Below are 72089 nucleotides of genomic sequence, written 5' to 3'. Positions count from 1 at the left end.
TGACACCGATTTTGGCCCACCAACATTTTTTGGACTTTAGGGGGTCTAGGATGCCTGTAAACCCCTTTTTTGGTCCTCCAAAGTTTTCAACATTTTTACAGGCCTAAAACGCATTTTAAGGCATTTTTTGGGCTGCTAACATATTCTGAGCTTCAGGGATATAGGTTGCATTTTTCGTGCCAAAAATATTTTGGGGAATTCCAGTGATCTAGGATGCGGATTAATGCCCCTCAGGCTGTGCATGTTTTGGGACATTCAGAGCTCTCTGACACCGATTTTGGCCCACCAACATTTTGTGGACTTTAGGGGGTCTAGGATGCCTGTAAACCCCTTTTTTGGGCCGCCAAAGTTTTCAACATTTTTGCAGGCTTAAAATGCATTTAAGTCCTTTTTTGAGCTGCCACCATTTTCTGAACTTTTAGGGTTGTAGGATGCATTTTTTGTGGCAAAAATATTTTTGGAATTTCAGTGGTCTGGGATGTGGGTTAGTGCCCTTTTCAGGCTGCAAATGTTTTTGGACATTCAGAGCTCTCTAACACTGTTTTGGGCCACCAACATTTTCTGGACTTTAGGGGGTATAGGATGCCTGTAAACCCCTTTTTGGGCCTCCAAAGTTTTCTACATTTTTGCATGCCTACGATGCATTTTAATGCATTTTTGGGCTGCTAACATTTTCAGAACTTTCAGGGGTGTAGTATGCATTTTTCTGGCCAAAAATATTTTTGGACATTTCTGTGGTCTAGGATGTGGGTTAATGCCCCTTTCAGGCTGCAAATGTTTTTGGGACATTCAGAGCTCTCTGACACAGATTTTGGCGCACCAACATTTTCTGGACTTTAGGGGGTCTAGGATGCCTGTAAACCCCTTTTTTGGGCCTCCAAAGTTTTCAACATTTTCGCAGGCCTAAGATGCATTTTAAGTCCTTTTTTTGAGCTTCCAACATTTTCTGAACTTTCAGCGTTGTAGGATGGATTTTTCATGCCAAAAATATTTTGGGGAATTTCAGTGTTCTAGGATGCGGGTTAATGCCCTTTCACTCTGCAAATGTTTTTGGGACATTCAGAGCTCTTGGGACATTCAGAGCTCTCTGACCCTCTTTTTGGGCCACCAACATTTTCTGGACTTTAGGGTGTCTAGGATGCCTGTAAACCCCTTTTTTGGTCCTTCAAAGTTTTCAACATTTTTGCAGGCCTAAAATGCATTTTAAGGCCGTTTTTGGGCTGCTAACATATTCTGAGCTTCAGGGGTGTAGGATGCATTTTTCGTGCCAAAAATATTTTTGGGAATTTCAGTGGTCTAGGATGCGGGTTAATGCCCCTTTGAGGCTGCAAATGTTTTTGGGACATTCAGAGCTCTCTGACACCATTTTTTGGCCACCAACATTTTCTGGACTTTAGGGTGTCTAGGATGCCTGTAAACCCTTTTTTGGTCCTTCAAAGTTTTCAACATTTTTGCAGGCCTAAAATGCATTTTAAGGCCGTTTTTGGGCTGCTAACATATTCTGAGCTTCAGGGGTGTAGGATGAATTTTTCGTGCCAAATATTTTGGGGAATTTCAGTGGTTTAGGATGCGACTTAATGTCCCTTTCGGGCTACAAATCTTTTTGAGACATTCAGGGCTCTCTGACACCATTTTTTGGCCACCAACATTTTCTGGACTTTAGGGTGTCTAGGATGCCTGTAAACCCCTTTTTTGGTCCTTCAAAGTTTTCAACATTTTTGCAGGCCTAAAATGCATTTTAAGGCCGTTTTTGGGCTGCTAACATATTCTGAGCTTCAGGGGTGTAGGATGCATTTTTCGTGCCAAAAATATTTTTGGGAATTTCAGTGGTCTAGGATGCGGGTTAATGCCCCTTTGAGGCTGCAAATGTTTTTGGGACATTCAGAGCTCTCTGACACAGATTTTGGCCCACCAACAATTTCTGACTTTAGGGGGTCTAGGATGCCTGTAAACCCCTTTTTTGGGCCTCCAAAGTTTTCAACATTTTTGCAGGCCTAAAAAGCATTTTAAGTCCTTTTTTTGAGCTGCCAACATTTTCTGATCTTTCAGGGTTGTAGGATGCATTTTTCATGCCAAAAATATTTTTGGGAATTTCAGTGGTCTGGGATGTGGGTTAGTGCCACTTTCAGGCTGCAAATGTTTTTGGGACATTCAGAGCTCTCTGACACTGTTTTTGGGCCACCAACATTTTCTGGACTTTTAGGGGGTCCTAGGATGCCTGTAAACCCCTTTTTTGGCCTCCAAAGATTTCAACATTTTTTGCAGGCTTAAGATGCATTTTAAGTCCTTTTTTTGAGCTGCCAACATTTTCTGATCTTTCAGGGGTGTAGTATGCATTTTTTGTGCCAAAAATATTTTTGGGAATTTCAGTGGTCTGGGATGCGGGTTACTGCCCCTTTCAGGCTGCAAATATTTTTGGGACATTCAGGACTCTCTGACACCATTTTTGGGCCCCAACATTTTCTGGACTTTAGGGGTCTAGGATGCCTGTAAACCCCTTTTTTCCACATCCAAAGTTTTCAACATTTTTGCAGGCTTAAGATGCATTTTAAGTCCTTTTTTGAGCTGCCAACATTTTCTGATCTTTCAGGGGTGTAGTATGCATTTTTTGTGCCAAAAATATTTTTGGGAATTTCAGTGGTCTAGGATGCAGGTGAATGCCCCTTTCACTCTGCAAATGTTTTTGGGGTATTCAGAGCTCTCTGACACAGATTTTGGCCCACCAACATTTTCTGGACTTTAGGGGTCTAGGATGCCTGTAAACCCCTTTTTGGGCCTCCAAACTTTTCAACATTTTTGCAGGCCTGAAATGCATTTTAAGGCCTTTTTTGGGCTGCTAACATATTCGGAGCTTCAGGGGTATAGGTTGCATTTTTCGTGCCAAAAATATTTTGGGGAATTTCAGTGATATAGGATGCGGCTTAATGCCTGTTTCAGGCTGCACATGTTTTTGGGACATTCAGAGCTCTCTGACACCGATTTTGGCCCACCACCATTTTTGGACTTTAGGGGTCTAGGATGCCTGTAAACCCCTTTTTTGGGGCCGCCAAAGTTTTCAACATTTTTGCAGGCTTAAGATGCATTTTAGTCCTTTTTTTGAGCTGCCAACATTTTCTGAACTTTCAGGGTGTAGGATGCCTTTTTCATGCCAAAAATATTTTTGGGAATTTCAGTGGTCTGGGATGTGGGTTAGTGCCACTTTCAGGCTGCAAGTGTTTTTGGGACATTCAGAGCTCTCTGACACAGATTTTGGCCCCCAACATTTTCTGGACTTTAGGTGGTTAGGATGCCTGTAAACCCCTTTTTGGGCCGCCAAAGTTTTCTACATTTTTGCATGCCTGCGATGCATTTTAAGTCCTTTTTTTGAGCTTCCAACATTTTCTGAACTTTCAGGGTTGTAGGATGGATTTTTCGTGCCAAAAATATTTTGGGGAATTTCAGTGGTCTAGGATGCGGGTTAATGCCCCTTTGAGGCTGCAAATGTTTTTGGGACATTCAGAGCTCTCTGACACAGATTTTGGCCCACCAACATTTTCTGGACTTTAGGGGGTCTAGGATGCCTGTAAACCCCTTTTTTTTGGCCTCCGAAGTTTTCAACATTTGTGCAGGCCTAAGAAGCATTTTAAGTCCTTTTTTTGAGCTGCCAACATTTTCTGATCTTTCAGGGTTGTAGGATGCATTTTTTGTGCCAAAAATATTTTGTGGAATTTCAGTGGTCCAGGATGCGACTTAATGCCCCTTTCAGGCTGCAAATCGTTTTGGGACATTCACAGCTCTCTGACACTGTTCTTGGGCCACCAACATTTTCAGGACTTTAGGGGGTCTAGGATGCCTGTAAACCCCTTTTTTGGGCCTCCAAAGTTTTCAACATTTTTGCAGGCCTAAAAAGCATTTTAAGGCCTTTTTTGGGCTGCTAACATATTCTGAGCTTTCAGGGGTGTAAGATGCATTTTTCGTGCCAAAAATATTTTGGGGAATTTCAGTGATATAGGATGCGGCTTAATGCCCGTTTCAGGCTGCACATGTTTTTGGGACATTCAGAGCTCTCTGACACCGATTTTGGCCCACCACCATTTTTGGGACTTTAGGGGGTCTAGGATGCCTGTAAACCCCTTTTTTGGGCCGCCAAAGTTTTCAACATTTTTGCAGGCTTAAGATGCATTTTAAGTCCTTTTTTTGAGCTGCCAACATTTTCTGAAGTTTCAGGGTTGTAGGATGCATTTTTTGTGGCAAAAATATTTTTGGGAATTTCAGTGGTCTGGGATGTGGGTTAGTGCCCTTTTCAGGCTGCAAATGTTTTTGGGACATTCAGAGCTCTCTGACACCGATTTTGGCCCACCAACATTTTCTGGACTTTAGGGGGTCTAGGATGCCTGTAAACCCCTTTTTTTGCCCTCCAAAGATTTCTACATTTTTGCATGCTTAAGATGCATTTTAAGTCCTTTTTTTGAGCCGCCACCATTTTCTGAACTTTCAGGGGTGTAGGATGCATTTTTTGTGGCAAAAATATTTTTGAGAATTTCAGTGATCTAGGATGCGGGTTGATGACCCTTTCACTCTGCAAATGTTTTTGGGGCATTCAGAGCTCTCTGACACAGATTTTGGCCCACCAACATTTTCTGGACTTTAGGGGGTCTAGGATGCCTGTAAACCCCTTTTTTGGGCCTCCAAAGTTTTCTACAGTTTTGCATGCCTACGATGCATTTTAAGGCATTTTTGGGCTGCTAACATTTTAAGAACTTTCAGGGGTGTAGTATGAATTTTTCTGGCCAAAAGTATTTTTGGAAATTTCAGTGGTCTAGGATGTGGGTTAATGCCCCTTTCAGGCTGCAAATGTTTTTGGGACATTCAGAGCTCTCTGACACAGATTTTGGCCCACCAACATTTTCTGGACTTTAGGGGGTCTAGGATGCCTGTAAACCCCTTTTTTGGGCATCCAAAGTTTTCAACATATTTGCAGGCCTAACATGCATTTTAAGGCCTTTTTTGGGCTGCTAACATATTCTGAGCTTTCAGGGGTGTAGGATGAATTTTTCGTGCCAAAAATATTTTGGGGAATTTCAGTGGTCTAGGATGCGGGTTAATGCCCCTTTCAGGCTGCAAATGTTTTTGGGACATTCAGGACTCTCTGACACCATTTTTGGGCCACAACCATTTTCTGGACTTTAGGGGGTTTAGGATGCCTCTAAACCCCTTTTTTCCACCTCCAAAGTTTTCAACATATTTGCAGGCCTAACATGCATTTTAAGGCCTTTTTTGGGCTGCTAACATATTCAGAGCTTTCAGGGGTGTAGGATGAATTTTTTATGCCAAAAATATTTTTGGGAATTTCAGTGGTCTAGGATGCGGGTGAATGCCCCTTTCACTCTGCAAATGTTTTTGGGGCATTCAGAGCTCTCTGACACAGATTTTGGCCCACCAACATTTTCTGGACTTTAGGGGGTCTAGGATGCCTGTAGACCCCTTTTTTGGGCCTCCAAACTTTTCAACATTTTTGCAGGCCTGAAATGCATTTTAAGGCCTTTTTCGGGCTGCTAACATATTCTGAGCTTCAGGGGTATAGGTTGCATTTTTCGTGCCAAAAATATTTGGGGGAATTTCAGTGATCTAGGATGCGGCTTAATGCCCCTTTCAGGCTGCACATGTTTTTGGGACATTCAGAGCTCTCTGACACCGATTTTGGCCCACCAACATTTTCTGGACTTTAGGGGGTCTAGGATGCCTGTAAACCCCTTTTTTCGCCCTCCAAAGTTTTCTATATTTCTGCATGCTTAAGATGCATTTTAAGTCCTTTTTTTGAGCTGCCACCATTTTCTGAACTTTCAGGGTTGTAGGATGCATTTTTTGTGGCAAAAATATTTTTGAGAATTTCAGTGATCTAGGATGCGGCGTAATGCCCCTTTCAGGCTGCACATGTTTTTGGGACATTCAGAGCTCTCTGACACCGATTTTGGCCCACCAACATTTTCTGGACTTTAGGGGGTCTAGGATGCCTGTAAACCCCTTTTTTTGCCCTCCAAAGATTTCTACATTTTTGCATGCTTAAGATGCATTTTAAGTCCTTTTTTTGAGCCGCCACCATTTTCTGAACTTTCAGGGGTGTAGGATGCATTTTTTGTGGCAAAAATATTTTTGAGAATTTCAGTGATCTAGGATGCGGGTTGATGACCCTTTCACTCTGCAAATGTTTTTGGGGCATTCAGAGCTCTCTGACACAAATTTTGGCCCACCAACATTTTCTAGACTTTAGGGGGTCTAGGATGCCTGTAAACCCCTTTTTTGGGCCTCCAATGTTTTCAACATGTTTGCAGGCCTAACTTGCATAGTAAGTCCTTTTTTGAGCTTCCAACATTTTCTGAACTTTCAGGGTTGTAGGATGCATTTTTCATGCCAAAAATATTTTGGGGAATTTCAGTGGTCTAGGAACGCGGGTTAATGCCCCTTTCAGGCTGCAAATGTTTTTGGGACATTCAGAGCTCTCTGACACAGATTTTGGCCCACCAACATTTTCTGGACTTTAGGGGGTCTAGGATGCCTGTAAACCCCTTTTTTGGGCCTCCAAAGTTTTCTACATTTTTGCATGCCTACGATGCATTTTAAGGCATTTTTGGGCTGCTAACATTTTAAGAACTTTCAGGGGTGTAGTATGAATTTTTCTGGCCAAAAGTATTTTTGGAAATTTCAGTGGTCTAGGATGTGGGTTAATGCCCCTTTCAGGCTGCAAATGTTTTTGGGACATTCAGAGCTCTCTGACACAGATTTTGGCCCACCAACATTTTCTGGACTTTAGGGGGTCTAGGATGCCTGTAAACCCCTTTTTTGGGCATCCAAAGTTTTCAACATATTTGCAGGCCTAACATGCATTTTAAGGCCTTTTTTGGGCTGCTAACATATTCAGGGCTTTCAGGGGTGTAGGATGAATTTTTCGTGGCAAAAATATTTTGGGGAATTTCAGTGGTCTAGGATGCGGGTTAATGCCCCTTTCAGGCTGAAAATGTTTTTGGGACATTCAGGACTCTCTGACACCATTTTTGGGCCACAACCATTTTCTGGACTTTAGGGGGTCTAGGATGCCTCTAAACCCCTTTTTTCCACCTCCAAAGTTTTCAACATATTTGCAGGCCTAACATGCATTTTAAGGCCTTTTTTGGGCTGCTAACATATTCAGAGCTTTCAGGGGTGTAGGATGAATTTTTTATGCCAAAAATATTTTTGGGAATTTCAGTGGTCTAGGATGCGGGTGAATGCCCCTTTCACTCTGCAAATGTTTTTGGGGCATTCAGAGCTCTCTGACACAGATTTTGGCACACCAACATTTTCTGGACTTTAGGGGGTCTAGGATGCCTGTAGACCCCTTTTTTGGGCCTCCAAACTTTTCAACATTTTTGCAGACCTGAAATGCATTTTAAGGCATTTTTGGGCTGCTAACATTTTAAGAACTTTCAGGGGTGTAGTATGAATTTTTCTGGCCAAAAGTATTTTTGGAAATTTCAGTGGTCTAGGATGTGGGTTAATGCCCCTTTCAGGCTGCACATGTTTTTGGGACATTCAGAGCTCTCTGACACCGATTTTGGCCCACCAACATTTTCTGGACTTTAGGGGGTCTAGGATGCCTGTAAACCCCTTTTTGGGCATCCAAAGTTTTCAACATTTTTGCAGGCCTAACATGCATTTTAAGGCCTTTTTTGGGCTACTAAGATATTCTGAGCTTTCAGGGGTATAGGATGAATTTTTCATGCCAAAAATATTTTGGGGAATTTCAGTGGTCTAGGATGCGGGTTAATGCCCCTTTCAGGCTGCAAATGTTTTTGGGACATTCAGGACTCTCTGACACCATTTTTGGGCCACAACCATTTTCTGGACTTTAGGGGGTCTAGGTTGCCTCTAAACCCCTTTTTTCCACCTCCAAAGTTTTCAACATATTTGCAGGCCTAACATGCATTTTAAGGCCTTTTTTGGGCTGCTAACATATTCAGAGCTTTCAGGGGTGTAGGATGAATTTTTTATGCCAAAAATATTTTTGGGAATTTCAGTGGTCTAGGATGCGGCTGAATGCCCCTTTCACTCTGCAAATGTTTTTGGGGCATTCAGAGCTCTCTGACACAGATTTTGGCCCACCAACATTTTCTGGACTTTAGGGGGTCTAGGATGCCTGTAAACCCCTTTTTTGGGCCTCCAAAGTTTTTAACATTTTCGCAGGCCTAAAATGCATTTGAAGGCCTTTTTTGGGCTGCTAACATATTCTGAGCTTCAGGGGTATAGGTTGCATTTTTCGTGCTAAAAATATTTTGGGGAATTTCAGTGATCTCGGATGCGGCTTAATGCCCCTTTCAGGCTGCACATGTTTTTTTGACATTCAGAGCTCTCTGACACTGTTTTTGGGCCACCAACATTTTCTGGACTTTAGGGGGTCTAGGATGCCTGTAAACCCCTTTTTTGGGCCTTCAAAGTTTTCAACATTTTTGCAGGCCTAACATGCATTTTAAGGCCTTTTTGGGCTGCTAACATATTCTGAGCTTTCAGGGGTGTAGGATGAATTTTTCGTGCCAAAAATATTTTGGGGAATTTCAGTGGTCTAGGATGCAGGTGAATGCCCCTTTCACTCTGCAAATGTTTTTGGGGTATTCAGAGCTCTCTGACACAGATTTTGGCCCACCAACATTTTCTGGACTTTAGGGGGTCTAGGATGCCTGTAAACCCCTTTTTTGGGCCTCCAAAGTTTTCAACATTTTTGCAGGCCTAACATGCATTTTAAGGCCTTTTTTGGGCTGCTAACATATTCTGAGCTTCAGGGGTATAGGTTGCATTTTTCGTGCCAAAAATATTTTGGGGAATTTCAGTGATCTAGGATGCGGCTTAATGCCCCTGAGGCTGCACATGTTTTTGGGACATTCAGAGCTCTCTGACACCATTTTTGGGCCACAACCATTTTCTGGACTTTAGGGGGTCTAGATGCCTCTAAACCCCTTTTTTCCACCTCCAAAGTTTTCTACATTTTTGCAGGCCTAAGATGCATTTTAAGGCATTTTTGGGCTGCTAACATTTTCAGAACTTTCAGGGGTGTAGTATGCATTTTTTATGCCAAAAATATTTTTGGGAATTTCAGTGGTCTAGGATGCAGGTGATGCCCCTTTGACTCTGCAAATGTTTTTGGGGTATTCAGAGCTCTCTGACACAGATTTTGGGCCACCAACATTTTCTGGACTTTAGGGGGTCTAGGATGCCTGTAAACCCCTTTTTTGGGCCTCCAAACTTTTCAACATTTTTGCAGGCCTGAAATGCATTTTAAAGCCTTTTTTGGGCTGCTAACATATTCGGAGCTTCAGGGGTATAGGTTGCATTTTTCGTGCCAAAACTATTTTGGGGAATTTCAGTGATCTAGGATGCGGCTTAATGCCCCTTTCAGGCTGCACATGTTTTTGGGACATTCAGAGCTCTCTGACACCGATTTTGGCCCACCAACATTTTTTGGACTTTAGGGGGTCTAGGATGCCTGTAAACCCCTTTTTTGGTCCTCCAAAGTTTTCAACATTTTTACAGGCCTAAAACGCATTTTAAGGCATTTTTTGGGCTGCTAACATATTCTGAGCTTCAGGGATATAGGTTGCATTTTTCGTGCCAAAAATATTTTGGGGAATTCCAGTGATCTAGGATGCGGATTAATGCCCCTCAGGCTGTGCATGTTTTTGGGACATTCAGAGCTCTCTGACACCGATTTTGGCCCACCAACATTTTGTGGACTTTAGGGGGTCTAGGATGCCTGTAAACCCCTTTTTTGGGCCGCCAAAGTTTTCAACATTTTTGCAGGCTTAAAATGCATTTTAAGTCCTTTTTTGAGCTGCCACCATTTTCTGAACTTTTAGGGTTGTAGGATGCATTTTTTGTGGCAAAAATATTTTTGGGAATTTCAGTGGTCTGGGATGTGGGTTAGTGCCCTTTTCAGGCTGCAAATGTTTTTGGGACATTCAGAGCTCTCTAACACTGTTTTTGGGCCACCAACATTTTCTGGACTTTAGGGGGTATAGGATGCCTGTAAACCCCTTTTTGGGCCTCCAAAGTTTTCTACATTTTTGCATGCCTACGATGCATTTTAATGCATTTTTGGGCTGCTAACATTTTCAGAACTTTCAGGGGTGTAGTATGCATTTTTCTGGCCAAAAATATTTTTGGACATTTCTGTGGTCTAGGATGTGGGTTAATGCCCCTTTCAGGCTGCAAATGTTTTTGGGACATTCAGAGCTCTCTGACACAGATTTTGGCGCACCAACATTTTCTGGACTTTAGGGGGTCTAGGATGCCTGTAAACCCCTTTTTTGGGCCTCCAAAGTTTTCAACATTTTCGCAGGCCTAAGATGCATTTTAAGTCCTTTTTTTGAGCTTCCAACATTTTCTGAACTTTCAGCGTTGTAGGATGGATTTTTCATGCCAAAAATATTTTGGGGAATTTCAGTGTTCTAGGATGCGGGTTAATGCCCCTTTCACTCTGCAAATGTTTTTGGGACATTCAGAGCTCTTGGGACATTCAGAGCTCTCTGACCCTCTTTTTGGGCCACCAACATTTTCTGGACTTTAGGGTGTCTAGGATGCCTGTAAACCCCTTTTTTGGTCCTTCAAAGTTTTCAACATTTTTGCAGGCCTAAAATGCATTTTAAGGCCGTTTTTGGGCTGCTAACATATTCTGAGCTTCAGGGGTGTAGGATGCATTTTTCGTGCCAAAAATATTTTTGGGAATTTCAGTGGTCTAGGATGCGGGTTAATGCCCCTTTGAGGCTGCAAATGTTTTTGGGACATTCAGAGCTCTCTGACACCATTTTTTGGCCACCAACATTTTCTGGACTTTAGGGTGTCTAGGATGCCTGTAAACCCCTTTTTTGGTCCTTCAAAGTTTTCAACATTTTTGCAGGCCTAAAATGCATTTTAAGGCCGTTTTTGGGCTGCTAACATATTCTGAGCTTCAGGGGTGTAGGATGAATTTTTCGTGCCAAAATATTTTGGGGAATTTCAGTGGTTTAGGATGCGACTTAATGTCCCTTTCGGGCTACAAATCTTTTTGAGACATTCAGGGCTCTCTGACACCATTTTTTGGCCACCAACATTTTCTGGACTTTAGGGTGTCTAGGATGCCTGTAAACCCCTTTTTTGGTCCTTCAAAGTTTTCAACATTTTTGCAGGCCTAAAATGCATTTTAAGGCCGTTTTTGGGCTGCTAACATATTCTGAGCTTCAGGGGTGTAGGATGCATTTTTCGTGCCAAAAATATTTTTGGGATTTTCAGTGGTCTAGGATGCGGGTTAATGCCCCTTTGAGGCTGCAAATGTTTTTGGGACATTCAGAGCTCTCTGACACAGATTTTGGCCCACCAACAATTTCTGGACTTTAGGGGGTCTAGGATGCCTGTAAACCCCTTTTTTGGGCCTCCAAAGTTTTCAACATTTTTGCAGGCCTAAAAAGCATTTTAAGTCCTTTTTTTGAGCTGCCAACATTTTCTGATCTTTCAGGGTTGTAGGATGCATTTTTCATGCCAAAAATATTTTTGGGAATTTCAGTGGTCTGGGATGTGGGTTAGTGCCACTTTCAGGCTGCAAATGTTTTTGGGACATTCAGAGCTCTCTGACACTGTTTTTGGGCCACCAACATTTTCTGGACTTTAGGGGGTCTAGGATGCCTGTAAACCCCTTTTTTGGGCCTCCAAAGATTTCAACATTTTTTGCAGGCTTAAGATGCATTTTAAGTCCTTTTTTTGAGCTGCCAACATTTTCTGATCTTTCAGGGGTGTAGTATGCATTTTTTGTGCCAAAAATATTTTTGGGAATTTCAGTGGTCTGGGATGCGGGTTACTGCCCCTTTCAGGCTGCAAATATTTTTGGGACATTCAGGACTCTCTGACACCATTTTTGGGCCACCAACATTTTCTGGACTTTAGGGGGTCTAGGATGCCTGTAAACCCCTTTTTTCCACATCCAAAGTTTTCAACATTTTTGCAGGCTTAAGATGCATTTTAAGTCCTTTTTTGAGCTGCCAACATTTTCTGATCTTTCAGGGGTGTAGTATGCATTTTTTGTGCCAAAAATATTTTTGGGAATTTCAGTGGTCTAGGATGCAGGTGAATGCCCCTTTCACTCTGCAAATGTTTTTGGGGTATTCAGAGCTCTCTGACACAGATTTTGGCCCACCAACATTTTCTGGACTTTAGGGGGTCTAGGATGCCTGTAAACCCCTTTTTTGGGCCTCCAAACTTTTCAACATTTTTGCAGGCCTGAAATGCATTTTAAGGCCTTTTTTGGGCTGCTAACATATTCGGAGCTTCAGGGGTATAGGTTGCATTTTTCGTGCCAAAAATATTTTGGGGAATTTCAGTGATATAGGATGCGGCTTAATGCCTGTTTCAGGCTGCACATGTTTTTGGGACATTCAGAGCTCTCTGACACCGATTTTGGCCCACCACCATTTTTTGGACTTTAGGGGGTCTAGGATGCCTGTAAACCCCTTTTTTGGGCCGCCAAAGTTTTCAACATTTTTGCAGGCTTAAGATGCATTTTAAGTCCTTTTTTTGAGCTGCCAACATTTTCTGAACTTTCAGGGGTGTAGGATGCCTTTTTCATGCCAAAAATATTTTTGGGAATTTCAGTGGTCTGGGATGTGGGTTAGTGCCACTTTCAGGCTGCAAGTGTTTTTGGGACATTCAGAGCTCTCTGACACAGATTTTGGCCCCCCAACATTTTCTGGACTTTAGGTGGTTAGGATGCCTGTAAACCCCTTTTTGGGCCGCCAAAGTTTTCTACATTTTTGCATGCCTGCGATGCATTTTAAGTCCTTTTTTTGAGCTTCCAACATTTTCTGAACTTTCAGGGTTGTAGGATGGATTTTTCGTGCCAAAAATATTTTGGGGAATTTCAGTGGTCTAGGATGCGGGTTAATGCCCCTTTGAGGCTGCAAATGTTTTTGGGACATTCAGAGCTCTCTGACACAGATTTTGGCCCACCAACATTTTCTGGACTTTAGGGGGTCTAGGATGCCTGTAAACCCCTTTTTTTGGCCTCCGAAGTTTTCAACATTTGTGCAGGCCTAAGAAGCATTTTAAGTCCTTTTTTTGAGCTGCCAACATTTTCTGATCTTTCAGGGTTGTAGGATGCATTTTTTGTGCCAAAAATATTTTGTGGAATTTCAGTGGTCCAGGATGCGACTTAATGCCCCTTTCAGGCTGCAAATCGTTTTGGGACATTCACAGCTCTCTGACACTGTTCTTGGGCCACCAACATTTTCAGGACTTTAGGGGGTCTAGGATGCCTGTAAACCCCTTTTTTGGGCCTCCAAAGTTTTCAACATTTTTGCAGGCCTAAAAAGCATTTTAAGGCCTTTTTTGGGCTGCTAACATATTCTGAGCTTTCAGGGGTGTAAGATGCATTTTTCGTGCCAAAAATATTTTGGGGAATTTCAGTGATATAGGATGCGGCTTAATGCCCGTTTCAGGCTGCACATGTTTTTGGGACATTCAGAGCTCTCTGACACCGATTTTGGCCCACCACCATTTTTGGGACTTTAGGGGGTCTAGGATGCCTGTAAACCCCTTTTTTGGGCCGCCAAAGTTTTCAACATTTTTGCAGGCTTAAGATGCATTTTAAGTCCTTTTTTTGAGCTGCCAACATTTTCTGAAGTTTCAGGGTTGTAGGATGCATTTTTTGTGGCAAAAATATTTTTGGGAATTTCAGTGGTCTGGGATGTGGGTTAGTGCCCTTTTCAGGCTGCAAATGTTTTTGGGACATTCAGAGCTCTCTGACACCGATTTTGGCCCACCAACATTTTCTGGACTTTAGGGGGTCTAGGATGCCTGTAAACCCCTTTTTTTGCCCTCCAAAGATTTCTACATTTTTGCATGCTTAAGATGCATTTTAAGTCCTTTTTTTGAGCCGCCACCATTTTCTGAACTTTCAGGGGTGTAGGATGCATTTTTTGTGGCAAAAATATTTTTGAGAATTTCAGTGATCTAGGATGCGGGTTGATGACCCTTTCACTCTGCAAATGTTTTTGGGGCATTCAGAGCTCTCTGACACAGATTTTGGCCCACCAACATTTTCTGGACTTTAGGGGGTCTAGGATGCCTGTAAACCCCTTTTTTGGGCCTCCAAAGTTTTCTACAGTTTTGCATGCCTACGATGCATTTTAAGGCATTTTTGGGCTGCTAACATTTTAAGAACTTTCAGGGGTGTAGTATGAATTTTTCTGGCCAAAAGTATTTTTGGAAATTTCAGTGGTCTAGGATGTGGGTTAATGCCCCTTTCAGGCTGCAAATGTTTTTGGGACATTCAGAGCTCTCTGACACAGATTTTGGCCCACCAACATTTTCTGGACTTTAGGGGGTCTAGGATGCCTGTAAACCCCTTTTTTGGGCATCCAAAGTTTTCAACATATTTGCAGGCCTAACATGCATTTTAAGGCCTTTTTTGGGCTGCTAACATATTCTGAGCTTTCAGGGGTGTAGGATGAATTTTTCGTGCCAAAAATATTTTGGGGAATTTCAGTGGTCTAGGATGCGGGTTAATGCCCCTTTCAGGCTGCAAATGTTTTTGGGACATTCAGGACTCTCTGACACCATTTTTGGGCCACAACCATTTTCTGGACTTTAGGGGGTTTAGGATGCCTCTAAACCCCTTTTTTCCACCTCCAAAGTTTTCAACATATTTGCAGGCCTAACATGCATTTTAAGGCCTTTTTTGGGCTGCTAACATATTCAGAGCTTTCAGGGGTGTAGGATGAATTTTTTATGCCAAAAATATTTTTGGGAATTTCAGTGGTCTAGGATGCGGGTGAATGCCCCTTTCACTCTGCAAATGTTTTTGGGGCATTCAGAGCTCTCTGACACAGATTTTGGCCCACCAACATTTTCTGGACTTTAGGGGGTCTAGGATGCCTGTAGACCCCTTTTTTGGGCCTCCAAACTTTTCAACATTTTTGCAGGCCTGAAATGCATTTTAAGGCCTTTTTCGGGCTGCTAACATATTCTGAGCTTCAGGGGTATAGGTTGCATTTTTCGTGCCAAAAATATTTGGGGGAATTTCAGTGATCTAGGATGCGGGTGAATGCCCCTTTCACTCTGCAAATGTTTTTGGGGCATTCAGAGCTCTCTGACACAGATTTTGGCCCACCAACATTTTCTGGACTTTAGGGGGTCTAGGATGCCTGTAAACCCCTTTTTTTGCCCTCCAAAGATTTCTACATTTTTGCATGCCTACGGTGCATTTTAAGGCATTTTTGGGCTGCTAACATTTTAAGAACGTTCAGGGGTGTAGTATGAATTTTTCTGGCCAAAAGTATTTTTGGAAATTTCAGTGGTCTAGGATGTGGGTTAATGCCCCTTTCAGGCTGCACATGTTTTTGGGACATTCAGAGCTCTCGGACACCGATTTTGGCCCACCAACATTTTCTGGACTTTAGGGGGTCTAGGATGCCTGTAAACCCCTTTTTTGGGCATCCAAAGTTTTCAACATTTTTGCAGGCCTAACATGCATTTTAAGGCCTTTTTTGGGCTGCTAACATATTCTGAGTTTTCAGGGGTATAGGATGAATTTTTCATGCCAAAAATATTTTGGGGAATTTCAGTGGTCTAGGATGCGGGTGAATGCCCCTTTCACTCTGCAAATGTTTTTGGGGCATTCAGAGCTCTCTGACACAGATTTTGGCCCACCAACATTTTCTGGACTTTAGGGGGTCTAGGATGCCTGTAGACCCCTTTTTTGGGCCTCCAAACTTTTCAACATTTTTGCAGGCCTGAAATGCATTTTAAGGCCTTTTTCGGGCTGCTAACATATTCTGAGCTTCAGGGGTATAGGTTGCATTTTTCGTGCCAAAAATATTTTGGGGAATTTCAGTGATCTAGGATGCGGCTTAATGCCCCTTTCAGGCTGCACATGTTTTTGGGACATTCAGAGCTCTCTGACACCGATTTTGGCCCACCAACATTTTCTGGACTTTAGGGGGTCTAGGATGCCTGTAAACCCCTTTTTTCGCCCTCCAAAGTTTTCTATATTTCTGCATGCTTAAGATGCATTTTAAGTCCTTTTTTTGAGCTGCCACCATTTTCTGAACTTTCAGGGTTGTAGGATGCATTTTTTGTGGCAAAAATATTTTTGAGAATTTCAGTGATCTAGGATGCGGCGTAATGCCCCTTTCAGGCTGCACATGTTTTTGGGACATTCAGAGCTCTCTGACACCGATTTTGGCCCACCAACATTTTCTGGACTTTAGGGGGTCTAGGATGCCTGTAAACCCCTTTTTTTGCCCTCCAAAGATTTCTACATTTTTGCATGCTTAAGATGCATTTTAAGTCCTTTTTTTGAGCCGCCACCATTTTCTGAACTTTCAGGGGTGTAGGATGCATTTTTTGTGGCAAAAATATTTTTGAGAATTTCAGTGATCTAGGATGCGGGTTGATGACCCTTTCACTCTGCAAATGTTTTTGGGGCATTCAGAGCTCTCTGACACAAATTTTGGCCCACCAACATTTTCTAGACTTTAGGGGGTCTAGGATGCCTGTAAACCCCTTTTTTGGGCCTCCAATGTTTTCAACATGTTTGCAGGCCTAACTTGCATAGTAAGTCCTTTTTTGAGCTTCCAACATTTTCTGAACTTTCAGGGTTGTAGGATGCATTTTTCATGCCAAAAATATTTTGGGGAATTTCAGTGGTCTAGGAACGCGGGTTAATGCCCCTTTCAGGCTGCAAATGTTTTTGGGACATTCAGAGCTCTCTGACACAGATTTTGGCCCACCAACATTTTCTGGACTTTAGGGGGTCTAGGATGCCTGTAAACCCCTTTTTTGGGCCTCCAAAGTTTTCTACATTTTTGCATGCCTACGATGCATTTTAAGGCATTTTTGGGCTGCTAACATTTTAAGAACTTTCAGGGGTGTAGTATGAATTTTTCTGGCCAAAAGTATTTTTGGAAATTTCAGTGGTCTAGGATGTGGGTTAATGCCCCTTTCAGGCTGCAAATGTTTTTGGGACATTCAGAGCTCTCTGACACAGATTTTGGCCCACCAACATTTTCTGGACTTTAGGGGGTCTAGGATGCCTGTAAACCCCTTTTTTGGGCATCCAAAGTTTTCAACATATTTGCAGGCCTAACATGCATTTTAAGGCCTTTTTTGGGCTGCTAACATATTCAGGGCTTTCAGGGGTGTAGGATGAATTTTTCGTGGCAAAAATATTTTGGGGAATTTCAGTGGTCTAGGATGCGGGTTAATGCCCCTTTCAGGCTGAAAATGTTTTTGGGACATTCAGGACTCTCTGACACCATTTTTGGGCCACAACCATTTTCTGGACTTTAGGGGGTCTAGGATGCCTCTAAACCCCTTTTTTCCACCTCCAAAGTTTTCAACATATTTGCAGGCCTAACATGCATTTTAAGGCCTTTTTTGGGCTGCTAACATATTCAGAGCTTTCAGGGGTGTAGGATGAATTTTTTATGCCAAAAATATTTTTGGGAATTTCAGTGGTCTAGGATGCGGGTGAATGCCCCTTTCACTCTGCAAATGTTTTTGGGGCATTCAGAGCTCTCTGACACAGATTTTGGCACACCAACATTTTCTGGACTTTAGGGGGTCTAGGATGCCTGTAGACCCCTTTTTTGGGCCTCCAAACTTTTCAACATTTTTGCAGACCTGAAATGCATTTTAAGGCATTTTTGGGCTGCTAACATTTTAAGAACTTTCAGGGGTGTAGTATGAATTTTTCTGGCCAAAAGTATTTTTGGAAATTTCAGTGGTCTAGGATGTGGGTTAATGCCCCTTTCAGGCTGCACATGTTTTTGGGACATTCAGAGCTCTCTGACACCGATTTTGGCCCACCAACATTTTCTGGACTTTAGGGGGTCTAGGATGCCTGTAAACCCCTTTTTGGGCATCCAAAGTTTTCAACATTTTTGCAGGCCTAACATGCATTTTAAGGCCTTTTTTGGGCTACTAAGATATTCTGAGCTTTCAGGGGTATAGGATGAATTTTTCATGCCAAAAATATTTTGGGGAATTTCAGTGGTCTAGGATGCGGGTTAATGCCCCTTTCAGGCTGCAAATGTTTTTGGGACATTCAGGACTCTCTGACACCATTTTTGGGCCACAACCATTTTCTGGACTTTAGGGGGTCTAGGTTGCCTCTAAACCCCTTTTTTCCACCTCCAAAGTTTTCAACATATTTGCAGGCCTAACATGCATTTTAAGGCCTTTTTTGGGCTGCTAACATATTCAGAGCTTTCAGGGGTGTAGGATGAATTTTTTATGCCAAAAATATTTTTGGGAATTTCAGTGGTCTAGGATGCGGCTGAATGCCCCTTTCACTCTGCAAATGTTTTTGGGGCATTCAGAGCTCTCTGACACAGATTTTGGCCCACCAACATTTTCTGGACTTTAGGGGGTCTAGGATGCCTGTAAACCCCTTTTTTGGGCCTCCAAAGTTTTTAACATTTTCGCAGGCCTAAAATGCATTTGAAGGCCTTTTTTGGGCTGCTAACATATTCTGAGCTTCAGGGGTATAGGTTGCATTTTTCGTGCTAAAAATATTTTGGGGAATTTCAGTGATCTCGGATGCGGCTTAATGCCCCTTTCAGGCTGCACATGTTTTTTTGACATTCAGAGCTCTCTGACACTGTTTTTGGGCCACCAACATTTTCTGGACTTTAGGGGGTCTAGGATGCCTGTAAACCCCTTTTTTGGGCCTTCAAAGTTTTCAACATTTTTGCAGGCCTAACATGCATTTTAAGGCCTTTTTGGGCTGCTAACATATTCTGAGCTTTCAGGGGTGTAGGATGAATTTTTCGTGCCAAAAATATTTTGGGGAATTTCAGTGGTCTAGGATGCAGGTGAATGCCCCTTTCACTCTGCAAATGTTTTTGGGGTATTCAGAGCTCTCTGACACAGATTTTGGCCCACCAACATTTTCTGGACTTTAGGGGGTCTAGGATGCCTGTAAACCCCTTTTTTGGGCCTCCAAAGTTTTCAACATTTTTGCAGGCCTAACATGCATTTTAAGGCCTTTTTTGGGCTGCTAACATATTCTGAGCTTCAGGGGTATAGGTTGCATTTTTCGTGCCAAAAATATTTTGGGGAATTTCAGTGATCTAGGATGCGGCTTAATGCCCCTGAGGCTGCACATGTTTTTGGGACATTCAGAGCTCTCTGACACCATTTTTGGGCCACAACCATTTTCTGGACTTTAGGGGGTCTAGATGCCTCTAAACCCCTTTTTTCCACCTCCAAAGTTTTCTACATTTTTGCAGGCCTAAGATGCATTTTAAGGCATTTTTGGGCTGCTAACATTTTCAGAACTTTCAGGGGTGTAGTATGCATTTTTTATGCCAAAAATATTTTTGGGAATTTCAGTGGTCTAGGATGCAGGTGATGCCCCTTTGACTCTGCAAATGTTTTTGGGGTATTCAGAGCTCTCTGACACAGATTTTGGGCCACCAACATTTTCTGGACTTTAGGGGGTCTAGGATGCCTGTAAACCCCTTTTTTGGGCCTCCAAACTTTTCAACATTTTTGCAGGCCTGAAATGCATTTTAAAGCCTTTTTTGGGCTGCTAACATATTCGGAGCTTCAGGGGTATAGGTTGCATTTTTCGTGCCAAAACTATTTTGGGGAATTTCAGTGATCTAGGATGCGGCTTAATGCCCCTTTCAGGCTGCACATGTTTTTGGGACATTCAGAGCTCTCTGACACCGATTTTGGCCCACCAACATTTTTTGGACTTTAGGGGGTCTAGGATGCCTGTAAACCCCTTTTTTGGTCCTCCAAAGTTTTCAACATTTTTACAGGCCTAAAACGCATTTTAAGGCATTTTTTGGGCTGCTAACATATTCTGAGCTTCAGGGATATAGGTTGCATTTTTCGTGCCAAAAATATTTTGGGGAATTCCAGTGATCTAGGATGCGGATTAATGCCCCTCAGGCTGTGCATGTTTTTGGGACATTCAGAGCTCTCTGACACCGATTTTGGCCCACCAACATTTTGTGGACTTTAGGGGGTCTAGGATGCCTGTAAACCCCTTTTTTGGGCCGCCAAAGTTTTCAACATTTTTGCAGGCTTAAAATGCATTTTAAGTCCTTTTTTGAGCTGCCACCATTTTCTGAACTTTTTGGGTTGTAGGATGCATTTTTTGTGGCAAAAATATTTTTGGGAATTTCAGTGGTCTGGGATGTGGGTTAGTGCCCTTTTCAGGCTGCAAATGTTTTTGGGACATTCAGAGCTCTCTAACACTGTTTTTGGGCCACCAACATTTTCTGGACTTTAGGGGGTATAGGATGCCTGTAAACCCCTTTTTGGGCCTCCAAAGTTTTCTACATTTTTGCATGCCTACGATGCATTTTAATGCATTTTTGGGCTGCTAACATTTTCAGAACTTTCAGGGGTGTAGTATGCATTTTTCTGGCCAAAAATATTTTTGGACATTTCTGTGGTCTAGGATGTGGGTTAATGCCCCTTTCAGGCTGCAAATGTTTTTGGGACATTCAGAGCTCTCTGACACAGATTTTGGCGCACCAACATTTTCTGGACTTTAGGGGGTCTAGGATGCCTGTAAACCCCTTTTTTGGGCCTCCAAAGTTTTCAACATTTTCGCAGGCCTAAGATGCATTTTAAGTCCTTTTTTTGAGCTTCCAACATTTTCTGAACTTTCAGCGTTGTAGGATGGATTTTTCATGCCAAAAATATTTTGGGGAATTTCAGTGTTCTAGGATGCGGGTTAATGCCCCTTTCACTCTGCAAATGTTTTTGGGACATTCAGAGCTCTTGGGACATTCAGAGCTCTCTGACCCTCTTTTTGGGCCACCAACATTTTCTGGACTTTAGGGTGTCTAGGATGCCTGTAAACCCCTTTTTTGGTCCTTCAAAGTTTTCAACATTTTTGCAGGCCTAAAATGCATTTTAAGGCCGTTTTTGGGCTGCTAACATATTCTGAGCTTCAGGGGTGTAGGATGAATTTTTCGTGCCAAAATATTTTGGGGAATTTCAGTGGTTTAGGATGCGACTTAATGTCCCTTTCGGGCTACAAATCTTTTTGAGACATTCAGGGCTCTCTGACACCATTTTTTGGCCACCAACATTTTCTGGACTTTAGGGTGTCTAGGATGCCTGTAAACCCCTTTTTTGGTCCTTCAAAGTTTTCAACATTTTTGCAGGCCTAAAATGCATTTTAAGGCCGTTTTTGGGCTGCTAACATATTCTGAGCTTCAGGGGTGTAGGATGCATTTTTCGTGCCAAAAATATTTTTGGGAATTTCAGTGGTCTAGGATGCGGGTTAATGCCCCTTTGAGGCTGCAAATGTTTTTGGGACATTCAGAGCTCTCTGACACAGATTTTGGCCCACCAACAATTTCTGGACTTTAGGGGGTCTAGGATGCCTGTAAACCCCTTTTTTGGGCCTCCAAAGTTTTCAACATTTTTGCAGGCCTAAAAAGCATTTTAAGTCCTTTTTTTGAGCTGCCAACATTTTCTGATCTTTCAGGGTTGTAGGATGCATTTTTCATGCCAAAAATATTTTTGGGAATTTCAGTGGTCTGGGATGTGGGTTAGTGCCACTTTCAGGCTGCAAATGTTTTTGGGACATTCAGAGCTCTCTGACACTGTTTTTGGGCCACCAACATTTTCTGGACTTTAGGGGGTCTAGGATGCCTGTAAACCCCTTTTTTGGGCCTCCAAAGATTTCAACATTTTTTGCAGGCTTAAGATGCATTTTAAGTCCTTTTTTTGAGCTGCCAACATTTTCTGATCTTTCAGGGGTGTAGTATGCATTTTTTGTGCCAAAAATATTTTTGGGAATTTCAGTGGTCTGGGATGCGGGTTACTGCCCCTTTCAGGCTGCAAATATTTTTGGGACATTCAGGACTCTCTGACACCATTTTTGGGCCACCAACATTTTCTGGACTTTAGGGGGTCTAGGATGCCTGTAAACCCCTTTTTTCCACATCCAAAGTTTTCAACATTTTTGCAGGCTTAAGATGCATTTTAAGTCCTTTTTTGAGCTGCCAACATTTTCTGATCTTTCAGGGGTGTAGTATGCATTTTTTGTGCCAAAAATATTTTTGGGAATTTCAGTGGTCTAGGATGCAGGTGAATGCCCCTTTCACTCTGCAAATGTTTTTGGGGTATTCAGAGCTCTCTGACACAGATTTTGGCCCACCAACATTTTCTGGACTTTAGGGGGTCTAGGATGCCTGTAAACCCCTTTTTTGGGCCTCCAAACTTTTCAACATTTTTGCAGGCCTGAAATGCATTTTAAGGCCTTTTTTGGGCTGCTAACATATTCGGAGCTTCAGTGGTATAGGTTGCATTTTTCGTGCCAAAAATATTTTGGGGAATTTCAGTGATATAGGATGCGGCTTAATGCCTGTTTCAGGCTGCACATGTTTTTGGGACATTCAGAGCTCTCTGACACCGATTTTGGCCCACCACCATTTTTTGGACTTTAGGGGGTCTAGGATGCCTGTAAACCCCTTTTTTGGGCCGCCAAAGTTTTCAACATTTTTGCAGGCTTAAGATGCATTTTAAGTCCTTTTTTTGAGCTGCCAACATTTTCTGAACTTTCAGGGGTGTAGGATGCCTTTTTCATGCCAAAAATATTTTTGGGAATTTCAGTGGTCTGGGATGTGGGTTAGTGCCACTTTCAGGCTGCAAGTGTTTTTGGGACATTCAGAGCTCTCTGACACAGATTTTGGCCCCCCAACATTTTCTGGACTTTAGGTGGTTAGGATGCCTGTAAACCCCTTTTTGGGCCGCCAAAGTTTTCTACATTTTTGCATGCCTGCGATGCATTTTAAGTCCTTTTTTTGAGCTTCCAACATTTTCTGAACTTTCAGGGTTGTAGGATGGATTTTTCGTGCCAAAAATATTTTGGGGAATTTCAGTGGTCTAGGATGCGGGTTAATGCCCCTTTGAGGCTGCAAATGTTTTTGGGACATTCAGAGCTCTCTGACACAGATTTTGGCCCACCAACATTTTCTGGACTTTAGGGGGTCTAGGATGCCTGTAAACCCCTTTTTTTGGCCTCCGAAGTTTTCAACATTTGTGCAGGCCTAAGAAGCATTTTAAGTCCTTTTTTTGAGCTGCCAACATTTTCTGATCTTTCAGGGTTGTAGGATGCATTTTTTGTGCCAAAAATATTTTGTGGAATTTCAGTGGTCCAGGATGCGACTTAATGCCCCTTTCAGGCTGCAAATCGTTTTGGGACATTCACAGCTCTCTGACACTGTTCTTGGGCCACCAACATTTTCAGGACTTTAGGGGGTCTAGGATGCCTGTAAACCCCTTTTTTGGGCCTCCAAAGTTTTCAACATTTTTGCAGGCCTAAAAAGCATTTTAAGGCCTTTTTTGGGCTGCTAACATATTCTGAGCTTTCAGGGGTGTAAGATGCATTTTTCGTGCCAAAAATATTTTGGGGAATTTCAGTGATATAGGATGCGGCTTAATGCCCGTTTCAGGCTGCACATGTTTTTGGGACATTCAGAGCTCTCTGACACCGATTTTGGCCCACCACCATTTTTGGGACTTTAGGGGGTCTAGGATGCCTGTAAACCCCTTTTTTGGGCCGCCAAAGTTTTCAACATTTTTGCAGGCTTAAGATGCATTTTAAGTCCTTTTTTTGAGCTGCCAACATTTTCTGAAGTTTCAGGGTTGTAGGATGCATTTTTTGTGGCAAAAATATTTTTGGGAATTTCAGTGGTCTGGGATGTGGGTTAGTGCCCTTTTCAGGCTGCAAATGTTTTTGGGACATTCAGAGCTCTCTGACACCGATTTTGGCCCACCAACATTTTCTGGACTTTAGGGGGTCTAGGATGCCTGTAAACCCCTTTTTTTGCCCTCCAAAGATTTCTACATTTTTGCATGCTTAAGATGCATTTTAAGTCCTTTTTTTGAGCCGCCACCATTTTCTGAACTTTCAGGGGTGTAGGATGCATTTTTTGTGGCAAAAATATTTTTGAGAATTTCAGTGATCTAGGATGCGGGTTGATGACCCTTTCACTCTGCAAATGTTTTTGGGGCATTCAGAGCTCTCTGACACAGATTTTGGCCCACCAACATTTTCTGGACTTTAGGGGGTCTAGGATGCCTGTAAACCCCTTTTTTGGGCCTCCAAAGTTTTCTACAGTTTTGCATGCCTACGATGCATTTTAAGGCATTTTTGGGCTGCTAACATTTTAAGAACTTTCAGGGGTGTAGTATGAATTTTTCTGGCCAAAAGTATTTTTGGAAATTTCAGTGGTCTAGGATGTGGGTTAATGCCCCTTTCAGGCTGCAAATGTTTTTGGGACATTCAGAGCTCTCTGACACAGATTTTGGCCCACCAACATTTTCTGGACTTTAGGGGGTCTAGGATGCCTGTAAACCCCTTTTTTGGGCATCCAAAGTTTTCAACATATTTGCAGGCCTAACATGCATTTTAAGGCCTTTTTTGGGCTGCTAACATATTCTGAGCTTTCAGGGGTGTAGGATGAATTTTTCGTGCCAAAAATATTTTGGGGAATTTCAGTGGTCTAGGATGCGGGTTAATGCCCCTTTCAGGCTGCAAATGTTTTTGGGACATTCAGGACTCTCTGACACCATTTTTGGGCCACAACCATTTTCTGGACTTTAGGGGGTTTAGGATGCCTCTAAACCCCTTTTTTCCACCTCCAAAGTTTTCAACATATTTGCAGGCCTAACATGCATTTTAAGGCCTTTTTTGGGCTGCTAACATATTCAGAGCTTTCAGGGGTGTAGGATGAATTTTTTATGCCAAAAATATTTTTGGGAATTTCAGTGGTCTAGGATGCGGGTGAATGCCCCTTTCACTCTGCAAATGTTTTTGGGGCATTCAGAGCTCTCTGACACAGATTTTGGCCCACCAACATTTTCTGGACTTTAGGGGGTCTAGGATGCCTGTAGACCCCTTTTTTGGGCCTCCAAACTTTTCAACATTTTTGCAGGCCTGAAATGCATTTTAAGGCCTTTTTCGGGCTGCTAACATATTCTGAGCTTCAGGGGTATAGGTTGCATTTTTCGTGCCAAAAATATTTGGGGGAATTTCAGTGATCTAGGATGCGGGTGAATGCCCCTTTCACTCTGCAAATGTTTTTGGGGCATTCAGAGCTCTCTGACACAGATTTTGGCCCACCAACATTTTCTGGACTTTAGGGGGTCTAGGATGCCTGTAACCCCCTTTTTTTGCCCTCCAAAGATTTCTACATTTTTGCATGCCTACGGTGCATTTTAAGGCATTTTTGGGCTGCTAACATTTTAAGAACGTTCAGGGGTGTAGTATGAATTTTTCTGGCCAAAAGTATTTTTGGAAATTTCAGTGGTCTAGGATGTGGGTTAATGCCCCTTTCAGGCTGCACATGTTTTTGGGACATTCAGAGCTCTCGGACACCGATTTTGGCCCACCAACATTTTCTGGACTTTAGGGGGTCTAGGATGCCTGTAAACCCCTTTTTTGGGCATCCAAAGTTTTCAACATTTTTGCAGGCCTAACATGCATTTTAAGGCCTTTTTTGGGCTGCTAACATATTCTGAGTTTTCAGGGGTATAGGATGAATTTTTCATGCCAAAAATATTTTGGGGAATTTCAGTGGTCTAGGATGCGGGTGAATGCCCCTTTCACTCTGCAAATGTTTTTGGGGCATTCAGAGCTCTCTGACACAGATTTTGGCCCACCAACATTTTCTGGACTTTAGGGGGTCTAGGATGCCTGTAGACCCCTTTTTTGGGCCTCCAAACTTTTCAACATTTTTGCAGGCCTGAAATGCATTTTAAGGCCTTTTTCGGGCTGCTAACATATTCTGAGCTTCAGGGGTATAGGTTGCATTTTTCGTGCCAAAAATATTTTGGGGAATTTCAGTGATCTAGGATGCGGCTTAATGCCCCTTTCAGGCTGCACATGTTTTTGGGACATTCAGAGCTCTCTGACACCGATTTTGGCCCACCAACATTTTCTGGACTTTAGGGGGTCTAGGATGCCTGTAAACCCCTTTTTTCGCCCTCCAAAGTTTTCTATATTTCTGCATGCTTAAGATGCATTTTAAGTCCTTTTTTTGAGCTGCCACCATTTTCTGAACTTTCAGGGTGTTAGGATGCATTTTTTGTGGCAAAAATATTTTTGAGAATTTCAGTGATCTAGGATGCGGCGTAATGCCCCTTTCAGGCTGCACATGTTTTTGGGACATTCAGAGCTCTCTGACACCGATTTTGGCCCACCAACATTTTCTGGACTTTAGGGGGTCTAGGATGCCTGTAAACCCCTTTTTTTGCCCTCCAAAGATTTCTACATTTTTGCATGCTTAAGATGCATTTTAAGTCCTTTTTTTGAGCCGCCACCATTTTCTGAACTTTCAGGGGTGTAGGATGCATTTTTTGTGGCAAAAATATTTTTGAGAATTTCAGTGATCTAGGATGCGGGTTGATGACCCTTTCACTCTGCAAATGTTTTTGGGGCATTCAGAGCTCTCTGACACAAATTTTGGCCCACCAACATTTTCTAGACTTTAGGGGGTCTAGGATGCCTGTAAACCCCTTTTTTGGGCCTCCAATGTTTTCAACATGTTTGCAGGCCTAACTTGCATAGTAAGTCCTTTTTTGAGCTTCCAACATTTTCTGAACTTTCAGGGTTGTAGGATGCATTTTTCATGCCAAAAATATTTTGGGGAATTTCAGTGGTCTAGGAACGTGGGTTAATGCCCCTTTCAGGCTGCAAATGTTTTTGGGACATTCAGAGCTCTCTGACACAGATTTTGGCCCACCAACATTTTCTGGACTTTAGGGGGTCTAGGATGCCTGTAAACCCCTTTTTTGGGCCTCCAAAGTTTTCTACATTTTTGCATGCCTACGATGCATTTTAAGGCATTTTTGGGCTGCTAACATTTTAAGAACTTTCAGGGGTGTAGTATGAATTTTTCTGGCCAAAAGTATTTTTGGAAATTTCAGTGGTCTAGGATGTGGGTTAATGCCCCTTTCAGGCTGCAAATGTTTTTGGGACATTCAGAGCTCTCTGACACAGATTTTGGCCCACCAACATTTTCTGGACTTTAGGGGGTCTAGGATGCCTGTAAACCCCTTTTTTGGGCATCCAAAGTTTTCAACATATTTGCAGGCCTAACATGCATTTTAAGGCCTTTTTTGGGCTGCTAACATATTCAGGGCTTTCAGGGGTGTAGGATGAATTTTTCGTGGCAAAAATATTTTGGGGAATTTCAGTGGTCTAGGATGCGGGTTAATGCCCCTTTCAGGCTGAAAATGTTTTTGGGACATTCAGGACTCTCTGACACCATTTTTGGGCCACAACCATTTTCTGGACTTTAGGGGGTCTAGGATGCCTCTAAACCCCTTTTTTCCACCTCCAAAGTTTTCAACATATTTGCAGGCCTAACATGCATTTTAAGGCCTTTTTTGGGCTGCTAACATATTCAGAGCTTTCAGGGGTGTAGGATGAATTTTTTATGCCAAAAATATTTTTGGGAATTTCAGTGGTCTAGGATGCGGGTGAATGCCCCTTTCACTCTGCAAATGTTTTTGGGGCATTCAGAGCTCTCTGACACAGATTTTGGCACACCAACATTTTCTGGACTTTAGGGGGTCTAGGATGCCTGTAGACCCCTTTTTTGGGCCTCCAAACTTTTCAACATTTTTGCAGACCTGAAATGCATTTTAAGGCATTTTTGGGCTGCTAACATTTTAAGAACTTTCAGGGGTGTAGTATGAATTTTTCTGGCCAAAAGTATTTTTGGAAATTTCAGTGGTCTAGGATGTGGGTTAATGCCCCTTTCAGGCTGCACATGTTTTTGGGACATTCAGAGCTCTCTGACACCGATTTTGGCCCACCAACATTTTCTGGACTTTAGGGGGTCTAGGATGCCTGTAAACCCCTTTTTGGGCATCCAAAGTTTTCAACATTTTTGCAGGCCTAACATGCATTTTAAGGCCTTTTTTGGGCTACTAAGATATTCTGAGCTTTCAGGGGTATAGGATGAATTTTTCATGCCAAAAATATTTTGGGGAATTTCAGTGGTCTAGGATGCGGGTTAATGCCCCTTTCAGGCTGCAAATGTTTTTGGGACATTCAGGACTCTCTGACACCATTTTTGGGCCACAACCATTTTCTGGACTTTAGGGGGTCTAGGTTGCCTCTAAACCCCTTTTTTCCACCTCCAAAGTTTTCAACATATTTGCAGGCCTAACATGCATTTTAAGGCCTTTTTTGGGCTGCTAACATATTCAGAGCTTTCAGGGGTGTAGGATGAATTTTTTATGCCAAAAATATTTTTGGGAATTTCAGTGGTCTAGGATGCGGCTGAATGCCCCTTTCACTCTGCAAATGTTTTTGGGGCATTCAGAGCTCTCTGACACAGATTTTGGCCCACCAACATTTTCTGGACTTTAGGGGGTCTAGGATGCCTGTAAACCCCTTTTTTGGGCCTCCAAAGTTTTTAACATTTTCGCAGGCCTAAAATGCATTTGAAGGCCTTTTTTGGGCTGCTAACATATTCTGAGCTTCAGGGGTATAGGTTGCATTTTTCGTGCTAAAAATATTTTGGGGAATTTCAGTGATCTCGGATGCGGCTTAATGCCCCTTTCAGGCTGCACATGTTTTTTTGACATTCAGAGCTCTCTGACACTGTTTTTGGGCCACCAACATTTTCTGGACTTTAGGGGGTCTAGGATGCCTGTAAACCCCTTTTTTGGGCCTTCAAAGTTTTCAACATTTTTGCAGGCCTAACATGCATTTTAAGGCCTTTTTGGGCTGCTAACATATTCTGAGCTTTCAGGGGTGTAGGATGAATTTTTCGTGCCAAAAATATTTTGGGGAATTTCAGTGGTCTAGGATGCAGGTGAATGCCCCTTTCACTCTGCAAATGTTTTTGGGGTATTCAGAGCTCTCTGACACAGATTTTGGCCCACCAACATTTTCTGGACTTTAGGGGGTCTAGGATGCCTGTAAACCCCTTTTTTGGGCCTCCAAAGTTTTCAACATTTTTGCAGGCCTAACATGCATTTTAAGGCCTTTTTTGGGCTGCTAACATATTCTGAGCTTCAGGGGTATAGGTTGCATTTTTCGTGCCAAAAATATTTTGGGGAATTTCAGTGATCTAGGATGCGGCTTAATGCCCCTGAGGCTGCACATGTTTTTGGGACATTCAGAGCTCTCTGACACCATTTTTGGGCCACAACCATTTTCTGGACTTTAGGGGGTCTAGATGCCTCTAAACCCCTTTTTTCCACCTCCAAAGTTTTCTACATTTTTGCAGGCCTAAGATGCATTTTAAGGCATTTTTGGGCTGCTAACATTTTCAGAACTTTCAGGGGTGTAGTATGCATTTTTTATGCCAAAAATATTTTTGGGAATTTCAGTGGTCTAGGATGCAGGTGATGCCCCTTTGACTCTGCAAATGTTTTTGGGGTATTCAGAGCTCTCTGACACAGATTTTGGGCCACCAACATTTTCTGGACTTTAGGGGGTCTAGGATGCCTGTAAACCCCTTTTTTGGGCCTCCAAACTTTTCAACATTTTTGCAGGCCTGAAATGCATTTTAAAGCCTTTTTTGGGCTGCTAACATATTCGGAGCTTCAGGGGTATAGGTTGCATTTTTCGTGCCAAAACTATTTTGGGGAATTTCAGTGATCTAGGATGCGGCTTAATGCCCCTTTCAGGCTGCACATGTTTTTGGGACATTCAGAGCTCTCTGACACCGATTTTGGCCCACCAACATTTTTTGGACTTTAGGGGGTCTAGGATGCCTGTAAACCCCTTTTTTGGTCCTCCAAAGTTTTCAACATTTTTACAGGCCTAAAACGCATTTTAAGGCATTTTTTGGGCTGCTAACATATTCTGAGCTTCAGGGATATAGGTTGCATTTTTCGTGCCAAAAATATTTTGGGGAATTCCAGTGATCTAGGATGCGGATTAATGCCCCTCAGGCTGTGCATGTTTTTGGGACATTCAGAGCTCTCTGACACCGATTTTGGCCCACCAACATTTTGTGGACTTTAGGGGGTCTAGGATGCCTGTAAACCCCTTTTTTGGGCCGCCAAAGTTTTCAACATTTTTGCAGGCTTAAAATGCATTTTAAGTCCTTTTTTGAGCTGCCACCATTTTCTGAACTTTTAGGGTTGTAGGATGCATTTTTTGTGGCAAAAATATTTTTGGGAATTTCAGTGGTCTGGGATGTGGGTTAGTGCCCTTTTCAGGCTGCAAATGTTTTTGGGACATTCAGAGCTCTCTAACACTGTTTTTGGGCCACCAACATTTTCTGGACTTTAGGGGGTATAGGATGCCTGTAAACCCCTTTTTGGGCCTCCAAAGTTTTCTACATTTTTGCATGCCTACGATGCATTTTAATGCATTTTTGGGCTGCTAACATTTTCAGAACTTTCAGGGGTGTAGTATGCATTTTTCTGGCCAAAAATATTTTTGGACATTTCTGTGGTCTAGGATGTGGGTTAATGCCCCTTTCAGGCTGCAAATGTTTTTGGGACATTCAGAGCTCTCTGACACAGATTTTGGCGCACCAACATTTTCTGGACTTTAGGGGGTCTAGGATGCCTGTAAACCCCTTTTTTGGGCCTCCAAAGTTTTCAACATTTTCGCAGGCCTAAGATGCATTTTAAGTCCTTTTTTTGAGCTTCCAACATTTTCTGAACTTTCAGCGTTGTAGGATGGATTTTTCATGCCAAAAATATTTTGGGGAATTTCAGTGTTCTAGGATGCGGGTTAATGCCCCTTTCACTCTGCAAATGTTTTTGGGACATTCAGAGCTCTTGGGACATTCAGAGCTCTCTGACCCTCTTTTTGGGCCACCAACATTTTCTGGACTTTAGGGTGTCTAGGATGCCTGTAAACCCCTTTTTTGGTCCTTCAAAGTTTTCAACATTTTTGCAGGCCTAAAATGCATTTTAAGGCCGTTTTTGGGCTGCTAACATATTCTGAGCTTCAGGGGTGTAGGATGCATTTTTCGTGCCAAAAATATTTTTGGGAATTTCAGTGGTCTAGGATGCGGGTTAATGCCCCTTTGAGGCTGCAAATGTTTTTGGGACATTCAGAGCTCTCTGACACCATTTTTTGGCCACCAACATTTTCTGGACTTTAGGGTGTCTAGGATGCCTGTAAACCCCTTTTTTGGTCCTTCAAAGTTTTCAACATTTTTGCAGGCCTAAAATGCATTTTAAGGCCGTTTTTGGGCTGCTAACATATTCTGAGCTTCAGGGGTGTAGGATGAATTTTTCGTGCCAAAATATTTTGGGGAATTTCAGTGGTTTAGGATGCGACTTAATGTCCCTTTCGGGCTACAAATCTTTTTGAGACATTCAGGGCTCTCTGACACCATTTTTTGGCCACCAACATTTTCTGGACTTTAGGGTGTCTAGGATGCCTGTAAACCCCTTTTTTGGTCTTTCAAAGTTTTCAACATTTTTGCAGGCCTAAAATGCATTTTAAGGCCGTTTTTGGGCTGCTAACATATTCTGAGCTTCAGGGGTGTAGGATGCATTTTTCGTGCCAAAAATATTTTTGGGAATTTCAGTGGTCTAGGATGCGGGTTAATGCCCCTTTGAGGCTGCAAATGTTTTTGGGACATTCAGAGCTCTCTGACACAGATTTTGGCCCACCAACAATTTCTGGACTTTAGGGGGTCTAGGATGCCTGTAAACCCCTTTTTTGGGCCTCCAAAGTTTTCAACATTTTTGCAGGCCTAAAAAGCATTTTAAGTCCTTTTTTTGAGCTGCCAACATTTTCTGATCTTTCAGGGTTGTAGGATGCATTTTTCATGCCAAAAATATTTTTGGGAATTTCAGTGGTCTGGGATGTGGGTTAGTGCCACTTTCAGGCTGCAAATGTTTTTGGGACATTCAGAGCTCTCTGACACTGTTTTTGGGCCACCAACATTTTCTGGACTTTAGGGGGTCTAGGATGCCTGTAAACCCCTTTTTTGGGCCTCCAAAGATTTCAACATTTTTTGCAGGCTTAAGATGCATTTTAAGTCCTTTTTTTGAGCTGCCAACATTTTCTGATCTTTCAGGGGTGTAGTATGCATTTTTTGTGCCAAAAATATTTTTGGGAATTTCAGTGGTCTGGGATGCGGGTTACTGCCCCTTTCAGGCTGCAAATATTTTTGGGACATTCAGGACTCTCTGACACCATTTTTGGGCCACCAACATTTTCTGGACTTTAGGGGGTCTAGGATGCCTGTAAACCCCTTTTTTCCACATCCAAAGTTTTCAACATTTTTGCAGGCTTAAGATGCATTTTAAGTCCTTTTTTGAGCTGCCAACATTTTCTGATCTTTCAGGGGTGTAGTATGCATTTTTTGTGCCAAAAATATTTTTGGGAATTTCAGTGGTCTAGGATGCAGGTGAATGCCCCTTTCACTCTGCAAATGTTTTTGGGGTATTCAGAGCTCTCTGACACAGATTTTGGCCCACCAACATTTTCTGGACTTTAGGGGGTCTAGGATGCCTGTAAACCCCTTTTTTGGGCCTCCAAACTTTTCAACATTTTTGCAGGCCTGAAATGCATTTTAAGGCCTTTTTTGGGCTGCTAACATATTCGGAGCTTCAGGGGTATAGGTTGCATTTTTCGTGCCAAAAATATTTTGGGGAATTTCAGTGATATAGGATGCGGCTTAATGCCTGTTTCAGGCTGCACATGTTTTTGGGACATTCAGAGCTCTCTGACACCGATTTTGGCCCACCACCATTTTTTGGACTTTAGGGGGTCTAGGATGCCTGTAAACCCCTTTTTTGGGCCGCCAAAGTTTTCAACATTTTTGCAGGCTTAAGATGCATTTTAAGTCCTTTTTTTGAGCTGCCAACATTTTCTGAACTTTCAGGGGTGTAGGATGCCTTTTTCATGCCAAAAATATTTTTGGGAATTTCAGTGGTCTGGGATGTGGGTTAGTGCCACTTTCAGGCTGCAAGTGTTTTTGGGACATTCAGAGCTCTCTGACACAGATTTTGGCCCCCCAACATTTTCTGGACTTTAGGTGGTTAGGATGCCTGTAAACCCCTTTTTGGGCCGCCAAAGTTTTCTACATTTTTGCATGCCTGCGATGCATTTTAAGTCCTTTTTTTGAGCTTCCAACATTTTCTGAACTTTCAGGGTTGTAGGATGGATTTTTCGTGCCAAAAATATTTTGGGGAATTTCAGTGGTCTAGGATGCGGGTTAATGCCCCTTTGAGGCTGCAAATGTTTTTGGGACATTCAGAGCTCTCTGACACAGATTTTGGCCCACCAACATTTTCTGGACTTTAGGGGGTCTAGGATGCCTGTAAACCCCTTTTTTTGGCCTCCGAAGTTTTCAACATTTGTGCAGGCCTAAGAAGCATTTTAAGTCCTTTTTTTGAGCTGCCAACATTTTCTGATCTTTCAGGGTTGTAGGATGCATTTTTTGTGCCAAAAATATTTTGTGGAATTTCAGTGGTCCAGGATGCGACTTAATGCCCCTTTCAGGCTGCAAATCGTTTTGGGACATTCACAGCTCTCTGACACTGTTCTTGGGCCACCAACATTTTCAGGACTTTAGGGGGTCTAGGATGCCTGTAAACCCCTTTTTTGGGCCTCCAAAGTTTTCAACATTTTTGCAGGCCTAAAAAGCATTTTAAGGCCTTTTTTGGGCTGCTAACATATTCTGAGCTTTCAGGGGTGTAAGATGCATTTTTCGTGCCAAAAATATTTTGGGGAATTTCAGTGATATAGGATGCGGCTTAATGCCCGTTTCAGGCTGCACATGTTTTTGGGACATTCAGAGCTCTCTGACACCGATTTTGGCCCACCACCATTTTTGGGACTTTAGGGGGTCTAGGATGCCTGTAAACCCCTTTTTTGGGCCGCCAAAGTTTTCAACATTTTTGCAGGCTTAAGATGCATTTTAAGTCCTTTTTTTGAGCTGCCAACATTTTCTGAAGTTTCAGGGTTGTAGGATGCATTTTTTGTGGCAAAAATATTTTTGGGAATTTCAGTGGTCTGGGATGTGGGTTAGTGCCCTTTTCAGGCTGCAAATGTTTTTGGGACATTCAGAGCTCTCTGACACCGATTTTGGCCCACCAACATTTTCTGGACTTTAGGGGGTCTAGGATGCCTGTAAACCCCTTTTTTTGCCCTCCAAAGATTTCTACATTTTTGCATGCTTAAGATGCATTTTAAGTCCTTTTTTTGAGCCGCCACCATTTTCTGAACTTTCAGGGGTGTAGGATGCATTTTTTGTGGCAAAAATATTTTTGAGAATTTCAGTGATCTAGGATGCGGGTTGATGACCCTTTCACTCTGCAAATGTTTTTGGGGCATTCAGAGCTCTCTGACACAGATTTTGGCCCACCAACATTTTCTGGACTTTAGGGGGTCTAGGATGCCTGTAAACCCCTTTTTTGGGCCTCCAAAGTTTTCTACAGTTTTGCATGCCTACGATGCATTTTAAGGCATTTTTGGGCTGCTAACATTTTAAGAACTTTCAGGGGTGTAGTATGAATTTTTCTGGCCAAAAGTATTTTTGGAAATTTCAGTGGTCTAGGATGTGGGTTAATGCCCCTTTCAGGCTGCAAATGTTTTTGGGACATTCAGAGCTCTCTGACACAGATTTTGGCCCACCAACATTTTCTGGACTTTAGGGGGTCTAGGATGCCTGTAAACCCCTTTTTTGGGCATCCAAAGTTTTCAACATATTTGCAGGCCTAACATGCATTTTAAGGCCTTTTTTGGGCTGCTAACATATTCTGAGCTTTCAGGGGTGTAGGATGAATTTTTCGTGCCAAAAATATTTTGGGGAATTTCAGTGGTCTAGGATGCGGGTTAATGCCCCTTTCAGGCTGCAAATGTTTTTGGGACATTCAGGACTCTCTGACACCATTTTTGGGCCACAACCATTTTCTGGACTTTAGGGGGTTTAGGATGCCTCTAAACCCCTTTTTTCCACCTCCAAAGTTTTCAACATATTTGCAGGCCTAACATGCATTTTAAGGCCTTTTTTGGGCTGCTAACATATTCAGAGCTTTCAGGGGTGTAGGATGAATTTTTTATGCCAAAAATATTTTTGGGAATTTCAGTGGTCTAGGATGCGGGTGAATGCCCCTTTCACTCTGCAAATGTTTTTGGGGCATTCAGAGCTCTCTGACACAGATTTTGGCCCACCAACATTTTCTGGACTTTAGGGGGTCTAGGATGCCTGTAGACCCCTTTTTTGGGCCTCCAAACTTTTCAACATTTTTGCAGGCCTGAAATGCATTTTAAGGCCTTTTTCGGGCTGCTAACATATTCTGAGCTTCAGGGGTATAGGTTGCATTTTTCGTGCCAAAAATATTTGGGGGAATTTCAGTGATCTAGGATGCGGGTGAATGCCCCTTTCACTCTGCAAATGTTTTTGGGGCATTCAGAGCTCTCTGACACAGATTTTGGCCCACCAACATTTTCTGGACTTTAGGGGGTCTAGGATGCCTGTAAACCCCTTTTTTTGCCCTCCAAAGATTTCTACATTTTTGCATGCCTACGGTGCATTTTAAGGCATTTTTGGGCTGCTAACATTTTAAGAACGTTCAGGGGTGTAGTATGAATTTTTCTGGCCAAAAGTATTTTTGGAAATTTCAGTGGTCTAGGATGTGGGTTAATGCCCCTTTCAGGCTGCACATGTTTTTGGGACATTCAGAGCTCTCGGACACCGATTTTGGCCCACCAACATTTTCTGGACTTTAGGGGGTCTAGGATGCCTGTAAACCCCTTTTTTGGGCATCCAAAGTTTTCAACATTTTTGCAGGCCTAACATGCATTTTAAGGCCTTTTTTGGGCTGCTAACATATTCTGAGTTTTCAGGGGTATAGGATGAATTTTTCATGCCAAAAATATTTTGGGGAATTTCAGTGGTCTAGGATGCGGGTGAATGCCCCTTTCACTCTGCAAATGTTTTTGGGGCATTCAGAGCTCTCTGACACAGATTTTGGCCCACCAACATTTTCTGGACTTTAGGGGGTCTAGGATGCCTGTAGACCCCTTTTTTGGGCCTCCAAACTTTTCAACATTTTTGCAGGCCTGAAATGCATTTTAAGGCCTTTTTCGGGCTGCTAACATATTCTGAGCTTCAGGGGTATAGGTTGCATTTTTCGTGCCAAAAATATTTTGGGGAATTTCAGTGATCTAGGATGCGGCTTAATGCCCCTTTCAGGCTGCACATGTTTTTGGGACATTCAGAGCTCTCTGACACCGATTTTGGCCCACCAACATTTTCTGGACTTTAGGGGGTCTAGGATGCCTGTAAACCCCTTTTTTCGCCCTCCAAAGTTTTCTATATTTCTGCATGCTTAAGATGCATTTTAAGTCCTTTTTTTGAGCTGCCACCATTTTCTGAACTTTCAGGGTTGTAGGATGCATTTTTTGTGGCAAAAATATTTTTGAGAATTTCAGTGATCTAGGATGCGGCGTAATGCCCCTTTCAGGCTGCACATGTTTTTGGGACATTCAGAGCTCTCTGACACCGATTTTGGCCCACCAACATTTTCTGGACTTTAGGGGGTCTAGGATGCCTGTAAACCCCTTTTTTTGCCCTCCAAAGATTTCTACATTTTTGCATGCTTAAGATGCATTTTAAGTCCTTTTTTTGAGCCGCCACCATTTTCTGAACTTTCAGGGGTGTAGGATGCATTTTTTGTGGCAAAAATATTTTTGAGAATTTCAGTGATCTAGGATGCGGGTTGATGACCCTTTCACTCTGCAAATGTTTTTGGGGCATTCAGAGCTCTCTGACACAAATTTTGGCCCACCAACATTTTCTAGACTTTAGGGGGTCTAGGATGCCTGTAAACCCCTTTTTTGGGCCTCCAATGTTTTCAACATGTTTGCAGGCCTAACTTGCATAGTAAGTCCTTTTTTGAGCTTCCAACATTTTCTGAACTTTCAGGGTTGTAGGATGCATTTTTCATGCCAAAAATATTTTGGGGAATTTCAGTGGTCTAGGAACGCGGGTTAATGCCCCTTTCAGGCTGCAAATGTTTTTGGGACATTCAGAGCTCTCTGACACAGATTTTGGCCCACCAACATTTTCTGGACTTTAGGGGGTCTAGGATGCCTGTAAACCCCTTTTTTGGGCCTCCAAAGTTTTCTACATTTTTGCATGCCTACGATGCATTTTAAGGCATTTTTGGGCTGCTAACATTTTAAGAACTTTCAGGGGTGTAGTATGAATTTTTCTGGCCAAAAGTATTTTTGGAAATTTCAGTGGTCTAGGATGTGGGTTAATGCCCCTTTCAGGCTGCAAATGTTTTTGGGACATTCAGAGCTCTCTGACACAGATTTTGGCCCACCAACATTTTCTGGACTTTAGGGGGTCTAGGATGCCTGTAAACCCCTTTTTTGGGCATCCAAAGTTTTCAACATATTTGCAGGCCTAACATGCATTTTAAGGCCTTTTTTGGGCTGCTAACATATTCAGGGCTTTCAGGGGTGTAGGATGAATTTTTCGTGGCAAAAATATTTTGGGGAATTTCAGTGGTCTAGGATGCGGGTTAATGCCCCTTTCAGGCTGAAAATGTTTTTGGGACATTCAGGACTCTCTGACACCATTTTTGGGCCACAACCATTTTCTGGACTTTAGGGGGTCTAGGATGCCTCTAAACCCCTTTTTTCCACCTCCAAAGTTTTCAACATATTTGCAGGCCTAACATGCATTTTAAGGCCTTTTTTGGGCTGCTAACATATTCAGAGCTTTCAGGGGTGTAGGATGAATTTTTTATGCCAAAAATATTTTTGGGAATTTCAGTGGTCTAGGATGCGGGTGAATGCCCCTTTCACTCTGCAAATGTTTTTGGGGCATTCAGAGCTCTCTGACACAGATTTTGGCACACCAACATTTTCTGGACTTTAGGGGGTCTAGGATGCCTGTAGACCCCTTTTTTGGGCCTCCAAACTTTTCAACATTTTTGCAGACCTGAAATGCATTTTAAGGCATTTTTGGGCTGCTAACATTTTAAGAACTTTCAGGGGTGTAGTATGAATTTTTCTGGCCAAAAGTATTTTTGGAAATTTCAGTGGTCTAGGATGTGGGTTAATGCCCCTTTCAGGCTGCACATGTTTTTGGGACATTCAGAGCTCTCTGACACCGATTTTGGCCCACCAACATTTTCTGGACTTTAGGGGGTCTAGGATGCCTGTAAACCCCTTTTTGGGCATCCAAAGTTTTCAACATTTTTGCAGGCCTAACATGCATTTTAAGGCCTTTTTTGGGCTACTAAGATATTCTGAGCTTTCAGGGGTATAGGATGAATTTTTCATGCCAAAAATATTTTGGGGAATTTCAGTGGTCTAGGATGCGGGTTAATGCCCCTTTCAGGCTGCAAATGTTTTTGGGACATTCAGGACTCTCTGACACCATTTTTGGGCCACAACCATTTTCTGGACTTTAGGGGGTCTAGGTTGCCTCTAAACCCCTTTTTTCCACCTCCAAAGTTTTCAACATATTTGCAGGCCTAACATGCATTTTAAGGCCTTTTTTGGGCTGCTAACATATTCAGAGCTTTCAGGGGTGTAGGATGAATTTTTTATGCCAAAAATATTTTTGGGAATTTCAGTGGTCTAGGATGCGGCTGAATGCCCCTTTCACTCTGCAAATGTTTTTGGGGCATTCAGAGCTCTCTGACACAGATTTTGGCCCACCAACATTTTCTGGACTTTAGGGGGTCTAGGATGCCTGTAAACCCCTTTTTTGGGCCTCCAAAGTTTTTAACATTTTCGCAGGCCTAAAATGCATTTGAAGGCCTTTTTTGGGCTGCTAACATATTCTGAGCTTCAGGGGTATAGGTTGCATTTTTCGTGCTAAAAATATTTTGGGGAATTTCAGTGATCTCGGATGCGGCTTAATGCCCCTTTCAGGCTGCACATGTTTTTTTGACATTCAGAGCTCTCTGACACTGTTTTTGGGCCACCAACATTTTCTGGACTTTAGGGGGTCTAGGATGCCTGTAAACCCCTTTTTTGGGCCTTCAAAGTTTTCAACATTTTTGCAGGCCTAACATGCATTTTAAGGCCTTTTTGGGCTGCTAACATATTCTGAGCTTTCAGGGGTGTAGGATGAATTTTTCGTGCCAAAAATATTTTGGGGAATTTCAGTGGTCTAGGATGCAGGTGAATGCCCCTTTCACTCTGCAAATGTTTTTGGGGTATTCAGAGCTCTCTGACACAGATTTTGGCCCACCAACATTTTCTGGACTTTAGGGGGTCTAGGATGCCTGTAAACCCCTTTTTTGGGCCTCCAAAGTTTTCAACATTTTTGCAGGCCTAACATGCATTTTAAGGCCTTTTTTGGGCTGCTAACATATTCTGAGCTTCAGGGGTATAGGTTGCATTTTTCGTGCCAAAAATATTTTGGGGAATTTCAGTGATCTAGGATGCGGCTTAATGCCCCTGAGGCTGCACATGTTTTTGGGACATTCAGAGCTCTCTGACACCATTTTTGGGCCACAACCATTTTCTGGACTTTAGGGGGTCTAGATGCCTCTAAACCCCTTTTTTCCACCTCCAAAGTTTTCTACATTTTTGCAGGCCTAAGATGCATTTTAAGGCATTTTTGGGCTGCTAACATTTTCAGAACTTTCAGGGGTGTAGTATGCATTTTTTATGCCAAAAATATTTTTGGGAATTTCAGTGGTCTAGGATGCAGGTGATGCCCCTTTGACTCTGCAAATGTTTTTGGGGTATTCAGAGCTCTCTGACACAGATTTTGGGCCACCAACATTTTCTGGACTTTAGGGGGTCTAGGATGCCTGTAAACCCCTTTTTTGGGCCTCCAAACTTTTCAACATTTTTGCAGGCCTGAAATGCATTTTAAAGCCTTTTTTGGGCTGCTAACATATTCGGAGCTTCAGGGGTATAGGTTGCATTTTTCGTGCCAAAACTATTTTGGGGAATTTCAGTGATCTAGGATGCGGCTTAATGCCCCTTTCAGGCTGCACATGTTTTTGGGACATTCAGAGCTCTCTGACACCGATTTTGGCCCACCAACATTTTTTGGACTTTAGGGGGTCTAGGATGCCTGTAAACCCCTTTTTTGGTCCTCCAAAGTTTTCAACATTTTTACAGGCCTAAAACGCATTTTAAGGCATTTTTTGGGCTGCTAACATATTCTGAGCTTCAGGGATATAGGTTGCATTTTTCGTGCCAAAAATATTTTGGGGAATTCCAGTGATCTAGGATGCGGATTAATGCCCCTCAGGCTGTGCATGTTTTTGGGACATTCAGAGCTCTCTGACACCGATTTTGGCCCACCAACATTTTGTGGACTTTAGGGGGTCTAGGATGCCTGTAAACCCCTTTTTTGGGCCGCCAAAGTTTTCAACATTTTTGCAGGCTTAAAATGCATTTTAAGTCCTTTTTTGAGCTGCCACCATTTTCTGAACTTTTAGGGTTGTAGGATGCATTTTTTGTGGCAAAAATATTTTTGGGAATTTCAGTGGTCTGGGATGTGGGTTAGTGCCCTTTTCAGGCTGCAAATGTTTTTGGGACATTCAGAGCTCTCTAACACTGTTTTTGGGCCACCAACATTTTCTGGACTTTAGGGGGTATAGGATGCCTGTAAACCCCTTTTTGGGCCTCCAAAGTTTTCTACATTTTTGCATGCCTACGATGCATTTTAATGCATTTTTGGGCTGCTAACATTTTCAGAACTTTCAGGGGTGTAGTATGCATTTTTCTGGCCAAAAATATTTTTGGACATTTCTGTGGTCTAGGATGTGGGTTAATGCCCCTTTCAGGCTGCAAATGTTTTTGGGACATTCAGAGCTCTCTGACACAGATTTTGGCGCACCAACATTTTCTGGACTTTAGGGGGTCTAGGATGCCTGTAAACCCCTTTTTTGGGCCTCCAAAGTTTTCAACATTTTCGCAGGCCTAAGATGCATTTTAAGTCCTTTTTTTGAGCTTCCAACATTTTCTGAACTTTCAGCGTTGTAGGATGGATTTTTCATGCCAAAAATATTTTGGGGAATTTCAGTGTTCTAGGATGCGGGTTAATGCCCCTTTCACTCTGCAAATGTTTTTGGGACATTCAGAGCTCTTGGGACATTCAGAGCTCTCTGACCCTCTTTTTGGGCCACCAACATTTTCTGGACTTTAGGGTGTCTAGGATGCCTGTAAACCCCTTTTTTGGTCCTTCAAAGTTTTCAACATTTTTGCAGGCCTAAAATGCATTTTAAGGCCGTTTTTGGGCTGCTAACATATTCTGAGCTTCAGGGGTGTAGGATGCATTTTTCGTGCCAAAAATATTTTTGGGAATTTCAGTGGTCTAGGATGCGGGTTAATGCCCCTTTGAGGCTGCAAATGTTTTTGGGACATTCAGAGCTCTCTGACACCATTTTTTGGCCACCAACATTTTCTGGACTTTAGGGTGTCTAGGATGCCTGTAAACCCCTTTTTTGGTCCTTCAAAGTTTTCAACATTTCTGCAGGCCTAAAATGCATTTTAAGGCCGTTTTTGGGCTGCTAACATATTCTGAGCTTCAGGGGTGTAGGATGAATTTTTCGTGCCAAAATATTTTGGGGAATTTCAGTGGTTTAGGATGCGACTTAATGTCCCTTTCGGGCTACAAATCTTTTTGAGACATTCAGGGCTCTCTGACACCATTTTTTGGCCACCAACATTTTCTGGACTTTAGGGTGTCTAGGATGCCTGTAAACCCCTTTTTTGGTCCTTCAAAGTTTTCAACATTTTTGCAGGCCTAAAATGCATTTTAAGGCCGTTTTTGGGCTGCTAACATATTCTGAGCTTCAGGGGTGTAGGATGCATTTTTCGTGCCAAAAATATTTTTGGGAATTTCAGTGGTCTAGGATGCGGGTTAATGCCCCTTTGAGGCTGCAAATGTTTTTGGGACATTCAGAGCTCTCTGACACAGATTTTGGCCCACCAACAATTTCTGGACTTTAGGGGGTCTAGGATGCCTGTAAACCCCTTTTTTGGGCCTCCAAAGTTTTCAACATTTTTGCAGGCCTAAAAAGCATTTTAAGTCCTTTTTTTGAGCTGCCAACATTTTCTGATCTTTCAGGGTTGTAGGATGCATTTTTCATGCCAAAAATATTTTTGGGAATTTCAGTGGTCTGGGATGTGGGTTAGTGCCACTTTCAGGCTGCAAATGTTTTTGGGACATTCAGAGCTCTCTGACACTGTTTTTGGACCACCAACATTTTCTGGACTTTAGGGGGTCTAGGATGCCTGTAAACCCCTTTTTTGGGCCTCCAAAGATTTCAACATTTTTTGCAGGCTTAAGATGCATTTTAAGTCCTTTTTTTGAGCTGCCAACATTTTCTGATCTTTCAGGGGTGTAGTATGCATTTTTTGTGCCAAAAATATTTTTGGGAATTTCAGTGGTCTGGGATGCGGGTTACTGCCCCTTTCAGGCTGCAAATATTTTTGGGACATTCAGGACTCTCTGACACCATTTTTGGGCCACCAACATTTTCTGGACTTTAGGGGGTCTAGGATGCCTGTAAACCCCTTTTTTCCACATCCAAAGTTTTCAACATTTTTGCAGGCTTAAGATGCATTTTAAGTCCTTTTTTGAGCTGCCAACATTTTCTGATCTTTCAGGGGTGTAGTATGCATTTTTTGTGCCAAAAATATTTTTGGGAATTTCAGTGGTCTAGGATGCAGGTGAATGCCCCTTTCACTCTGCAAATGTTTTTGGGGTATTCAGAGCTCTCTGACACAGATTTTGGCCCACCAACATTTTCTGGACTTTAGGGGGTCTAGGATGCCTGTAAACCCCTTTTTTGGGCCTCCAAACTTTTCAACATTTTTGCAGGCCTGAAATGCATTTTAAGGCCTTTTTTGGGCTGCTAACATATTCGGAGCTTCAGGGGTATAGGTTGCATTTTTCGTGCCAAAAATATTTTGGGGAATTTCAGTGATATAGGATGCGGCTTAATGCCTGTTTCAGGCTGCACATGTTTTTGGGACATTCAGAGCTCTCTGACACCAATTTTGGCCCACCACCATTTTTTGGACTTTAGGGGGTCTAGGATGCCTGTAAACCCCTTTTTTGGGCCGCCAAAGTTTTCAACATTTTTGCAGGCTTAAGATGCATTTTAAGTCCTTTTTTTGAGCTGCCAACATTTTCTGAACTTTCAGGGGTGTAGGATGCCTTTTTCATGCCAAAAATATTTTTGGGAATTTCAGTGGTCTGGGATGTGGGTTAGTGCCACTTTCAGGCTGCAAGTGTTTTTGGGACATTCAGAGCTCTCTGACACAGATTTTGGCCCCCCAACATTTTCTGGACTTTAGGTGGTTAGGATGCCTGTAAACCCCTTTTTGGGCCGCCAAAGTTTTCTACATTTTTGCATGCCTGCGATGCATTTTAAGTCCTTTTTTTGAGCTTCCAACATTTTCTGAACTTTCAGGGTTGTAGGATGGATTTTTCGTGCCAAAAATATTTTGGGGAATTTCAGTGGTCTAGGATGCGGGTTAATGCCCCTTTGAGGCTGCAAATGTTTTTGGGACATTCAGAGCTCTCTGACACAGATTTTGGCCCACCAACATTTTCTGGACTTTAGGGGGTCTAGGATGCCTGTAAACCCCTTTTTTTGGCCTCCGAAGTTTTCAACATTTGTGCAGGCCTAAGAAGCATTTTAAGTCCTTTTTTTGAGCTGCCAACATTTTCTGATCTTTCAGGGTTGTAGGATGCATTTTTTGTGCCAAAAATATTTTGTGGAATTTCAGTGGTCCAGGATGCGACTTAATGCCCCTTTCAGGCTGCAAATCGTTTTGGGACATTCACAGCTCTCTGACACTGTTCTTGGGCCACCAACATTTTCAGGACTTTAGGGGGTCTAGGATGCCTGTAAACCCCTTTTTTGGGCCTCCAAAGTTTTCAACATTTTTGCAGGCCTAAAAAGCATTTTAAGGCCTTTTTTGGGCTGCTAACATATTCTGAGCTTTCAGGGGTGTAAGATGCATTTTTCGTGCCAAAAATATTTTGGGGAATTTCAGTGATATAGGATGCGGCTTAATGCCCGTTTCAGGCTGCACATGTTTTTGGGACATTCAGAGCTCTCTGACACCGATTTTGGCCCACCACCATTTTTGGGACTTTAGGGGGTCTAGGATGCCTGTAAACCCCTTTTTTGGGCCGCCAAAGTTTTCAACATTTTTGCAGGCTTAAGATGCATTTTAAGTCCTTTTTTTGAGCTGCCAACATTTTCTGAAGTTTCAGGGTTGTAGGATGCATTTTTTGTGGCAAAAATATTTTTGGGAATTTCAGTGGTCTGGGATGTGGGTTAGTGCCCTTTTCAGGCTGCAAATGTTTTTGGGACATTCAGAGCTCTCTGACACCGATTTTGGCCCACCAACATTTTCTGGACTTTAGGGGGTCTAGGATGCCTGTAAACCCCTTTTTTTGCCCTCCAAAGATTTCTACATTTTTGCATGCTTAAGATGCATTTTAAGTCCTTTTTTTGAGCCGCCACCATTTTCTGAACTTTCAGGGGTGTAGGATGCATTTTTTGTGGCAAAAATATTTTTGAGAATTTCAGTGATCTAGGATGCGGGTTGATGACCCTTTCACTCTGCAAATGTTTTTGGGGCATTCAGAGCTCTCTGACACAGATTTTGGCCCACCAACATTTTCTGGACTTTAGGGGGTCTAGGATGCCTGTAAACCCCTTTTTTGGGCCTCCAAAGTTTTCTACAGTTTTGCATGCCTACGATGCATTTTAAGGCATTTTTGGGCTGCTAACATTTTAAGAACTTTCAGGGGTGTAGTATGAATTTTTCTGGCCAAAAGTATTTTTGGAAATTTCAGTGGTCTAGGATGTGGGTTAATGCCCCTTTCAGGCTGCAAATGTTTTTGGGACATTCAGAGCTCTCTGACACAGATTTTGGCCCACCAACATTTTCTGGACTTTAGGGGGTCTAGGATGCCTGTAAACCCCTTTTTTGGGCATCCAAAGTTTTCAACATATTTGCAGGCCTAACATGCATTTTAAGGCCTTTTTTGGGCTGCTAACATATTCTGAGCTTTCAGGGGTGTAGGATGAATTTTTCGTGCCAAAAATATTTTGGGGAATTTCAGTGGTCTAGGATGCGGGTTAATGCCCCTTTCAGGCTGCAAATGTTTTTGGGACATTCAGGACTCTCTGACACCATTTTTGGGCCACAACCATTTTCTGGACTTTAGGGGGTTTAGGATGCCTCTAAACCCCTTTTTTCCACCTCCAAAGTTTTCAACATATTTGCAGGCCTAACATGCATTTTAAGGCCTTTTTTGGGCTGCTAACATATTCAGAGCTTTCAGGGGTGTAGGATGAATTTTTTATGCCAAAAATATTTTTGGGAATTTCAGTGGTCTAGGATGCGGGTGAATGCCCCTTTCACTCTGCAAATGTTTTTGGGGCATTCAGAGCTCTCTGACACAGATTTTGGCCCACCAACATTTTCTGGACTTTAGGGGGTCTAGGATGCCTGTAGACCCCTTTTTTGGGCCTCCAAACTTTTCAACATTTTTGCAGGCCTGAAATGCATTTTAAGGCCTTTTTCGGGCTGCTAACATATTCTGAGCTTCAGGGGTATAGGTTGCATTTTTCGTGCCAAAAATATTTGGGGGAATTTCAGTGATCTAGGATGCGGGTGAATGCCCCTTTCACTCTGCAAATGTTTTTGGGGCATTCAGAGCTCTCTGACACAGATTTTGGCCCACCAACATTTTCTGGACTTTAGGGGGTCTAGGATGCCTGTAAACCCCTTTTTTTGCCCTCCAAAGATTTCTACATTTTTGCATGCCTACGGTGCATTTTAAGGCATTTTTGGGCTGCTAACATTTTAAGAACGTTCAGGGGTGTAGTATGAATTTTTCTGGCCAAAAGTATTTTTGGAAATTTCAGTGGTCTAGGATGTGGGTTAATGCCCCTTTCAGGCTGCACATGTTTTTGGGACATTCAGAGCTCTCGGACACCGATTTTGGCCCACCAACATTTTCTGGACTTTAGGGGGTCTAGGATGCCTGTAAACCCCTTTTTTGGGCATCCAAAGTTTTCAACATTTTTGCAGGCCTAACATGCATTTTAAGGCCTTTTTTGGGCTGCTAACATATTCTGAGTTTTCAGGGGTATAGGATGAATTTTTCATGCCAAAAATATTTTGGGGAATTTCAGTGGTCTAGGATGCGGGTGAATGCCCCTTTCACTCTGCAAATGTTTTTGGGGCATTCAGAGCTCTCTGACACAGATTTTGGCCCACCAACATTTTCTGGACTTTAGGGGGTCTAGGATGCCTGTAGACCCCTTTTTTGGGCCTCCAAACTTTTCAACATTTTTGCAGGCCTGAAATGCATTTTAAGGCCTTTTTCGGGCTGCTAACATATTCTGAGCTTCAGGGGTATAGGTTGCATTTTTCGTGCCAAAAATATTTTGGGGAATTTCAGTGATCTAGGATGCGGCTTAATGCCCCTTTCAGGCTGCACATGTTTTTGGGACATTCAGAGCTCTCTGACACCGATTTTGGCCCACCAACATTTTCTGGACTTTAGGGGGTCTAGGATGCCTGTAAACCCCTTTTTTCGCCCTCCAAAGTTTTCTATATTTCTGCATGCTTAAGATGCATTTTAAGTCCTTTTTTTGAGCTGCCACCATTTTCTGAACTTTCAGGGTTGTAGGATGCATTTTTTGTGGCAAAAATATTTTTGAGAATTTCAGTGATCTAGGATGCGGCGTAATGCCCCTTTCAGGCTGCACATGTTTTTGGGACATTCAGAGCTCTCTGACACCGATTTTGGCCCACCAACATTTTCTGGACTTTAGGGGGTCTAGGATGCCTGTAAACCCCTTTTTTTGCCCTCCAAAGATTTCTACATTTTTGCATGCTTAAGATGCATTTTAAGTCCTTTTTTTGAGCCGCCACCATTTTCTGAACTTTCAGGGGTGTAGGATGCATTTTTTGTGGCAAAAATATTTTTGAGAATTTCAGTGATCTAGGATGCGGGTTGATGACCCTTTCACTCTGCAAATGTTTTTGGGGCATTCAGAGCTCTCTGACACAAATTTTGGCCCACCAACATTTTCTAGACTTTAGGGGGTCTAGGATGCCTGTAAACCCCTTTTTTGGGCCTCCAATGTTTTCAACATGTTTGCAGGCCTAACTTGCATAGTAAGTCCTTTTTTGAGCTTCCAACATTTTCTGAACTTTCAAGGTTGTAGGATGCATTTTTCATGCCAAAAATATTTTGGGGAATTTCAGTGGTCTAGGAACGCGGGTTAATGCCCCTTTCAGGCTGCAAATGTTTTTGGGACATTCAGAGCTCTCTGACACAGATTTTGGCCCACCAACATTTTCTGGACTTTAGGGGGTCTAGGATGCCTGTAAACCCCTTTTTTGGGCCTCCAAAGTTTTCTACATTTTTGCATGCCTACGATGCATTTTAAGGCATTTTTGGGCTGCTAACATTTTAAGAACTTTCAGGGGTGTAGTATGAATTTTTCTGGCCAAAAGTATTTTTGGAAATTTCAGTGGTCTAGGATGTGGGTTAATGCCCCTTTCAGGCTGCAAATGTTTTTGGGACATTCAGAGCTCTCTGACACAGATTTTGGCCCACCAACATTTTCTGGACTTTAGGGGGTCTAGGATGCCTGTAAACCCCTTTTTTGGGCATCCAAAGTTTTCAACATATTTGCAGGCCTAACATGCATTTTAAGGCCTTTTTTGGGCTGCTAACATATTCAGGGCTTTCAGGGGTGTAGGATGAATTTTTCGTGGCAAAAATATTTTGGGGAATTTCAGTGGTCTAGGATGCGGGTTAATGCCCCTTTCAGGCTGAAAATGTTTTTGGGACATTCAGGACTCTCTGACACCATTTTTGGGCCACAACCATTTTCTGGACTTTAGGGGGTCTAGGATGCCTCTAAACCCCTTTTTTCCACCTCCAAAGTTTTCAACATATTTGCAGGCCTAACATGCATTTTAAGGCCTTTTTTGGGCTGCTAACATATTCAGAGCTTTCAGGGGTGTAGGATGAATTTTTTATGCCAAAAATATTTTTGGGAATTTCAGTGGTCTAGGATGCGGGTGAATGCCCCTTTCACTCTGCAAATGTTTTTGGGGCATTCAGAGCTCTCTGACACAGATTTTGGCACACCAACATTTTCTGGACTTTAGGGGGTCTAGGATGCCTGTAGACCCCTTTTTTGGGCCTCCAAACTTTTCAACATTTTTGCAGACCTGAAATGCATTTTAAGGCATTTTTGGGCTGCTAACATTTTAAGAACTTTCAGGGGTGTAGTATGAATTTTTCTGGCCAAAAGTATTTTTGGAAATTTCAGTGGTCTAGGATGTGGGTTAATGCCCCTTTCAGGCTGCACATGTTTTTGGGACATTCAGAGCTCTCTGACACCGATTTTGGCCCACCAACATTTTCTGGACTTTAGGGGGTCTAGGATGCCTGTAAACCCCTTTTTGGGCATCCAAAGTTTTCAACATTTTTGCAGGCCTAACATGCATTTTAAGGCCTTTTTTGGGCTACTAAGATATTCTGAGCTTTCAGGGGTATAGGATGAATTTTTCATGCCAAAAATATTTTGGGGAATTTCAGTGGTCTAGGATGCGGGTTAATGCCCCTTTCAGGCTGCAAATGTTTTTGGGACATTCAGGACTCTCTGACACCATTTTTGGGCCACAACCATTTTCTGGACTTTAGGGGGTCTAGGTTGCCTCTAAACCCCTTTTTTCCACCTCCAAAGTTTTCAACATATTTGCAGGCCTAACATGCATTTTAAGGCCTTTTTTGGGCTGCTAACATATTCAGAGCTTTCAGGGGTGTAGGATGAATTTTTTATGCCAAAAATATTTTTGGGAATTTCAGTGGTCTAGGATGCGGCTGAATGCCCCTTTCACTCTGCAAATGTTTTTGGGGCATTCAGAGCTCTCTGACACAGATTTTGGCCCACCAACATTTTCTGGACTTTAGGGGGTCTAGGATGCCTGTAAACCCCTTTTTTGGGCCTCCAAAGTTTTTAACATTTTCGCAGGCCTAAAATGCATTTGAAGGCCTTTTTTGGGCTGCTAACATATTCTGAGCTTCAGGGGTATAGGTTGCATTTTTCGTGCTAAAAATATTTTGGGGAATTTCAGTGATCTCGGATGCGGCTTAATGCCCCTTTCAGGCTGCACATGTTTTTTTGACATTCAGAGCTCTCTGACACTGTTTTTGGGCCACCAACATTTTCTGGACTTTAGGGGGTCTAGGATGCCTGTAAACCCCTTTTTTGGGCCTTCAAAGTTTTCAACATTTTTGCAGGCCTAACATGCATTTTAAGGCCTTTTTGGGCTGCTAACATATTCTGAGCTTTCAGGGGTGTAGGATGAATTTTTCGTGCCAAAAATATTTTGGGGAATTTCAGTGGTCTAGGATGCAGGTGAATGCCCCTTTCACTCTGCAAATGTTTTTGGGGTATTCAGAGCTCTCTGACACAGATTTTGGCCCACCAACATTTTCTGGACTTTAGGGGGTCTAGGATGCCTGTAAACCCCTTTTTTGGGCCTCCAAAGTTTTCAACATTTTTGCAGGCCTAACATGCATTTTAAGGCCTTTTTTGGGCTGCTAACATATTCTGAGCTTCAGGGGTATAGGTTGCATTTTTCGTGCCAAAAATATTTTGGGGAATTTCAGTGATCTAGGATGCGGCTTAATGCCCCTGAGGCTGCACATGTTTTTGGGACATTCAGAGCTCTCTGACACCATTTTTGGGCCACAACCATTTTCTGGACTTTAGGGGGTCTAGATGCCTCTAAACCCCTTTTTTCCACCTCCAAAGTTTTCTACATTTTTGCAGGCCTAAGATGCATTTTAAGGCATTTTTGGGCTGCTAACATTTTCAGAACTTTCAGGGGTGTAGTATGCATTTTTTATGCCAAAAATATTTTTGGGAATTTCAGTGGTCTAGGATGCAGGTGATGCCCCTTTGACTCTGCAAATGTTTTTGGGGTATTCAGAGCTCTCTGACACAGATTTTGGGCCACCAACATTTTCTGGACTTTAGGGGGTCTAGGATGCCTGTAAACCCCTTTTTTGGGCCTCCAAACTTTTCAACATTTTTGCAGGCCTGAAATGCATTTTAAAGCCTTTTTTGGGCTGCTAACATATTCGGAGCTTCAGGGGTATAGGTTGCATTTTTCGTGCCAAAACTATTTTGGGGAATTTCAGTGATCTAGGATGCGGCTTAATGCCCCTTTCAGGCTGCACATGTTTTTGGGACATTCAGAGCTCTCTGACACCGATTTTGGCCCACCAACATTTTTTGGACTTTAGGGGGTCTAGGATGCCTGTAAACCCCTTTTTTGGTCCTCCAAAGTTTTCAACATTTTTACAGGCCTAAAACGCATTTTAAGGCATTTTTTGGGCTGCTAACATATTCTGAGCTTCAGGGATATAGGTTGCATTTTTCGTGCCAAAAATATTTTGGGGAATTCCAGTGATCTAGGATGCGGATTAATGCCCCTCAGGCTGTGCATGTTTTTGGGACATTCAGAGCTCTCTGACACCGATTTTGGCCCACCAACATTTTGTGGACTTTAGGGGGTCTAGGATGCCTGTAAACCCCTTTTTTGGGCCGCCAAAGTTTTCAACATTTTTGCAGGCTTAAAATGCATTTTAAGTCCTTTTTTGAGCTGCCACCATTTTCTGAACTTTTAGGGTTGTAGGATGCATTTTTTGTGGCAAAAATATTTTTGGGAATTTCAGTGGTCTGGGATGTGGGTTAGTGCCCTTTTCAGGCTGCAAATGTTTTTGGGACATTCAGAGCTCTCTAACACTGTTTTTGGGCCACCAACATTTTCTGGACTTTAGGGGGTATAGGATGCCTGTAAACCCCTTTTTGGGCCTCCAAAGTTTTCTACATTTTTGCATGCCTACGATGCATTTTAATGCATTTTTGGGCTGCTAACATTTTCAGAACTTTCAGGGGTGTAGTATGCATTTTTCTGGCCAAAAATATTTTTGGACATTTCTGTGGTCTAGGATGTGGGTTAATGCCCCTTTCAGGCTGCAAATGTTTTTGGGACATTCAGAGCTCTCTGACACAGATTTTGGCGCACCAACATTTTCTGGACTTTAGGGGGTCTAGGATGCCTGTAAACCCCTTTTTTGGGCCTCCAAAGTTTTCAACATTTTCGCAGGCCTAAGATGCATTTTAAGTCCTTTTTTTGAGCTTCCAACATTTTCTGAACTTTCAGCGTTGTAGGATGGATTTTTCATGCCAAAAATATTTTGGGGAATTTCAGTGTTCTAGGATGCGGGTTAATGCCCCTTTCACTCTGCAAATGTTTTTGGGACATTCAGAGCTCTTGGGACATTCAGAGCTCTCTGACCCTCTTTTTGGGCCACCAACATTTTCTGGACTTTAGGGTGTCTAGGATGCCTGTAAACCCCTTTTTTGGTCCTTCAAAGTTTTCAACATTTTTGCAGGCCTAAAATGCATTTTAAGGCCGTTTTTGGGCTGCTAACATATTCTGAGCTTCAGGGGTGTAGGATGCATTTTTCGTGCCAAAAATATTTTTGGGAATTTCAGTGGTCTAGGATGCGGGTTAATGCCCCTTTGAGGCTGCAAATGTTTTTGGGACATTCAGAGCTCTCTGACACCATTTTTTGGCCACCAACATTTTCTGGACTTTAGGGTGTCTAGGATGCCTGTAAACCCCTTTTTTGGTCCTTCAAAGTTTTCAACATTTTTGCAGGCCTAAAATGCATTTTAAGGCCGTTTTTGGGCTGCTAACATATTCTGAGCTTCAGGGGTGTAGGATGAATTTTTCGTGCCAAAATATTTTGGGGAATTTCAGTGGTTTAGGATGCGACTTAATGTCCCTTTCGGGCTACAAATCTTTTTGAGACATTCAGGGCTCTCTGACACCATTTTTTGGCCACCAACATTTTCTGGACTTTAGGGTGTCTAGGATGCCTGTAAACCCCTTTTTTGGTCCTTCAAAGTTTTCAACATTTTTGCAGGCCTAAAATGCATTTTAAGGCCGTTTTTGGGCTGCTAACATATTCTGAGCTTCAGGGGTGTAGGATGCATTTTTCGTGCCAAAAATATTTTTGGGAATTTCAGTGGTCTAGGATGCGGGTTAATGCCCCTTTGAGGCTGCAAATGTTTTTGGGACATTCAGAGCTCTCTGACACAGATTTTGGCCCACCAACAATTTCTGGACTTTAGGGGGTCTAGGATGCCTGTAAACCCCTTTTTTGGGCCTCCAAAGTTTTCAACATTTTTGCAGGCCTAAAAAGCATTTTAAGTCCTTTTTTTGAGCTGCCAACATTTTCTGATCTTTCAGGGTTGTAGGATGCATTTCTCATGCCAAAAATATTTTTGGGAATTTCAGTGGTCTGGGATGTGGGTTAGTGCCACTTTCAGGCTGCAAATGTTTTTGGGACATTCAGAGCTCTCTGACACTGTTTTTGGGCCACCAACATTTTCTGGACTTTAGGGGGTCTAGGATGCCTGTAAACCCCTTTTTTGGGCCTCCAAAGATTTCAACATTTTTTGCAGGCTTAAGATGCATTTTAAGTCCTTTTTTTGAGCTGCCAACATTTTCTGATCTTTCAGGGGTGTAGTATGCATTTTTTGTGCCAAAAATATTTTTGGGAATTTCAGTGGTCTGGGATGCGGGTTACTGCCCCTTTCAGGCTGCAAATATTTTTGGGACATTCAGGACTCTCTGACACCATTTTTGGGCCACCAACATTTTCTGGACTTTAGGGGGTCTAGGATGCCTGTAAACCCCTTTTTTCCACATCCAAAGTTTTCAACATTTTTGCAGGCTTAAGATGCATTTTAAGTCCTTTTTTGAGCTGCCAACATTTTCTGATCTTTCAGGGGTGTAGTATGCATTTTTTGTGCCAAAAATATTTTTGGGAATTTCAGTGGTCTAGGATGCAGGTGAATGCCCCTTTCACTCTGCAAATGTTTTTGGGGTATTCAGAGCTCTCTGACACAGATTTTGGCCCGCCAACATTTTCTGGACTTTAGGGGGTCTAGGATGCCTGTAAACCCCTTTTTTGGGCCTCCAAACTTTTCAACATTTTTGCAGGCCTGAAATGCATTTTAAGGCCTTTTTTGGGCTGCTAACATATTCGGAGCTTCAGGGGTATAGGTTGCATTTTTCGTGCCAAAAATATTTTGGGGAATTTCAGTGATATAGGATGCGGCTTAATGCCTGTTTCAGGCTGCACATGTTTTTGGGACATTCAGAGCTCTCTGACACCGATTTTGGCCCACCACCATTTTTTGGACTTTAGGGGGTCTAGGATGCCTGTAAACCCCTTTTTTGGGCCGCCAAAGTTTTCAACATTTTTGCAGGCTTAAGATGCATTTTAAGTCCTTTTTTTGAGCTGCCAACATTTTCTGAACTTTCAGGGGTGTAGGATGCCTTTTTCATGCCAAAAATATTTTTGGGAATTTCAGTGGTCTGGGATGTGGGTTAGTGCCACTTTCAGGCTGCAAGTGTTTTTGGGACATTCAGAGCTCTCTGACACAGATTTTGGCCCCCCAACATTTTCTGGACTTTAGGTGGTTAGGATGCCTGTAAACCCCTTTTTGGGCCGCCAAAGTTTTCTACATTTTTGCATGCCTGCGATGCATTTTAAGTCCTTTTTTTGAGCTTCCAACATTTTCTGAACTTTCAGGGTTGTAGGATGGATTTTTCGTGCCAAAAATATTTTGGGGAATTTCAGTGGTCTAGGATGCGGGTTAATGCCCCTTTGAGGCTGCAAATGTTTTTGGGACATTCAGAGCTCTCTGACACAGATTTTGGCCCACCAACATTTTCTGGACTTTAGGGGGTCTAGGATGCCTGTAAACCCCTTTTTTTGGCCTCCGAAGTTTTCAACATTTGTGCAGGCCTAAGAAGCATTTTAAGTCCTTTTTTTGAGCTGCCAACATTTTCTGATCTTTCAGGGTTGTAGGATGCATTTTTTGTGCCAAAAATATTTTGTGGAATTTCAGTGGTCCAGGATGCGACTTAATGCCCCTTTCAGGCTGCAAATCGTTTTGGGACATTCACAGCTCTCTGACACTGTTCTTGGGCCACCAACATTTTCAGGACTTTAGGGGGTCTAGGATGCCTGTAAACCCCTTTTTTGGGCCTCCAAAGTTTTCAACATTTTTGCAGGCCTAAAAAGCATTTTAAGGCCTTTTTTGGGCTGCTAACATATTCTGAGCTTTCAGGGGTGTAAGATGCATTTTTCGTGCCAAAAATATTTTGGGGAATTTCAGTGATATAGGATGCGGCTTAATGCCCGTTTCAGGCTGCACATGTTTTTGGGACATTCAGAGCTCTCTGACACCGATTTTGGCCCACCACCATTTTTGGGACTTTAGGGGGTCTAGGATGCCTGTAAACCCCTTTTTTGGGCCGCCAAAGTTTTCAACATTTTTGCAGGCTTAAGATGCATTTTAAGTCCTTTTTTTGAGCTGCCAACATTTTCTGAAGTTTCAGGGTTGTAGGATGCATTTTTTGTGGCAAAAATATTTTTGGGAATTTCAGTGGTCTGGGATGTGGGTTAGTGCCCTTTTCAGGCTGCAAATGTTTTTGGGACATTCAGAGCTCTCTGACACCGATTTTGGCCCACCAACATTTTCTGGACTTTAGGGGGTCTAGGATGCCTGTAAACCCCTTTTTTTGCCCTCCAAAGATTTCTACATTTTTGCATGCTTAAGATGCATTTTAAGTCCTTTTTTTGAGCCGCCACCATTTTCTGAACTTTCAGGGGTGTAGGATGCATTTTTTGTGGCAAAAATATTTTTGAGAATTTCAGTGATCTAGGATGCGGGTTGATGACCCTTTCACTCTGCAAATGTTTTTGGGGCATTCAGAGCTCTCTGACACAGATTTTGGCCCACCAACATTTTCTGGACTTTAGGGGGTCTAGGATGCCTGTAAACCCCTTTTTTGGGCCTCCAAAGTTTTCTACAGTTTTGCATGCCTACGATGCATTTTAAGGCATTTTTGGGCTGCTAACATTTTAAGAACTTTCAGGGGTGTAGTATGAATTTTTCTGGCCAAAAGTATTTTTGGAAATTTCAGTGGTCTAGGATGTGGGTTAATGCCCCTTTCAGGCTGCAAATGTTTTTGGGACATTCAGAGCTCTCTGACACAGATTTTGGCCCACCAACATTTTCTGGACTTTAGGGGGTCTAGGATGCCTGTAAACCCCTTTTTTGGGCATCCAAAGTTTTCAACATATTTGCAGGCCTAACATGCATTTTAAGGCCTTTTTTGGGCTGCTAACATATTCTGAGCTTTCAGGGGTGTAGGATGAATTTTTCGTGCCAAAAATATTTTGGGGAATTTCAGTGGTCTAGGATGCGGGTTAATGCCCCTTTCAGGCTGCAAATGTTTTTGGGACATTCAGGACTCTCTGACACCATTTTTGGGCCACAACCATTTTCTGGACTTTAGGGGGTTTAGGATGCCTCTAAACCCCTTTTTTCCACCTCCAAAGTTTTCAACATATTTGCAGGCCTAACATGCATTTTAAGGCCTTTTTTGGGCTGCTAACATATTCAGAGCTTTCAGGGGTGTAGGATGAATTTTTTATGCCAAAAATATTTTTGGGAATTTCAGTGGTCTAGGATGCGGGTGAATGCCCCTTTCACTCTGCAAATGTTTTTGGGGCATTCAGAGCTCTCTGACACAGATTTTGGCCCACCAACATTTTCTGGACTTTAGGGGGTCTAGGATGCCTGTAGACCCCTTTTTTGGGCCTCCAAACTTTTCAACATTTTTGCAGGCCTGAAATGCATTTTAAGGCCTTTTTCGGGCTGCTAACATATTCTGAGCTTCAGGGGTATAGGTTGCATTTTTCGTGCCAAAAATATTTGGGGGAATTTCAGTGATCTAGGATGCGGGTGAATGCCCCTTTCACTCTGCAAATGTTTTTGGGGCATTCAGAGCTCTCTGACACAGATTTTGGCCCACCAACATTTTCTGGACTTTAGGGGGTCTAGGATGCCTGTAAACCCCTTTTTTTGCCCTCCAAAGATTTCTACATTTTTGCATGCCTACGGTGCATTTTAAGGCATTTTTGGGCTGCTAACATTTTAAGAACGTTCAGGGGTGTAGTATGAATTTTTCTGGCCAAAAGTATTTTTGGAAATTTCAGTGGTCTAGGATGTGGGTTAATGCCCCTTTCAGGCTGCACATGTTTTTGGGACATTCAGAGCTCTCGGACACCGATTTTGGCCCACCAACATTTTCTGGACTTTAGGGGGTCTAGGATGCCTGTAAACCCCTTTTTTGGGCATCCAAAGTTTTCAACATTTTTGCAGGCCTAACATGCATTTTAAGGCCTTTTTTGGGCTGCTAACATATTCTGAGTTTTCAGGGGTATAGGATGAATTTTTCATGCCAAAAATATTTTGGGGAATTTCAGTGGTCTAGGATGCGGGTGAATGCCCCTTTCACTCTGCAAATGTTTTTGGGGCATTCAGAGCTCTCTGACACAGATTTTGGCCCACCAACATTTTCTGGACTTTAGGGGGTCTAGGATGCCTGTAGACCCCTTTTTTGGGCCTCCAAACTTTTCAACATTTTTGCAGGCCTGAAATGCATTTTAAGGCCTTTTTCGGGCTGCTAACATATTCTGAGCTTCAGGGGTATAGGTTGCATTTTTCGTGCCAAAAATATTTTGGGGAATTTCAGTGATCTAGGATGCGGCTTAATGCCCCTTTCAGGCTGCACATGTTTTTGGGACATTCAGAGCTCTCTGACACCGATTTTGGCCCACCAACATTTTCTGGACTTTAGGGGGTCTAGGATGCCTGTAAACCCCTTTTTTCGCCCTCCAAAGTTTTCTATATTTCTGCATGCTTAAGATGCATTTTAAGTCCTTTTTTTGAGCTGCCACCATTTTCTGAACTTTCAGGGTTGTAGGATGCATTTTTTGTGGCAAAAATATTTTTGAGAATTTCAGTGATCTAGGATGCGGCGTAATGCCCCTTTCAGGCTGCACATGTTTTTGGGACATTCAGAGCTCTCTGACACCGATTTTGGCCCACCAACATTTTCTGGACTTTAGGGGGTCTAGGATGCCTGTAAACCCCTTTTTTTGCCCTCCAAAGATTTCTACATTTTTGCATGCTTAAGATGCATTTTAAGTCCTTTTTTTGAGCCGCCACCATTTTCTGAACTTTCAGGGGTGTAGGATGCATTTTTTGTGGCAAAAATATTTTTGAGAATTTCAGTGATCTAGGATGCGGGTTGATGACCCTTTCACTCTGCAAATGTTTTTGGGGCATTCAGAGCTCTCTGACACAGATTTTGGCCCACCAACATTTTCTGGACTTTAGGGGGTCTAGGATGCCTGTAAACCCCTTTTTTGGGCCTCCAAAGTTTTCTACAGTTTTGCATGCCTACGATGCATTTTAAGGCATTTTTGGGCTGCTAACATTTTAAGAACTTTCAGGGGTGTAGTATGAATTTTTCTGGCCAAAAGTATTTTTGGAAATTTCAGTGGTCTAGGATGTGGGTTAATGCCCCTTTCAGGCTGCACATGTTTTTGGGACATTCAGAGCTCTCTGACACCGATTTTGGCCCACCAACATTTTCTGGACTTTAGGGGGTCTAGGATGCCTGTAAACCCCTTTTTGGGCATCCAAAGTTTTCAACATTTTTGCAGGCCTAACATGCATTTTAAGGCCTTTTTTGGGCTACTAAGATATTCTGAGCTTTCAGGGGTATAGGATGAATTTTTCATGCCAAAAATATTTTGGGGAATTTCAGTGGTCTAGGATGCGGGTTAATGCCCCTTTCAGGCTGCAAATGTTTTTGGGACATTCAGGACTCTCTGACACCATTTTTGGGCCACAACCATTTTCTGGACTTTAGGGGGTCTAGGTTGCCTCTAAACCCCTTTTTTCCACCTCCAAAGTTTTCAACATATTTGCAGGCCTAACATGCATTTTAAGGCCTTTTTTGGGCTGCTAACATATTCAGAGCTTTCAGGGGTGTAGGATGAATTTTTTATGCCAAAAATATTTTTGGGAATTTCAGTGGTCTAGGATGCGGCTGAATGCCCCTTTCACTCTGCAAATGTTTTTGGGGCATTCAGAGCTCTCTGACACAGATTTTGGCCCACCAACATTTTCTGGACTTTAGGGGGTCTAGGATGCCTGTAAACCCCTTTTTTGGGCCTCCAAAGTTTTTAACATTTTCGCAGGCCTAAAATGCATTTGAAGGCCTTTTTTGGGCTGCTAACATATTCTGAGCTTCAGGGGTATAGGTTGCATTTTTCGTGCTAAAAATATTTTGGGGAATTTCAGTGATCTCGGATGCGGCTTAATGCCCCTTTCAGGCTGCACATGTTTTTTTGACATTCAGAGCTCTCTGACACTGTTTTTGGGCCACCAACATTTTCTGGACTTTAGGGGGTCTAGGATGCCTGTAAACCCCTTTTTTGGGCCTTCAAAGTTTTCAACATTTTTGCAGGCCTAACATGCATTTTAAGGCCTTTTTGGGCTGCTAACATATTCTGAGCTTTCAGGGGTGTAGGATGAATTTTTCGTGCCAAAAATATTTTGGGGAATTTCAGTGGTCTAGGATGCAGGTGAATGCCCCTTTCACTCTGCAAATGTTTTTGGGGTATTCAGAGCTCTCTGACACAGATTTTGGCCCACCAACATTTTCTGGACTTTAGGGGGTCTAGGATGCCTGTAAACCCCTTTTTTGGGCCTCCAAAGTTTTCAACATTTTTGCAGGCCTAACATGCATTTTAAGGCCTTTTTTGGGCTGCTAACATATTCTGAGCTTCAGGGGTATAGGTTGCATTTTTCGTGCCAAAAATATTTTGGGGAATTTCAGTGATCTAGGATGCGGCTTAATGCCCCTGAGGCTGCACATGTTTTTGGGACATTCAGAGCTCTCTGACACCATTTTTGGGCCACAACCATTTTCTGGACTTTAGGGGGTCTAGATGCCTCTAAACCCCTTTTTTCCACCTCCAAAGTTTTCTACATTTTTGCAGGCCTAAGATGCATTTTAAGGCATTTTTGGGCTGCTAACATTTTCAGAACTTTCAGGGGTGTAGTATGCATTTTTTATGCCAAAAATATTTTTGGGAATTTCAGTGGTCTAGGATGCAGGTGATGCCCCTTTGACTCTGCAAATGTTTTTGGGGTATTCAGAGCTCTCTGACACAGATTTTGGGCCACCAACATTTTCTGGACTTTAGGGGGTCTAGGATGCCTGTAAACCCCTTTTTTGGGCCTCCAAACTTTTCAACATTTTTGCAGGCCTGAAATGCATTTTAAAGCCTTTTTTGGGCTGCTAACATATTCGGAGCTTCAGGGGTATAGGTTGCATTTTTCGTGCCAAAACTATTTTGGGGAATTTCAGTGATCTAGGATGCGGCTTAATGCCCCTTTCAGGCTGCACATGTTTTTGGGACATTCAGAGCTCTCTGACACCGATTTTGGCCCACCAACATTTTTTGGACTTTAGGGGGTCTAGGATGCCTGTAAACCCCTTTTTTGGTCCTCCAAAGTTTTCAACATTTTTACAGGCCTAAAACGCATTTTAAGGCATTTTTTGGGCTGCTAACATATTCTGAGCTTCAGGGATATAGGTTGCATTTTTCGTGCCAAAAATATTTTGGGGAATTCCAGTGATCTAGGATGCGGATTAATGCCCCTCAGGCTGTGCATGTTTTTGGGACATTCAGAGCTCTCTGACACCGATTTTGGCCCACCAACATTTTGTGGACTTTAGGGGGTCTAGGATGCCTGTAAACCCCTTTTTTGGGCCGCCAAAGTTTTCAACATTTTTGCAGGCTTAAAATGCATTTTAAGTCCTTTTTTGAGCTGCCACCATTTTCTGAACTTTTAGGGTTGTAGGATGCATTTTTTGTGGCAAAAATATTTTTGGGAATTTCAGTGGTCTGGGATGTGGGTTAGTGCCCTTTTCAGGCTGCAAATGTTTTTGGGACATTCAGAGCTCTCTAACACTGTTTTTGGGCCACCAACATTTTCTGGACTTTAGGGGGTATAGGATGCCTGTAAACCCCTTTTTGGGCCTCCAAAGTTTTCTACATTTTTGCATGCCTACGATGCATTTTAATGCATTTTTGGGCTGCTAACATTTTCAGAACTTTCAGGGGTGTAGTATGCATTTTTCTGGCCAAAAATATTTTTGGACATTTCTGTGGTCTAGGATGTGGGTTAATGCCCCTTTCAGGCTGCAAATGTTTTTGGGACATTCAGAGCTCTCTGACACAGATTTTGGCGCACCAACATTTTCTGGACTTTAGGGGGTCTAGGATGCCTGTAAACCCCTTTTTTGGGCCTCCAAAGTTTTCAACATTTTCGCAGGCCTAAGATGCATTTTAAGTCCTTTTTTTGAGCTTCCAACATTTTCTGAACTTTCAGCGTTGTAGGATGGATTTTTCATGCCAAAAATATTTTGGGGAATTTCAGTGTTCTAGGATGCGGGTTAATGCCCCTTTCACTCTGCAAATGTTTTTGGGACATTCAGAGCTCTTGGGACATTCAGAGCTCTCTGACCCTCTTTTTGGGCCACCAACATTTTCTGGACTTTAGGGTGTCTAGGATGCCTGTAAACCCCTTTTTTGGTCCTTCAAAGTTTTCAACATTTTTGCAGGCCTAAAATGCATTTTAAGGCCGTTTTTGGGCTGCTAACATATTCTGAGCTTCAGGGGTGTAGGATGCATTTTTCGTGCCAAAAATATTTTTGGGAATTTCAGTGGTCTAGGATGCGGGTTAATGCCCCTTTGAGGCTGCAAATGTTTTTGGGACATTCAGAGCTCTCTGACACCATTTTTTGGCCACCAACATTTTCTGGACTTTAGGGTGTCTAGGATGCCTGTAAACCCCTTTTTTGGTCCTTCAAAGTTTTCAACATTTTTGCAGGCCTAAAATGCATTTTAAGGCCGTTTTTGGGCTGCTAACATATTCTGAGCTTCAGGGGTGTAGGATGAATTTTTCGTGCCAAAATATTTTGGGGAATTTCAGTGGTTTAGGATGCGACTTAATGTCCCTTTCGGGCTACAAATCTTTTTGAGACATTCAGGGCTCTCTGACACCATTTTTTGGCCACCAACATTTTCTGGACTTTAGGGTGTCTAGGATGCCTGTAAACCCCTTTTTTGGTCCTTCAAAGTTTTCAACATTTTTGCAGGCCTAAAATGCATTTTAAGGCCGTTTTTGGGCTGCTAACATATTCTGAGCTTCAGGGGTGTAGGATGCATTTTTCGTGCCAAAAATATTTTTGGGAATTTCAGTGGTCTAGGATGCGGGTTAATGCCCCTTTGAGGCTGCAAATGTTTTTGGGACATTCAGAGCTCTCTGACACAGATTTTGGCCCACCAACAATTTCTGGACTTTAGGGGGTCTAGGATGCCTGTAAACCCCTTTTTTGGGCCTCCAAAGTTTTCAACATTTTTGCAGGCCTAAAAAGCATTTTAAGTCCTTTTTTTGAGCTGCCAACATTTTCTGATCTTTCAGGGTTGTAGGATGCATTTTTCATGCCAAAAATATTTTTGGGAATTTCAGTGGTCTGGGATGTGGGTTAGTGCCACTTTCAGGCTGCAAATGTTTTTGGGACATTCAGAGCTCTCTGACACTGTTTTTGGGCCACCAACATTTTCTGGACTTTAGGGGGTCTAGGATGCCTGTAAACCCCTTTTTTGGGCCTCCAAAGATTTCAACATTTTTTGCAGGCTTAAGATGCATTTTAAGTCCTTTTTTTGAGCTGCCAACATTTTCTGATCTTTCAGGGGTGTAGTATGCATTTTTTGTGCCAAAAATATTTTTGGGAATTTCAGTGGTCTGGGATGCGGGTTACTGCCCCTTTCAGGCTGCAAATATTTTTGGGACATTCAGGACTCTCTGACACCATTTTTGGGCCACCAACATTTTCTGGACTTTAGGGGGTCTAGGATGCCTGTAAACCCCTTTTTTCCACATCCAAAGTTTTCAACATTTTTGCAGGCTTAAGATGCATTTTAAGTCCTTTTTTGAGCTGCCAACATTTTCTGATCTTTCAGGGGTGTAGTATGCATTTTTTGTGCCAAAAATATTTTTGGGAATTTCAGTGGTCTAGGATGCAGGTGAATGCCCCTTTCACTCTGCAAATGTTTTTGGGGTATTCAGAGCTCTCTGACACAGATTTTGGCCCACCAACATTTTCTGGACTTTAGGGGGTCTAGGATGCCTGTAAACCCCTTTTTTGGGCCTCCAAACTTTTCAACATTTTTGCAGGCCTGAAATGCATTTTAAGGCCTTTTTTGGGCTGCTAACATATTCGGAGCTTCAGGGGTATAGGTTGCATTTTTCGTGCCAAAAATATTTTGGGGAATTTCAGTGATATAGGATGCGGCTTAATGCCTGTTTCAGGCTGCACATGTTTTTGGGACATTCAGAGCTCTCTGACACCGATTTTGGCCCACCACCATTTTTTGGACTTTAGGGGGTCTAGGATGCCTGTAAACCCCTTTTTTGGGCCGCCAAAGTTTTCAACATTTTTGCAGGCTTAAGATGCATTTTAAGTCCTTTTTTTGAGCTGCCAACATTTTCTGAACTTTCAGGGGTGTAGGATGCCTTTTTCATGCCAAAAATATTTTTGGGAATTTCAGTGGTCTGGGATGTGGGTTAGTGCCACTTTCAGGCTGCAAGTGTTTTTGGGACATTCAGAGCTCTCTGACACAGATTTTGGCCCCCCAACATTTTCTGGACTTTAGGTGGTTAGGATGCCTGTAAACCCCTTTTTGGGCCGCCAAAGTTTTCTACATTTTTGCATGCCTGCGATGCATTTTAAGTCCTTTTTTTGAGCTTCCAACATTTTCTGAACTTTCAGGGTTGTAGGATGGATTTTTCGTGCCAAAAATATTTTGGGGAATTTCAGTGGTCTAGGATGCGGGTTAATGCCCCTTTGAGGCTGCAAATGTTTTTGGGACATTCAGAGCTCTCTGACACAGATTTTGGCCCACCAACATTTTCTGGACTTTAGGGGGTCTAGGATGCCTGTAAACCCCTTTTTTTGGCCTCCGAAGTTTTCAACATTTGTGCAGGCCTAAGAAGCATTTTAAGTCCTTTTTTTGAGCTGCCAACATTTTCTGATCTTTCAGGGTTGTAGGATGCATTTTTTGTGCCAAAAATATTTTGTGGAATTTCAGTGGTCCAGGATGCGACTTAATGCCCCTTTCAGGCTGCAAATCGTTTTGGGACATTCACAGCTCTCTGACACTGTTCTTGGGCCACCAACATTTTCAGGACTTTAGGGGGTCTAGGATGCCTGTAAACCCCTTTTTTGGGCCTCCAAAGTTTTCAACATTTTTGCAGGCCTAAAAAGCATTTTAAGGCCTTTTTTGGGCTGCTAACATATTCTGAGCTTTCAGGGGTGTAAGATGCATTTTTCGTGCCAAAAATATTTTGGGGAATTTCAGTGATATAGGATGCGGCTTAATGCCCGTTTCAGGCTGCACATGTTTTTGGGACATTCAGAGCTCTCTGACACCGATTTTGGCCCACCACCATTTTTGGGACTTTAGGGGGTCTAGGATGCCTGTAAACCCCTTTTTTGGGCCGCCAAAGTTTTCAACATTTTTGCAGGCTTAAGATGCATTTTAAGTCCTTTTTTTGAGCTGCCAACATTTTCTGAAGTTTCAGGGTTGTAGGATGCATTTTTTGTGGCAAAAATATTTTTGGGAATTTCAGTGGTCTGGGATGTGGGTTAGTGCCCTTTTCAGGCTGCAAATGTTTTTGGGACATTCAGAGCTCTCTGACACCGATTTTGGCCCACCAACATTTTCTGGACTTTAGGGGGTCTAGGATGCCTGTAAACCCCTTTTTTTGCCCTCCAAAGATTTCTACATTTTTGCATGCTTAAGATGCATTTTAAGTCCTTTTTTTGAGCCGCCACCATTTTCTGAACTTTCAGGGGTGTAGGATGCATTTTTTGTGGCAAAAATATTTTTGAGAATTTCAGTGATCTAGGATGCGGGTTGATGACCCTTTCACTCTGCAAATGTTTTTGGGGCATTCAGAGCTCTCTGACACAGATTTTGGCCCACCAACATTTTCTGGACTTTAGGGGGTCTAGGATGCCTGTAAACCCCTTTTTTGGGCCTCCAAAGTTTTCTACAGTTTTGCATGCCTACGATGCATTTTAAGGCATTTTTGGGCTGCTAACATTTTAAGAACTTTCAGGGGTGTAGTATGAATTTTTCTGGCCAAAAGTATTTTTGGAAATTTCAGTGGTCTAGGATGTGGGTTAATGCCCCTTTCAGGCTGCAAATGTTTTTGGGACATTCAGAGCTCTCTGACACAGATTTTGGCCCACCAACATTTTCTGGACTTTAGGGGGTCTAGGATGCCTGTAAACCCCTTTTTTGGGCATCCAAAGTTTTCAACATATTTGCAGGCCTAACATGCATTTTAAGGCCTTTTTTGGGCTGCTAACATATTCTGAGCTTTCAGGGGTGTAGGATGAATTTTTCGTGCCAAAAATATTTTGGGGAATTTCAGTGGTCTAGGATGCGGGTTAATGCCCCTTTCAGGCTGCAAATGTTTTTGGGACATTCAGGACTCTCTGACACCATTTTTGGGCCACAACCATTTTCTGGACTTTAGGGGGTTTAGGATGCCTCTAAACCCCTTTTTTCCACCTCCAAAGTTTTCAACATATTTGCAGGCCTAACATGCATTTTAAGGCCTTTTTTGGGCTGCTAACATATTCAGAGCTTTCAGGGGTGTAGGATGAATTTTTTATGCCAAAAATATTTTTGGGAATTTCAGTGGTCTAGGATGCGGGTGAATGCCCCTTTCACTCTGCAAATGTTTTTGGGGCATTCAGAGCTCTCTGACACAGATTTTGGCCCACCAACATTTTCTGGACTTTAGGGGGTCTAGGATGCCTGTAGACCCCTTTTTTGGGCCTCCAAACTTTTCAACATTTTTGCAGGCCTGAAATGCATTTTAAGGCCTTTTTCGGGCTGCTAACATATTCTGAGCTTCAGGGGTATAGGTTGCATTTTTCGTGCCAAAAATATTTGGGGGAATTTCAGTGATCTAGGATGCGGGTGAATGCCCCTTTCACTCTGCAAATGTTTTTGGGGCATTCAGAGCTCTCTGACACAGATTTTGGCCCACCAACATTTTCTGGACTTTAGGGGGTCTAGGATGCCTGTAAACCCCTTTTTTTGCCCTCCAAAGATTTCTACATTTTTGCATGCCTACGGTGCATTTTAAGGCATTTTTGGGCTGCTAACATTTTAAGAACGTTCAGGGGTGTAGTATGAATTTTTCTGGCCAAAAGTATTTTTGGAAATTTCAGTGGTCTAGGATGTGGGTTAATGCCCCTTTCAGGCTGCACATGTTTTTGGGACATTCAGAGCTCTCGGACACCGATTTTGGCCCACCAACATTTTCTGGACTTTAGGGGGTCTAGGATGCCTGTAAACCCCTTTTTTGGGCATCCAAAGTTTTCAACATTTTTGCAGGCCTAACATGCATTTTAAGGCCTTTTTTGGGCTGCTAACATATTCTGAGTTTTCAGGGGTATAGGATGAATTTTTCATGCCAAAAATATTTTGGGGAATTTCAGTGGTCTAGGATGCGGGTGAATGCCCCTTTCACTCTGCAAATGTTTTTGGGGCATTCAGAGCTCTCTGACACAGATTTTGGCCCACCAACATTTTCTGGACTTTAGGGGGTCTAGGATGCCTGTAGACCCCTTTTTTGGGCCTCCAAACTTTTCAACATTTTTGCAGGCCTGAAATGCATTTTAAGGCCTTTTTCGGGCTGCTAACATATTCTGAGCTTCAGGGGTATAGGTTGCATTTTTCGTGCCAAAAATATTTTGGGGAATTTCAGTGATCTAGGATGCGGCTTAATGCCCCTTTCAGGCTGCACATGTTTTTGGGACATTCAGAGCTCTCTGACACCGATTTTGGCCCACCAACATTTTCTGGACTTTAGGGGGTCTAGGATGCCTGTAAACCCCTTTTTTCGCCCTCCAAAGTTTTCTATATTTCTGCATGCTTAAGATGCATTTTAAGTCCTTTTTTTGAGCTGCCACCATTTTCTGAACTTTCAGGGTTGTAGGATGCATTTTTTGTGGCAAAAATATTTTTGAGAATTTCAGTGATCTAGGATGCGGCGTAATGCCCCTTTCAGGCTGCACATGTTTTTGGGACATTCAGAGCTCTCTGACACCGATTTTGGCCCACCAACATTTTCTGGACTTTAGGGGGTCTAGGATGCCTGTAAACCCCTTTTTTTGCCCTCCAAAGATTTCTACATTTTTGCATGCTTAAGATGCATTTTAAGTCCTTTTTTTGAGCCGCCACCATTTTCTGAACTTTCAGGGGTGTAGGATGCATTTTTTGTGGCAAAAATATTTTTGAGAATTTCAGTGATCTAGGATGCGGGTTGATGACCCTTTCACTCTGCAAATGTTTTTGGGGCATTCAGAGCTCTCTGACACAAATTTTGGCCCACCAACATTTTCTAGACTTTAGGGGGTCTAGGATGCCTGTAAACCCCTTTTTTGGGCCTCCAATGTTTTCAACATGTTTGCAGGCCTAACTTGCATAGTAAGTCCTTTTTTGAGCTTCCAACATTTTCTGAACTTTCAGGGTTGTAGGATGCATTTTTCATGCCAAAAATATTTTGGGGAATTTCAGTGGTCTAGGAACGCGGGTTAATGCCCCTTTCAGGCTGCAAATGTTTTTGGGACATTCAGAGCTCTCTGACACAGATTTTGGCCCACCAACATTTTCTGGACTTTAGGGGGTCTAGGATGCCTGTAAACCCCTTTTTTGGGCCTCCAAAGTTTTCTACATTTTTGCATGCCTACGATGCATTTTAAGGCATTTTTGGGCTGCTAACATTTTAAGAACTTTCAGGGGTGTAGTATGAATTTTTCTGGCCAAAAGTATTTTTGGAAATTTCAGTGGTCTAGGATGTGGGTTAATGCCCCTTTCAGGCTGCAAATGTTTTTGGGACATTCAGAGCTCTCTGACACAGATTTTGGCCCACCAACATTTTCTGGACTTTAGGGGGTCTAGGATGCCTGTAAACCCCTTTTTTGGGCATCCAAAGTTTTCAACATATTTGCAGGCCTAACATGCATTTTAAGGCCTTTTTTGGGCTGCTAACATATTCAGGGCTTTCAGGGGTGTAGGATGAATTTTTCGTGGCAAAAATATTTTGGGGAATTTCAGTGGTCTAGGATGCGGGTTAATGCCCCTTTCAGGCTGAAAATGTTTTTGGGACATTCAGGACTCTCTGACACCATTTTTGGGCCACAACCATTTTCTGGACTTTAGGGGGTCTAGGATGCCTCTAAACCCCTTTTTTCCACCTCCAAAGTTTTCAACATATTTGCAGGCCTAACATGCATTTTAAGGCCTTTTTTGGGCTGCTAACATATTCAGAGCTTTCAGGGGTGTAGGATGAATTTTTTATGCCAAAAATATTTTTGGGAATTTCAGTGGTCTAGGATGCGGGTGAATGCCCCTTTCACTCTGCAAATGTTTTTGGGGCATTCAGAGCTCTCTGACACAGATTTTGGCACACCAACATTTTCTGGACTTTAGGGGGTCTAGGATGCCTGTAGACCCCTTTTTTGGGCCTCCAAACTTTTCAACATTTTTGCAGACCTGAAATGCATTTTAAGGCATTTTTGGGCTGCTAACATTTTAAGAACTTTCAGGGGTGTAGTATGAATTTTTCTGGCCAAAAGTATTTTTGGAAATTTCAGTGGTCTAGGATGTGGGTTAATGCCCCTTTCAGGCTGCACATGTTTTTGGGACATTCAGAGCTCTCTGACACCGATTTTGGCCCACCAACATTTTCTGGACTTTAGGGGGTCTAGGATGCCTGTAAACCCCTTTTTGGGCATCCAAAGTTTTCAACATTTTTGCAGGCCTAACATGCATTTTAAGGCCTTTTTTGGGCTACTAAGATATTCTGAGCTTTCAGGGGTATAGGATGAATTTTTCATGCCAAAAATATTTTGGGGAATTTCAGTGGTCTAGGATGCGGGTTAATGCCCCTTTCAGGCTGCAAATGTTTTTGGGACATTCAGGACTCTCTGACACCATTTTTGGGCCACAACCATTTTCTGGACTTTAGGGGGTCTAGGTTGCCTCTAAACCCCTTTTTTCCACCTCCAAAGTTTTCAACATATTTGCAGGCCTAACATGCATTTTAAGGCCTTTTTTGGGCTGCTAACATATTCAGAGCTTTCAGGGGTGTAGGATGAATTTTTTATGCCAAAAATATTTTTGGGAATTTCAGTGGTCTAGGATGCGGCTGAATGCCCCTTTCACTCTGCAAATGTTTTTGGGGCATTCAGAGCTCTCTGACACAGATTTTGGCCCACCAACATTTTCTGGACTTTAGGGGGTCTAGGATGCCTGTAAACCCCTTTTTTGGGCCTCCAAAGTTTTTAACATTTTCGCAGGCCTAAAATGCATTTGAAGGCCTTTTTTGGGCTGCTAACATATTCTGAGCTTCAGGGGTATAGGTTGCATTTTTCGTGCTAAAAATATTTTGGGGAATTTCAGTGATCTCGGATGCGGCTTAATGCCCCTTTCAGGCTGCACATGTTTTTTTGACATTCAGAGCTCTCTGACACTGTTTTTGGGCCACCAACATTTTCTGGACTTTAGGGGGTCTAGGATGCCTGTAAACCCCTTTTTTGGGCCTTCAAAGTTTTCAACATTTTTGCAGGCCTAACATGCATTTTAAGGCCTTTTTGGGCTGCTAACATATTCTGAGCTTTCAGGGGTGTAGGATGAATTTTTCGTGCCAAAAATATTTTGGGGAATTTCAGTGGTCTAGGATGCAGGTGAATGCCCCTTTCACTCTGCAAATGTTTTTGGGGTATTCAGAGCTCTCTGACACAGATTTTGGCCCACCAACATTTTCTGGACTTTAGGGGGTCTAGGATGCCTGTAAACCCCTTTTTTGGGCCTCCAAAGTTTTCAACATTTTTGCAGGCCTAACATGCATTTTAAGGCCTTTTTTGGGCTGCTAACATATTCTGAGCTTCAGGGGTATAGGTTGCATTTTTCGTGCCAAAAATATTTTGGGGAATTTCAGTGATCTAGGATGCGGCTTAATGCCCCTGAGGCTGCACATGTTTTTGGGACATTCAGAGCTCTCTGACACCATTTTTGGGCCACAACCATTTTCTGGACTTTAGGGGGTCTAGATGCCTCTAAACCCCTTTTTTCCACCTCCAAAGTTTTCTACATTTTTGCAGGCCTAAGATGCATTTTAAGGCATTTTTGGGCTGCTAACATTTTCAGAACTTTCAGGGGTGTAGTATGCATTTTTTATGCCAAAAATATTTTTGGGAATTTCAGTGGTCTAGGATGCAGGTGATGCCCCTTTGACTCTGCAAATGTTTTTGGGGTATTCAGAGCTCTCTGACACAGATTTTGGGCCACCAACATTTTCTGGACTTTAGGGGGTCTAGGATGCCTGTAAACCCCTTTTTTGGGCCTCCAAACTTTTCAACATTTTTGCAGGCCTGAAATGCATTTTAAAGCCTTTTTTGGGCTGCTAACATATTCGGAGCTTCAGGGGTATAGGTTGCATTTTTCGTGCCAAAACTATTTTGGGGAATTTCAGTGATCTAGGATGCGGCTTAATGCCCCTTTCAGGCTGCACATGTTTTTGGGACATTCAGAGCTCTCTGACACCGATTTTGGCCCACCAACATTTTTTGGACTTTAGGGGGTCTAGGATGCCTGTAAACCCCTTTTTTGGTCCTCCAAAGTTTTCAACATTTTTACAGGCCTAAAACGCATTTTAAGGCATTTTTTGGGCTGCTAACATATTCTGAGCTTCAGGGATATAGGTTGCATTTTTCGTGCCAAAAATATTTTGGGGAATTCCAGTGATCTAGGATGCGGATTAATGCCCCTCAGGCTGTGCATGTTTTTGGGACATTCAGAGCTCTCTGACACCGATTTTGGCCCACCAACATTTTGTGGACTTTAGGGGGTCTAGGATGCCTGTAAACCCCTTTTTTGGGCCGCCAAAGTTTTCAACATTTTTGCAGGCTTAAAATGCATTTTAAGTCCTTTTTTGAGCTGCCACCATTTTCTGAACTTTTAGGGTTGTAGGATGCATTTTTTGTGGCAAAAATATTTTTGGGAATTTCAGTGGTCTGGGATGTGGGTTAGTGCCCTTTTCAGGCTGCAAATGTTTTTGGGACATTCAGAGCTCTCTAACACTGTTTTTGGGCCACCAACATTTTCTGGACTTTAGGGGGTATAGGATGCCTGTAAACCCCTTTTTGGGCCTCCAAAGTTTTCTACATTTTTGCATGCCTACGATGCATTTTAATGCATTTTTGGGCTGCTAACATTTTCAGAACTTTCAGGGGTGTAGTATGCATTTTTCTGGCCAAAAATATTTTTGGACATTTCTGTGGTCTAGGATGTGGGTTAATGCCCCTTTCAGGCTGCAAATGTTTTTGGGACATTCAGAGCTCTCTGACACAGATTTTGGCGCACCAACATTTTCTGGACTTTAGGGGGTCTAGGATGCCTGTAAACCCCTTTTTTGGGCCTCCAAAGTTTTCAACATTTTCGCAGGCCTAAGATGCATTTTAAGTCCTTTTTTTGAGCTTCCAACATTTTCTGAACTTTCAGCGTTGTAGGATGGATTTTTCATGCCAAAAATATTTTGGGGAATTTCAGTGTTCTAGGATGCGGGTTTATGCCCCTTTCACTCTGCAAATGTTTTTGGGACATTCAGAGCTCTTGGGACATTCAGAGCTCTCTGACCCTCTTTTTGGGCCACCAACATTTTCTGGACTTTAGGGTGTCTAGGATGCCTGTAAACCCCTTTTTTGGTCCTTCAAAGTTTTCAACATTTTTGCAGGCCTAAAATGCATTTTAAGGCCGTTTTTGGGCTGCTAACATATTCTGAGCTTCAGGGGTGTAGGATGCATTTTTCGTGCCAAAAATATTTTTGGGAATTTCAGTGGTCTAGGATGCGGGTTAATGCCCCTTTGAGGCTGCAAATGTTTTTGGGACATTCAGAGCTCTCTGACACCATTTTTTGGCCACCAACATTTTCTGGACTTTAGGGTGTCTAGGATGCCTGTAAACCCCTTTTTTGGTCCTTCAAAGTTTTCAACATTTTTGCAGGCCTAAAATGCATTTTAAGGCCGTTTTTGGGCTGCTAACATATTCTGAGCTTCAGGGGTGTAGGATGAATTTTTCGTGCCAAAATATTTTGGGGAATTTCAGTGGTTTAGGATGCGACTTAATGTCCCTTTCGGGCTACAAATCTTTTTGAGACATTCAGGGCTCTCTGACACCATTTTTTGGCCACCAACATTTTCTGGACTTTAGGGTGTCTAGGATGCCTGTAAACCCCTTTTTTGGTCCTTCAAAGTTTTCAACATTTTTGCAGGCCTAAAATGCATTTTAAGGCCGTTTTTGGGCTGCTAACATATTCTGAGCTTCAGGGGTGTAGGATGCATTTTTCGTGCCAAAAATATTTTTGGGAATTTCAGTGGTCTAGGATGCGGGTTAATGCCCCTTTGAGGCTGCAAATGTTTTTGGGACATTCAGAGCTCTCTGACACAGATTTTGGCCCACCAACAATTTCTGGACTTTAGGGGGTCTAGGATGCCTGTAAACCCCTTTTTTGGGCCTCCAAAGTTTTCAACATTTTTGCAGGCCTAAAAAGCATTTTAAGTCCTTTTTTTGAGCTGCCAACATTTTCTGATCTTTCAGGGTTGTAGGATGCATTTTTCATGCCAAAAATATTTTTGGGAATTTCAGTGGTCTGGGATGTGGGTTAGTGCCACTTTCAGGCTGCAAATGTTTTTGGGACATTCAGAGCTCTCTGACACTGTTTTTGGGCCACCAACATTTTCTGGACTTTAGGGGGTCTAGGATGCCTGTAAACCCCTTTTTTGGGCCTCCAAAGATTTCAACATTTTTTGCAGGCTTAAGATGCATTTTAAGTCCTTTTTTTGAGCTGCCAACATTTTCTGATCTTTCAGGGGTGTAGTATGCATTTTTTGTGCCAAAAATATTTTTGGGAATTTCAGTGGTCTGGGATGCGGGTTACTGCCCCTTTCAGGCTGCAAATATTTTTGG

The sequence above is a fragment of the Ambystoma mexicanum genome, chromosome 3p, assembly GCF_040938575.1.
Source record: "Ambystoma mexicanum isolate Mex_15411 chromosome 3p, UKY_AmexF1_1, whole genome shotgun sequence".
Lineage (NCBI taxonomy): Eukaryota > Metazoa > Chordata > Amphibia > Caudata > Ambystomatidae > Ambystoma > Ambystoma mexicanum.
This window is presented reverse-complemented; position numbering follows the sequence as displayed.